This window comes from Homalodisca vitripennis, chromosome 7 (assembly GCF_021130785.1).
Source record: "Homalodisca vitripennis isolate AUS2020 chromosome 7, UT_GWSS_2.1, whole genome shotgun sequence".
NCBI classification, from domain to species: Eukaryota; Metazoa; Arthropoda; class Insecta; order Hemiptera; family Cicadellidae; genus Homalodisca; species Homalodisca vitripennis.
The window spans coordinates 4,237,638-4,309,726 of record NC_060213.1 but is presented as its reverse complement, the minus strand read 5'-3'; positions in this window follow the sequence as shown (position 1 = coordinate 4,309,726).

The window sequence follows — 72,089 nt, the reverse complement described above, 5'->3', positions numbered from 1 at the left end:
TTTAAATAAGGGTTTTCTCGAACTTATCTCTGTATGACTCTATACTATTATAAAGCAAGAAAACGTAGGAATTACCTCTCCTAATAAGTGTAGAACTTTATTCTAGCCTTTAAGCCCGTCTTATTTTGACATGCTCCTATGCACCTATCTAGTTGGTGTTTTTTCACTAAAGACAGGAAGCACCAGGGAACTTTGTGCTTGTAACTGGAATAACAGTACATTCAGGGTGGGTAAATTTGGGGTGGGGGCCGCTTCTTGTCGAGATCCTATGATAGAGGAGTACACTCAGGCGCAACACCTTGAAAGAAGGGGAGGCTGCTCTCTGCCAGGCTCTCCACTAAAATTAGGCAGGGTAGAGCACTCGATTCCACAGATGTCTCTGAGGTATAACCGTTGCCAAGAATTTGCTTTGAACGAATTCGTCGCCGAAGTTGTTGGACCTCTTCAGACACACATTGACTCGAAATTCCAGGAGTGAAAATTAACATTGTGGCAATGTTACATTTATAACGCTGCAATGAGTGGACAACAAAATGTAACTAAACTCGCATTTAATCAAATCTACTTACCGTAACTCTTCAAACTGTTACAAGTAATATCTTTAGTTTTTTTGAGACACTTAACCAATTTTGAGGGTTTTATTTGTATATCAAAATGAGAGGAACTAAATATTATTTAAAGAATTCATATATATTTTTAATAATATGTTTGATTAAAATTACAAACAATTCTTATTGGAGGCCAAAATTTTAATTTAAAATTAACATGTGTTCACAAAATCTTAGATTCCAATTTTTGGACAGTTTTATTGTGTTCTAATCAAAGCAGATTACATAATACGTAACAAATTGAATAGAATACATTTTACGAAATCTCTAGTTAAGGGAGGATAATTAAATTGACTTTTAATCGAAGCAAGATTTAATATTACTTTTGTGGATGTCCATTTAACCTCTATCAACTCAGGTTTGAAAAGTGTATTAGCTCAGGTTTAGGTAAACCAGCTTAGAAATACATATGCATGACCAAAGTAGCACATGACCAATGTGCGACCCCTTTATAAATATTAGCTATTTCAAGATACATATTTATTTGTAAAGATATATCTCAGAGTGTAATAACTAAACAGTGTATTTATATGTTTAAAACTTAATAAAATATTTAGCAATATGACTGTTTACACTTATATGGTGTTTGCAGTTATATATTTAAATTAAAAAATATTATAATAAACACAGTAACAATAAGTAAAAGGTAACAAATCTTCCAGTAAATATTATTGCTCGTATATCTACAAAAAACTATTATTTTAAATAGAACAAAATTACAAACTAAATATAAAGCTGTACAAAAGTTTCCAATTTAAGCTAAAGATATATTTATCATCAGAAACACATTACAGATTTCAAAAATCTTTCGGTAAAATTTTTACTTCAAATCATTACACTGCTACTTTGAACATATTTAGGCCCATTAAAACAAATCTTACTTATGAACTGAAAATAACTTTTAAACAGTATGTGCTATACAACATTTTTTATCGAAATATAATTTTTACTATAATGCATTTCTCAGTGTACAATAATTACCTTATTGTAATAATAAGTAATAATTAAAGCGTTATATTTAAAGGCGGTTTAAGGTTTCTTGTAGTTTCTTTTAACAGCATAAAGTTTAGTACTGATATATTTAAATCTGTACTATTAAAAGGTAAACAATGATTTCTGTTACCAGTCTGTTTTATGTAAACTATAGAAGATAGTAACAAGATTTGCAGGATATATCACACAAAGCCAGTGGTTCAGCAACCAGAAGCGGCACCACGCTACAGTGACAAGTGAAGGATGGAGCAGTATATAATCCACCCACATAGTGATATAGGTCAACTACTTGTATTACTTGTAGTGTTACGTTATACTAGGTGTCGTGTAACACGCTGCATACAACATTTCAAGACTATAGCTCATTTCATTTTGAGATGCCCTGCAGACAGACCGTAAGTTTTATGCAATTTTTTACAATACCAATTGATACTCTGCTCTTGTCAACAAAATCTAAACTGGATTCCTAATCAAAATTACTTGCAAAATTTGCTTCCATTATTTAATTTTTCAACTCTATTTTCTAATCATGAAGGCAATAGAAAATTTTTCTATGAATTCTCGTGTACCAGTAAACAACTCAGTGAACACGTCAAACTCTCACTAAAACTGTTTCCCCGATATTTTTGTCCATAATGTTAAAACAAAGTCTATTGATGTGTATTTAGGTACGTGAACACTTTAAAGCGTTTATTTGAGCAAATAAATACAAATATGTATCGTGGATTTGACATTTTTTAAAAGCTCTTAAGTATATATTTCAATATATTTAATCTGTTTCATCCCAATCATCCAAGAGTTTAAAGAATTAATTTACTGAATGTCGTTTAACGCTGTAAAATAATGACTATACATTTCTGCCCTAAGTAAGAGTAAAAAAAGCTTTAAATGTACATCAATTCCTGCATTAACTCAATATTGCTTTAGTTGAATTAACACATTTTAAACAAAATATAATTTATGTGATGATTCAAATTGTATATATTCCATGTTGTTTATTTTGAGAAACTGCAACATACAAAGGTTCCCAATGACGAAGAATTTAATAATACCGCCATTTTGGAGTATCACCATTAAAGCGCATTATAAAAATTCAAAATAGTATAAATCGGTTAAAATTGTTTAGAGTTCAAGAAAAAATAGAGACATTAAAACCTAAAGGCGTTTTATTTGAATCCATAACTCCTTTATATTGGGTCATATTCTATGCTTGTACAATGTACAAACCGTTCTTCATATAACTATACCTTTATATACGATAAATTAACTATACCCTGAATAACTATTGCCATTTATACAGTTTAATGTAAATAAAAGTCGTTTTACAGGTGTTTGGTCTTCCGATCAAAAGTTAGTTTGATTATTTAAACGCATATGTGACAGATACGGCCAAATACAAAATAATTGAATCGGAAAAAGTAAGCGCTCTGTGGTGTAATGGTAGCACATTCACCCGGCAAGTGAGAGATCCGGGTTCGACTCCCGGCGGAGCAAGTACTTTTTGCGATTCAATGTTTATTGAAATTATAACCTGAATAAGTTATTCTCAAGAGGTATAACAGTAAGCTACATAGAATATGGAAATAGGCACGGACGTTTATTGTATATCTGGTTTTTAGTTTTTGAATTAAATAACTTGAGTTAATAGACGAAACAAGGGATCAAGAAAATTTAATACTTATTGTACAGAATACGAATAAACATATACTTACTTGTGTGTATAACTTCTAACTTAGCTTATGTGCTTTATTGCGTTATAAACTAGTATTATTATTTTGCATAGTTTGAGTTAGATTCTGCAGTCTCTATTCCAGACCAGCTCTCACCATTCTAGGCTAAAAGCTTGCTGTTTTGCTAAACTTGCGTAATTAAACATTTCCGAAACAGTTTCTCATTTCATCGCCTCACGTCTGTGAATAAAAATATTTATTATAGTTTACTGTGTAAATGGAGTTCTAAAAATCGTGGAGAATTCACATTTAAGCTCTAGATCAGCTTAAGAAGATTCTGCACAGGAATTCTAATTGAATATAATTGAAAATATTACATGATTGTTTTTTTTTGGACTAAGCACAAAGTCTTAAGATAAAGTACAACAACTATAGAAGGCTTTTTGAGAGCGTCTGTGAATATCTCCGACAGAACACCGCCGGGGAATGTGAACTATAAAACCGACTCTTGGCCGCGCGCCAGGCTGCTGGTCTGTAACTGCTGTTTTTTGTGTTTTTGTTACTGTCTCTGGGAAGGGAATACACATTTAAGATACTACTAGACACAATGAAGTTACTCAACTGCATGGTCAGAAATATATCATATTTCTCACCTATTAAGCCCCTTAACATAATAATATATGATCAAATGTTTCAATAAAACAATTGCAAAGATTATTAACAACCGTACACCACAACATATTTTCTGTGAATTTTCAATTGCATAAATAAGTAAATTGTACGGTTTTGATTCGGTTTAAATGAAGTAGTTGACCGATTAAATGTTATTTTATTAATTTCAGATTTGGTTACACTTTACATAAATGTGTAAAAGTACTAAAAGACTTTCTTCTATTTGCAGAATAAAATACAATTTTGTATTTTCAAAAAAATGTGACTACAGTTACCGTATACGAGCTGTCAGAAGTAAAGTAAACTTTACCCAACACCTGTCAATAAACCCTTGCCAATATGGACTGAAAGTTAAAATAATCCCTCGTCAGCCTCTAGCAGTTACTATACAACTTGTTGTTTGCTAAATCAATGGGTATTTATAATAAATGCGTTTTTAACAACACAACGATGCTATAGTGATGCAATATTATAAGTACATTGTTATTAAATATTTAATTTTGGATTATGATATTGGGTAGTTATGTGTATTCTAAACCAGTAGTTTGAACAATTAATGACACATGAGTTAACTTAGTTAAGTTTACTGATTTTAAAATACGCATCTCAACTAAATATTTAAATAATTATAACGTGCCCTAACCATTAAAGTTGTATGTAATAACAAGGGTAAATAAGTTTAAATACGAATTCATAAAAATGACATTTCATTTGTACACGTTCTACTGAATTAGTTACATTTTATCAAACTATAAATATAATAAAAGTGGATAGTAAAAAACAATATGGACACGCTTCACATAACAGGTTTCCTTGAGGTTAATTTCAAATTTCTAAGTCACGTTTTAACATTTTAATCCATAATAAATGCCCTGTACAGCATAAAATAGAATCTTTGTAATAAAATAATGCAAAACGGGTGTTTTGGATATGGTTAAGTTATATTAGAACATTACTGACCCCTTCGATTTCCACCCAAATCATTGACCGTTAATTTTATGTGGGCCCTACCATTGGCCTTGTCATACACCAGTGACTCTCATAAGTGCACACCAGACCGAAAAAATCTATTTTTACGTCAGGCGCGTGGATCGAACCCACGGCTGACTCCAGCGTCCAAGAGCAGCGCCTTAGACCACACAGCCATCCTGACTAGATGTCTTTCATGTGCAGATAACTCACTTGAACAACCGCTGTTACTGATCGATTCAACTGGATTGCATGCCAGTTCTAGGTTTAACTCAGGCTATTAACTCTTTAAAGTTTAGGATTATCAATGTTCAATTGTATAAATAAGGCAATACTTTTTTCAAGAACTGTATTGCATCACTCCAGTATTGTGTATTGTGTGTAATTTAATGTCTTTTATTTTAATGTATTAATCAGAATAAAAGTAAAACGAAGAATGTATATGTCAACTGTGATAACATTGTTTTAAAAAGTTATAAAAATGAAAAACAAAAAGTGATTTCCAATAAGCAATCTGCTGTGAAATGACGTATGGAAGCGATATCTGTTAGAGTTCTACACACAACAGCTTCTAAGCTGGTTGACAATAACCTGTCAACCAAGTTTAGTACAAAGTTTGCAATGGATGTATGTACTCAACTGTACGTATATTTATCAATAATATAACTTTGGTCAGAGCGACATATAAATCGTACCAATGCAGAGTGTTCGATTTAATGTTGCCTCAGAATATACTGATCTTTGTGTATAAAAGAACTTTTTGTTCAATACTTTCATAATTGACTATACGTTTTAATTTATTTAGTAAAAACTAAAAATTATTTTTTTATTTAACAAAATGTATAACAACTTGTGGCTGAGTATTCATGTGTTGAAAAAGAATAAAGTAAATTAGAAAATAGAGCTAATTTGTTTAATATTTATAAAATTTAAGATAGTATTATTTATTTTGTGTTAGTCTTGTAGGGCAGCACATAAATATATGCGTAATTATATATGGCATCAAACACAAATAATATACATTGAATTTAACGACGATCAGAAGGGTTGATTCAATGTTAATGTTGAGTGTACCAGCTGTTCACCTCCAAGACACGTAGTCTAGACTACAAAATATTGTTTAATCTAGGTAAGAATCATTCTCGTTGTCCCAACACATAGGTGTATATTGTACTCACCTATTTATGTCGAACGATGTAGTTTATGTTAAGCTGATTCAAGAGGCTGAATTAGCAGGAATGTGAGCATGAACTAAACTCAACATTTACATTCACTGAGTATTATTACATGTTAAAATTATCTAGTATATTTTTTAGAGCAAACTCTAGTTAATTTTTTAGAGTTTGTTTTAATAGCGGGTGTGGCTCAATTATGTTTTCTTTGTCTATTTTTTAATCTTCCTTAATATAGAGTCCTGTTAAGGTGAATTGATAAAGATTTTCATATGGAAAAGTTGTTTTCAAAAGACTATCAACAAATGGACCGAAGTGTTCCTGTTTCGGATTCTATGCTAAATTAAATATCATTATTAGTAATAGTTTCAGTTTTATAAGCTTCTAAAATAACACTTAAATTTTACATTTTACATTCCCATTTCACGGTGAATGCCACATTCGATATTTGTCCAATGTTCAATCAAACATATCTTCTAATCCACGAGCTTTCTGGGGACTAGTTAAAGCTCAAAGAAATACTCCTGATATGCCATCTAGTCTGCATTTAGATGATGAAGTAGCCAGTGACACAACAAGCATTTGTCAGCTGTTCTCCAGTTATTTCAACTCAGTCTACTCTCCCTCGTTACGAGTTTCACCTAGCTTTAGCTATCCCGTCTTCGATTCTCTTTGTGTCATAACAACCTCAACAGAAGAAGTTCTCAGCAAGCTTAAGAATCTGGACACTACAAAGAGAGCTGGAATTGACAATATACCGCCATCTATGCTTCATCAATGCCGATCTCTCTTAGCTGAACCCCTCACAGTGTTGTTCAATGAATCACTTAACAAAGGAATCTTCCCTAGCTCTTTAAAGTTGGGCTTCATCATTCCTTTACATAAAGCAAATGATCCCAGCGACATACGGAACTACCGTCCAATCACTATTCTGCCGGCAATTGGCAAAGTTTTTGAAAGTATCGTGGTAGATAGACTGAATCCTTTTCTATCCAAAATAATCCATCCTTCCCAACATGGTTTTATGAAGGGCAAGTCTACTGTCTCCAAACTCCTGCTCTTTCAAGAATATGTTTTGTCTGCTTTTCGCAAGAACTACCAAGTTGATACAGCCTACATCGATATGGCAAAAGCCTTCGACAAGGTCGACCACACAATTCTTGTGTCTAAGTTGCTGGGTTACGGAGAGCTGAACCTCTTTTGTCATGGATTTCTAGTTATCTTCAAAAACGTTCTCTGGTCGTGAGGATTGGTTCCGCCACTTCCACTCAGTTCTCACCTTCTTCAGGAGTTCCACAAGGTTCTTTGCTGGGACCTTGCCTCTTCAATGTCTTTGTCAATGACCTACTAGACAAATTAACTATAAAGGCCTTACAATTTGCTGACGACCTGAAGATTTTCATCGCTGTGTCTACACCAGAAGACTCTCAAGAAATTCAAAATAGCCTTTCCGGAATTGAGGATTGGTGTGTCAGGAATAACATGTCTGTAAATCCCAGTAAGTGCTCTTGTATAACTTATCACCGCATCAAATCCCCAGTCATATACGTGTACTCCATTTCTGGTACATCCATTCCACGGTCCCAGTGTATAAAAGACCTAGGCGTTATATTTGCCAGCGACATGGGATTTTCTGGACATATAGACCACATCAGTAGCAAAGCAAACAAGATGCTTGGTTTCATAGCAAGATTCTCCAGAGGCATCGACAACCCTTCTGCTCTTCGCTCTCTGTATTGTTCCCTTGTGAGACAGCTTGTGGAATATGCAAGTCCCGTGTGGTCGCCTTACACTGTTGGCAATAGGACGAGACTGGAGGCTCTACAAAGGCGTTTTCTTCGCTTGATTGGTGTCCGGCTGGGTTTTGCCTATCTTGATGTGCCTGTGGAGGAACTGTCCAGCAATCTGAACTTGCCACCTCTTGCCCTGCGACGTGACGTGGCTGATGTTGTCCTTCTCTGGAAGATAGTGAATGGTCGCATGAACTGTCCAGATCTCCTAGCTGAAATCGACCTCAGAGTTCCGGCAAACACAAGATCTCGAGATCTGCTGGGTCGAAGATACCACTCAACCAACTTTGACTTCAACAGTCCTTTCGCAAGGTTTTTTCGCCTGGGAAATCAGGTTGCGTCTGGGTGTGACCTGTTCTTCGATGGACTTTACCAGGTTCGCCGGCAGGCCTTCTCTATTCTTTCTGTGAGGGACTAGTGATTAAGACCTACAGTAGTTAGCTTTAATCTGTGTTAAGTGCATGTTCATTGTATTATATGTTGTATTTATTTAATTTCACTGTTATTTGTTAAATGTTATATATTATATTTTAATTTATTAGCACAATTTATTTATTCTTTCTTTGAAGGTTATTTTTGACGATGGAAGGATTGTGAAGGAAACAGGATTTTTCCGGACATTTGCCATCGTTAAGTGAAACAAGAAAACAGTAACACTACGTTTCGAGATCTGCAATCTGATCTCTTCTTCAGGTAAAGAACTAACCTAATACATAATTACAAACTAGGTTAAAATAAACAAATCTTACTAAAGCGTTGTGGCACGCCTGAGTCAGGAATCACAACCTACATGTTGTATGTCAACTTCACTAACACTAAAGACATGCACTTAATAAAAAAAACTATACAAAACACTGATCATTAAACTAAACTACGGAATACAGGTCACAATATGTCTTCACTCGTCTACTAACCATCTACGACTGACCAGAGGGGGTAGCCAATGGTAATCGTGACGGCCGGCTAAAACAAGATGGCGAAAATACAAGGGAAGGGGAACAGGAATGGGCCCTTTCGTTATTATTGGTTCATGCGAGATGAACTTCTTAAAACCATATTGTGACTCCGCATTGGTTTATTGCAAATATCCGATCCGTTTGATACTTTTGGTATTCTCTTTAGTTCATTTTTTAGAATTGGCAACCAAAGCGGCCTAATCTCGACTGATGGTTGACTGATTGGTTGGTCTGCCAATTTAATGTATGTTGCCTCAATTAATTTCCTTTTGAAGAAATGTGGTTCCCGATGTATTATGTGGGCTTCATCCCAATTCATATGATGGTCTTCGGACCAACAATGGTGTGCAATTTTTGACTTTTCTGTGAAACCCTTTCTCGTGTTTTCTTTGTGTTCTTTTATCCTTATGTTTAGTGGTCTTTTTGTCTCGCCTATGTATTCCCTATTGCAGCTACATTTTATACTGTAAACACAGTTTTTGGAATCCTGTGTGCCATTTTTTGGTTTTGTTTTTACGAGACTTTGTCTAAGAGTGTTGTGTGTTTTAAACGCGGTTCTAATGTTGTACTTTCTACCTACTCTTCTAATTTTCTCCGATAATCCCGGCACATAAGGGATTGACATAAACGCAAATTTATCTCAATTCTGTTTTTCTGACTCAGGAATGATTCTTCTGGTTCGTTTGCACTTATATATTACTAATTGAGGGTATCCATTGCTTCTGAGATCCGATTCAATTTTCTTAAATTCTTCTTTTAGTCCATCTTTATCTGAGCACAAGCTCTTTGCTCTATCAAACAACGAGTAGGCTACTCCTTCTTTGACAGATTTTTGATGGTTGGATTGATAATTTAAATATTTTCCTGTGTGTGTTATCTTTCGAAAAACAGTTGTCTTAAGGACATCCCTATCTCTTAATACACACACATCCAAAAAGGGAAGCTTGTTTTGGACTTCCACTTCCATTGTGAGGCGGATGGAAGGAGAAATACTATTAATGTGATTCAAAAAATTATTTAATTCAATGTCTCCATGAGAAAAAATAACAAAGGTATCATCCACATACCTCCACCAAATCTTCGGTTTGAACTGAGCTGAAGCCAAAGCTTTTCGCTCGAATTCCTCCATAAAGATATTGGCGAAAATAGGAGACAGTGGAGAACCCATTGCCATCCCCTCATCTTGACGGTAAATTTTACCCTCTAACTCAAAATAATTGCATTGAGTGCATAGTTCTAACAGTTCCATAATTACTGGCACGGGAAGTTTAGTTCTATCCTTTAATGTTTGGTCTTCTTTGAGACGTGATTTAATAATTCCGAGAGTTTCTGGAACTGGTACATTTGTAAATAGACTTTCGACATCAAAACTTACCAGTTTGTCAGTTTCAGTCAACTTTAGGGATTTTGACTTCTCTACGAAATCCCTGGAATTTTTGATGAAAGAGTCAGTTTTTCCTACCAATGGTGTTAAGATGTCCAAGAGGACTTTAGACAATTCCCTGCAAGGTGAATCACGAGAACTAATGATGGGCCGGAGAGGGATGGTAGGTTTGTGGATTTTGGGAAGGCCATACATATGGGGGATTTTGGAGTGGTGAGGAGTTAATTTAGATCTAAATTTATCTGAAAAATTTATTTATGTTCGCTCCATACTTGAATAATTATTGTTGTTGTTAATCTTTATTTTTATTTTTTGTTATGTTTTGGATATTTATAACTTGTTACGTCTTTGAATACTAATTATTTATTATAAAATTTTGTATGATACCTATTTTGTTACTTTATGTATATTTTTCATCTGTTCGTATTAATTTTATTTTCCGCTGTATCTACTATCTAGGTTTGTATTTGTAAGTTGGCTGCTGCCGTTGGAAAAAAAAAATATCAGAATCTGCACAAACAAACGAATGGTTACAATCTCTTGAGAAATGAACTACCGATTCCGTCCGATATCGATAGGTAACTGCGACAATGACTGTTTACTGTACACTTGGCTACTGTTTGCTTGTTATTGTTCCCAGTAGGAAACCAGTAGCACAGAGTTCAATTGCAAAGTAACAGCATAATTCGAAAATTAACTTTCCGTCAGTATACATAGATTCCATAGGGGATAATACTGTTGTGAAAAATTTACATTTACCGTAGTTAAATGTAATTAACAGAATTTACAATTAAAAGGTAATAGTAGTGTGCATACTTACCGATAATCACGTTATAGAGTATTAATATAATTTCTGGAATTAAATTATTAATGTATTCTTCGGTTCTCCCCCCTCTGTGTCAATGACGACGTTTATTGTGCTGCCTGTGTGACGTACATCCATTTCGTTGTGAAGCAATTAAAGTGTTAACGTATAACTGACGATTGCAAGAAAGTAATATTGCATTTCATAAAATGTGTTTTCAATTCCAAACCCTTTTTGCTTCAAAGTGTCAAGCATTGAATATTAAACATTGTACAATGAGTTGTTCAATCTTATGGTTTTTGTTTTTGCACATAAGCAATATTAGGAAACGAAACATTGGCATGTAACTACTACACCCACGTGTGTAAAAGTACATTACAGTAGTTTTAATTATTTTACAAACAGCTATTTTTGTCTTGAGAGGAATATATTGCCATAAATGTTTTTTGGATATTTTACCTCGACACATTTACAATAAACAACCATTTATATAGATATATTATATAAACATTATGTGTTGATTGTTTTTCAGTCAATTTGCATTTTGCCCTACTTGCAGTCATTATTACTTCTTCAGCTCCCAAGCAGCAACACGTCTATTCTTAAGCTGAACAACATAGGCTGCTTGCGTACGCTCTGGGTTTCAATGGAAAAACGTTAAAACTTACGATAAGGCATGAATTAAGAAGGCTAAATTTGGGATGATACAATTTTAATTGTAATTGCGTTGTATCTTTTTAATATGAAATATCTAAGGTATAATATTTATTTTATTTTATAACTATTAATTCTAATATTATCATAAGCTAACCGTTTAATTAATACGTGACTGAAAAAACTATATTTTTATTTCAATATATAATTCAATAGAATACTTGCTTTTAATAATTTGTCACAGCAAAATACATTTTCTAACACAGATAAATGTCGATTTAGGAAGTTATTCTTCTTGTGATAAATATATTTAAACCTTCATATTTTTGCCGTATTTATTTTGGCTACATTATAAATTTGCTTAAATGTACTAATTTTAATGACTATAAATTCCACGTAGTTGATCAAATAAAATGTTAATATTTTTTATGATGTGGGCTACATTTCATTGCACCACCATAAAATTACGAAATAAAGGATTAAGCAACGTAAACTGTTACATTGAAATGAACACTGTAAATTAAACAAAATATAATGTTGTAAAACAATAAGTATTGTAAAATATGTATAGTGACACTGGAGTGTATGGTATTGTACCAGATGATCTTCTGTGCACACTAAAAATCCCTACAACTATCGGTACTCAACTAATGGGCATTAGTTTTGTGACATTTTATTGATTCTTTCTTGTACTTTTAACGATAAAAATAAAGAAACGTTACTGGATCGTTTACAGATTTTCAAAATTGGAGTAATACTTATATTGTTCAATTTTGTTTAATAAATAAGATGATAAAAGCTATAAAATTTCACGTATACTATACATCTATATTAGAGCTGTAAAAGTTAGGGTCCATACGAATCACTCAGAAAACCAGAACCAACATATGTAAGGCATTCATAGACAATTAAATTCAGCTGTTTAACTGTTTTCCATCAGAGTACTCACCCTTTAAGTGATAGTGGGTGAATTATTTCCCACCATGTTTTGCTTTGGATTATTTGTTACAGTTCAAAAAATCACTGGGATAATAATTTCCCACTTTGGAATCCTTCAATGAATAAACATATCTCTATGGAGAAGTAGGTTTCCTTCAGCTGGCAAAAAAAATAGTAAAGCCAGTCAGCTGTTTATTCAAAAGTGGGAAATTATTATCCCACTGGCATTCTGGGACAACTAACTTACAGATTGTTCTTGGATCTTTGTTTTTTATATCAAGATAATAAATGACTGATGTAACATTGCAGATTTTGAAGGTTAGTAAACATATCTATGATCAATTAGGATTATTTTAATGATATAATGTATACATTTTCTCATGTATTATGATTGGAGTGAAAACTATAGTGTTGCAAGACACTAGCCTAGATTTTCAGGTTATGTTTTTGGCTAGAGTTTGTAATATTTTCTTACACACTTGGAAGGGTTAGATAACACAGTATTATACATCAATCTATTCAGCAAATTACAGTTTTCAAAAGGGCATTACCACTTTAGTCCAAGCACATTTGGCAAAGTTAATATTTAGCTGTCACTGTAAGCCTGCATACTTAGACAGGAATGTTTTACGAGGTTGAGGCCTATATCATTTTATGCCTAGCATTTTTGTTACAGCTTATTATTGCATAAAATTTATTCACTTCCTGACAATTTTAACGCTAATTAGAATATCTTTTTGTCAAATATTGTCTCCCACATGTAGACTATAGCAGAAAACATTTAATGATAAATGTATTACTAGGGCCTACTCTGTACAAAACTGTTACTCAACTCTTCTAATCAGTTAATCATTGTTTTCAGATAACATGGACTCAATAGATGAGAAGGATATTCTCAGTCTTTTTCACGTAGACATTTCGGAAGAACAAGCATGGGACTCAGAGGTTGGAGGTGAGTCTGACGCAGAAGACTGTATTCCTGGACTGAAGGTAATGAATACGCCCTCAACAAGATCATCCAATGTAAGTTTATCACCTAAAAACTGTGATGAAGTAAAAGGTCTACTTTCATTTGGATTAGATCCAATGATGACTGCAGTTCCATCATCAAGTGGCCTTCGGTTTGTCAGAAAAAGAGGTCAAATAAATCATAAGATAAGTGATGAAAGCGATAGCTCTGGGCCAGGAGATGACACTGACGACGATCCGTCATATTCTCCCAATCTAACTGATGATGTTAGGAAAAAAAGAAAAAAGAGATTCCCACTACTCTATTTTAGTGATGAATCCGACAGCTCAGATTTAGAGCTGGAAAATAAATGTGTGAACAAAGAAAACCATAGTGACGGAGATATGTATGATAAGGGCGTACATAATGAAGAAGAGTTAGGTAAGAGAGACAAGGTTGAAGGAGGTAATTATGAGGAAGGCACGCATAATGAAGAACTAGTTGAAGGGGACCAGTTTGGAGAAGAGCAAAGTCATAGAATGCAGGACCACGTTGAAAGAGAAGTGTATACTGACGTGTCGGAGAGAAAAGGTAACACAGACCATGCAGAGTACGGTAGTCACAGACATAACAATAATAAGTATGTAGATGGGAATATAAAGACAAAAGGGAAACAAGCAGCTAAAAGAAAACAAGATGTACCTAAAATCACCCAAAAAATGGAGTAAAAAAATCAAAATTTCAGAAACAAAAAAGATATAAGAGGAATAAAACTGCTATTGAACCACCAAAGTAATCATCATACATTTTTAGTAAAAAATGTGGATTGAATGTAGAGTTACCTTCTGAGGACCCCTTTCAAATTTTCAAAATGATATTTGATGATGAAATATGCTCAGTAATAGTAAAAGAATCAAACAAGTATGCACAACAAAATAACACTGTACTCGATATAACTGAAGAAGAACTCCATGCTTTTATTGGCATACTGATTTTTATGGGATTTCATACACTACCTTCTATAAAACTATATTGTGACTATATATGAGTGACGATGAAAACTTCCATGTCAAAAGAATAGCGAGAGTAATGTCACTAAAAAGATTCCTGAAAATTTTACGTTACTTGCATGTAAACGACAATTCAATAATGCCCGAGAGGGGATCTCCTGATTTTGACAAATTATATAAGATTATACCATTGTTGCAACATCTTCGGACAAAGTACAGAGTGCTTTTCTCTCCATCCAGACATTTGGCGGTTGATGAGAGCATGGTTGGTTTTAAAGGCAGAACGACTCTGAAACAGTACATGCCGAAAAAACCTATCAAAAGGGGGCTTAAAATCTGGGTATGTGCTTGCTCGGAAACAGGATTTGTACTTAATTTTGAGGTGTATACGGGAATGAAACCTGATTGTAACACGGAGCAAGGCCTCGGCGAAAGAGTTGTATTAGATCTTGCAGGACCTTATTTAGGACTTGAATACTGTATATTTTATGACAATTTTTTCAGTACTGTCCAGCTTCAGCATACTTTGTTAGAAGAAGACACATTTTCTTGTGCAACCATATTAGGAACTAGAGCTGAATACCCTGTGGATAATTTGAAAGGTAAAAATTAAATGGAAACCCATTCCCATGACTTTGCCCAATGCGGTGAAGTCAGTGTTGTAAAGTGGAAGGATAGGGGAAAAAAGCCAGTATCTGTCATCTCAAATATGTGTGATCCATCCAAGACCACCAAAGTGTTACGGTCAAATCATATTGGAGTGCGTGAAGAGGTCACATGTCCAGAGGCAATAGCTCTATATAACCAGTACATGGGAGGCGTTGATCGCTTTGACCAGCATATGTCAAACTACTCAATAGTTCAGAAATCAAGAAAGTGGTGGATGAAGATTTATTATTATTTTATTGATTCAGCTGTAGTCAATAGCTATATCATGTACTCACATGATTGTAAAACAAAAAAGAACAAACCAATCACACACCTAAACTATAGATCTGCTCTTGTAAATGGCCTCATTGGAAGTTTTTCTTCAAGACTTCGGAAAGGATTTTCTCCAGGAAGAGGATGGGGGAGAAAAAGGAATAGTACAAAAGGACGAGCGACTGTTCAAAATGCTGTTCGGCACTCAAATGTAGGTGCACATTTACCCCCAAAAAATTTAGAAGTATAGGAGGTGCGCACATTGTTCTACAAAGGACAAGGAGAAGAGGAGCGATATGGTCTGCCCGACTTGTAACGTTCCTCTCTGCAAGGATTGTTTCACTCCATTCCACCAAAACTAGATGAAAAAGGCTACAAAACGAGCCCCACAATACGTTATTGTGTTTCAAAGTGTTTTTTATCTTTAGTAATAATGTTTGTAATAATATTATAATTAATATTTGCTGTTATTATTAAAATATTATGCATATGACTACATTATTTCATTCAATTCCTCTAATATCCAAAAAGTGGGAAATATATATCCCAGTAAATCATACACCACACATGGATAAATGCAGGTTGCTTATGTTCGCTGGGATATTAATTTCCCACCCAAAAAAAAACAAACACAAAAACAAATAAAATTGTTTTGAAATTATTTTTTAAGTCATATTTGGCAACATTAGAACCATCCTATAAAGAAATTGGCTCATTTTTCAAAATGCCAGACTACTGCACTTAAAGGGTTAAAAGTTGTAAAATTCCACGCTCTGAGTATTACGGATAAAGCACGCTAAGCATCATAAACCTTAAACACAAACCAGGCCTTCTTTAATTCCTTAGTTGTTGAAAAAGAGATACTTTTACGTCACAAAACTCATGAACCTTAGATAAATTAAAATCTTTTATTGATCATAGCCAATTACATTTTAAATATTATTGTCAAAACTAGGTCTAAGGTAGGCTAGCTATATTACTGTCGGGCCATTAGTACTATATATAATATATAGCTTTATCCAAAAATAAGATTTAAAATGGAATTTACAACGTTTTAAATTTATAAAATGATTGTAAACTATTTATCGCTACAGTAGAACCCACAACTAATTATACAATAATTAACCTTCAATCAATAAGAAGGGGCACTATTCAAACATCTCATTATTTAAGACAGGCAGTTAAATAACTATGGTTCAACATTGAATGTTTTATAACATTGAATGGGATAGTATTAATTAGTCAACAAACCTTCTACAGGAAAAATTTACTTCTCGACAGCTTTAGTGACCTCTCAAGCCACGCGATATTTGAATTTCTATAATGTGTAAATAAAATATCCGTTAATACAAATATTTTTGTCGATACACCAGTGCATTCGAAAAGGGATAAGAATAACCGAAATGGACAACAACAAGTTATTTTGTCAAAATCTTCCCACGAAATAAAGTTTAATAACACTTACAACGTTCAAATCTATTATATGAATGTTATACAAAATAGTGGCCATATTAGATGGGATGTCTGTAGGCGGAATATTTTTTTCTGTTAAAAAAAATTGGAATTAACGACAAATTTTTTGGACAAGTGGATAGCTAATTTGGCTTTAAAATACCGAGGATATTTGCGATATAAATAAGTACGTGTTATCCGCTTTGAGTGGTTACTAGCAATTTTGGGAAACCAATAAAGAGTGCTTTCACAGTTATATTTATTTATAAAATGAGTGTTGTTAGCGACATCATTACAGCAAGGTAGGTATTTTTCACTTAGGAAAATATTCAGAGGAAATCCCCTCATTGCAATGAACCTGCAGAGGACCTATATAATTGCTTCAGGACTGATGGGACGTTGAGATTGGGTAGGGATCACCTCCCATTGAGACCTCATGAGGAGGGATAGCAAGCTCTAAATCTTAGTCTTCTCATCTTGGAAGATGAAGGGCGTAGCGCCGCTCTTCTGCAATCACATCCGGTAGGGGAAGGTATCCCCCTCATTAGACTAGTAACAGACTCTAGGTAGATACATCTGTCTGACTTGGTCATTTGGATAATGAATTAACTAATTGTATTTTACTATTGTTTTTCAATGTAGTCTATTGAATGCAATTGATTGCATAATAGTTTCAATATTTATCAACCTCAATTTGAAGTAAAAGATTATGTTATTTACTTATATATGAACTATATACAGCATTTATCTATGATTAGTTTATATTTCTATGTAAATTTAATTACTTTTTTTATTTAACTACCATTATAGGGACAACATTTTCATTCCTGGCCTTTAATATTTAACCTTTCCAGGACACGAATATATATTATTCGTATCTATATTGGTGAAACAACAGGCATAGATTTCTCTCTGTTATTAAAATATGGTTTAAATATTGTATCTATAAACGTTCAGTTGTTTTTATCAGTGAAAATAATAAAACGATTACAAATTGAGTTTGATGCCGGCGGGTTCTCTTTTGTTAAGAAAATGAAGGACTAGGCTGAAAGCTTCTTGGATATAAAGGAATATATTTTGAACAAAGCCTGTATGAATTATTCTTTTCTTGAATGAATCCTTTTCTTGGCTGACATTTTCCTTCCCACACAAAAAAACCGCAAGAATAAAGTGATAAATCAGTAAAGTTTTATAAAATGCTAACACGTCTTTTTTCCGTATATACAAAATAATGTTTAAGTATTCTAAGTAAAATTAAGATACCAAATTTTATTAAGTTTCACGAGGCACAAAAAGATAGATTTACAGGTAAAAATCATTTTAAATCACTATTGTATTATATAAATCACTTTTAGAGCACATAACTTACTTTATACACAATTTTATTTCTCAACAGAAAGAATAAAACTATATTTTAAAACGCTATACGAAGTGTAGATGGCTACCTGTGTAACGAAAGAGAACATGCCAAAGTTACAGTCACAAAATATCCCTTACAAAATGCAGAGAAAACACTAATTATATAAAAAGAGGTATAAACACAATGGAACTATTTTAAGAAATTATAAATAACAAAACAAACTGGAAAGAAGCATATTGTTTATTTATAAAGATCCTTTGAACTAATCTCGTCATCGTTAAAAAACTCAGTCATATTTCGAAACTAAATTTTGTTTATAGTGGTTTAAACTATGGAAACACGCACCTTTTGGAGCTGATTCCAGTAAATTTACTTATGCTGACTGATATCTGGTTTTTCCGATTATATATAAAAAGTAATATTGATTATTCCTTGAGGTCACTTATTTTGCTAGGTCATTAAAATGCTAGGGCTTATTTGTCCATAACGTTTGCTAGGGACGTCGTAGGCAATATACCTGTCTATACAATATACGTATAAAAGGACATTAAACAAGATAGGGGTTGCAATTTTTAAATTTAAAGTTGCTTCATTTGATCCTCCTTTGAAAAGGGGAGGGGAATTAATTTCCTCCAGATTATCCAAAAATGTATTTAAATAAATATGGTGAAGATTGTACATTGAGATGCATTTAAATTCTGTAGCTCAGTTCGTTTCCGACAAATTGTGCGTACAGACAAACAGACATACAGAAACGTTAAACACTCATCCACGAGATAAAGCAATACTAGTTTTCCTTTGATATCATTTTTTTAAATTTTTTTTACAAAATGATATTAATTATTCTGTAAAAATATTCATTTTCTATTTCGCAATTTGTGGTTTTATTGTTATTATTACTAATGTTAATATTATACAATATATAAGACTTGTTAACCATGCTAAATTTTGTTTGCGAAATATTATACGAACAGTTCTGTTTTTAAACCCTCACGAGCAGTACTTACAAAGTAAATCACATTTTAAGATGTTCTTATGAACGAAACAAATCTCTGATAAACATAAGCTGTACACCCGGTTTCTCTGTTTCGTCTCACAGTATGAACGAGGGAGAAAGTAACATAGTATCCTTGTAATGTATAAGCTGAATACCCGGAACCATAGTTTGGTCTCACAGTATGAACGAGGGAGAAAGTAACATAGTATCCTGATAATATATAATCTCTCCCAGACTTTAGGAACCCAAAGCACGACCCTCCACCATTACTCCTAACTCGAATAAACTCTCAGCCTCTTATCTCTATAAATCATGAACCCAGTTGAGGCTGGTGTTTATTAAATCCTACGTAGTACTGATTCAGAACATTTAGCAACATGTTGCAACATATCGCAGCGGATTAACAACGTGCCGTGTCCAAATCACTAACATGGTGCACTCCACGGTAATTTCGGACTCCAGAACCTGCGAATTAAATCGGTTAATATGATTTTGAAGTTTTTCACACAAAACTTTAAGAATAAAATAATTAGTTTCCATAAATTTGTAAGGATTGGCGTAGTAAAAATAGTTTCATTCAGAAGCAATAAATTACTTACGTAATCTGAAAAACCTTTTTACGTAACAATGCTACCGAAAAGAAATAATCGGCAATGAAACCAATCAACAAAGTAATGTCGCTATAGTGGGGTAACACACCATTTCAAGCCTGTTCATATGGGCAGTGACCGCACCCCACTCACCCCTCACCTTGCGACGTTGCCACAATGCCTTATCAGCTTTTTCTCAGAATAAAGCGACAGAGTACGCCTCACTTCGTTCTGGTTGTTTACACCCGTTTTTTCATCGTATTTTGATTATTTAACAAGTTTTTATTTCATTATTACATTTTCCCTATGCCTACACTTTGTGTCGTAGTGTAAACATGTGTTAATTTAAATCATGAAGTTAAAGGATTTAGGAAAACAGATAAAAGTAACGATCGCTTGATTGTTGAATCAAACAAATCAGTAGTTACTCTTCAGTTTTAGCTGGCAACATCTCCACATAACCCAGATCAATAGTTCCTTTAAAAACTCTTTACTTACTGCGTTGTTTTTTAAGGATTTTATTTATAACTGTTCTTTGAAACTGTTTTATGTACACCTATTTTATTTTAGATTACCTTTAAACTCTTTTTAATTGTTTAAAAATGTCTGCTCTACCAGATTTTATACTATTGCACTGTGCATGTTGCATATATGCTTCCTGAACAGAAGAAGACCGATCATGAAAGATCGAGTTTCAGTGACATTCACTAAATTCTTTGATAGTAGCTGTAAGATGACTCGATTACTGCATTCAATCCTATCTAACTTGATCATCTCGGATTGTCTTGTGCTGCCCTTTTGCTCTTTTTCACGAACAAGATATCATCAATAAATATTGCTGATCCGGGATCAGTGACGTGGATTTATTAGGTACCAAAAGAATTGCTAATTTGGCGCAAACAAAAAAGAGCTGGAAAATCTTAACAATAACATAATTATACTAGAAAAAATTATGGCAATATGCTGTTATTCACGTTAAAAATATAATTGAAGTTAGTGTTTTACTATTTGTATTTGTATCGCTGGTTTTAAACTAGGAGTCAAACAAATGTAGTCTGCTTAAAACGTGGATATTATTGATATACTTTTAATATGAAGTTGCCAAAAAGACATTGCTATTACATAAAAAAATAATTTTGGTAAATTTCTATTGATAGAATTTGTAAAAATATCCAAAATGACGGTGAATCGCAATATAGAACATATTTACGTCATTTAAAAATGTAAATTGCTTAATATGCTTGGACTTATTTTAATGTTTATATGTGCTCTAATCTGTGAAGTACTAAATAATGTTCTGTGCTTAAATATTGATTTCATAACTAATAATAAAGGAACAAAGATTTCATTTTTGCTGGATTTACAGTTTTTTGCTCATAGTAAACTGTGATAAAAATAACCAATTATTAAATAATTTACACTTTTTAAAGTAAATTTCCTTAGATAAGTAAAAACCGGCTGTGTGCCCTGATGTACTTCATCACTATTAGTAAAATTGTTTAATTTATGTGTACAATCGTGTTTTACTATGGAACTAAAAAATATTTTACATAGCAAATAATAATAATCAATTTGAAACGACATCTAATGAATCCTAAAAGATTGTTACTTACAGAAATGATTCAAATAAAAAATACAGTGAGACTTTCTTCGATACAACAATAAGGGATGCCTGCATTACAGCGTTTTCTGTTTGGTAAATCAACAATGTGACCTTATTTATTGATAAATGCCGAAGCTGAAAATTGTATCACTAGTTCAGCACTTTTAACAGCTGATTTAGGATAACATAAGCTTTTTATTGGTTTACGTTAGTCATATGTGACACAATGTTGCAAACCAATATCATCAGCACTTTATTTTAAGACAATATTGTTTTATATTGCGCTTCATTACAATGCTTATGATCAAAATTTTACTTAAATCCAGCATTACGCATTCTATTTATTGTGTTTCTGTGATTATTGAGTTATTATCTTGACTGATTTCAATTTATTATTTCATCGTGGATTGTAAATTGCTAAAATAATAGTTCCACCTCTTCCTTATAATGATTGTATGAAATAGATATTATTTTATTAACAGTTTGCACTAAAAGAGTACGTTTCCTATTGAAAAGTTGAAAATTTTGATTTTGAATAAATTACTTTATAACTTATTTTATGTTCTCTACACTGTAGTTTGTTTCTACCTGACTTGCACACTCATGAAAACTCAAATATGTATTAATTGGTCTCTTAAAGTCTTCAGTATTGATTGTTTAAAACCATACATTCCATACATAATATATATATATATATATATATATATATATATATATATATATATATATATAAAATAATATATTTGTATGTCTTTTAGTTTAGGTGAAACCGATCCAGAAATTACTTATGTATGACCAAACTAGTACATGCCCACTGGTCGACCCCTTTTTAAATGGTATTAAATATTTATGATAAACATTTTTTATTTGTAAAATGTATCTCACAACGCAGTACAATTTAGTAACTGAACAGATATTTAAATGTTAAAGAATTAGTGAAGATTTCAATAATAAAACTTTACGCTTAGGAGTAGAGTTTACATTCATAAATGTTAACTAAAACCAATTTAAATCAAAGTAAAATAAGAATGAGTGAAGGAAATAAGTAATTTAATATTATCGCTGATTAAAATTAAAACAGCTGTAGGAATAATTGTAACCATAAACACATTAAAGGCAAAAATGATGTTGAAACGATGTATAGAATTTGATTCCAGACGCTACACTATAAGACGTGGTGAAATGTACCATAACTCCAAGTGAGATAAGTGAAGAAAAACTTGAAAATGAGATTAAGTACACAACCCATCTTCAAATGGATGTTGATTCCAGACTCCATGAGTTTAATCAGTCACGGTGTTACATTTACGCTGCATTAAGTGGAAGTTAAACTAGAGCTAAACTTAACATTCTTATTTTTTAGACATGTCTTGTTAATATATGCACTTGAAAATTCAATACACTGCATCGTTTAAATGCATTACCGAGAAATGTTACCATACGTTACCATTCTTTATTTTGTAGAAACCTAGTTTTATCCAAAGTTTTAAGTCTACAGTACAAATATTTTCGGCATACTTACGGATGATTAAGCTAGGATCTGTAACCCTAATCAAATGTTAAAATTGTAAATTATTCTATCGCATTTGTTTTACAACTTCTAGATTATGTAATTTTCTTGTTGTTTTCATGGTTACACATAGTAACAATGTATACATTTTCATTAACATTCAATCCCAATCTTATACAGTGATATGTTACATCATAGAACTCTATGTTGCTTCTAAGTAACTGAACCTTCACGCAAAATGTTTAATCTCTTTGTCAGTTTGTTTTACAGATAACGTGAGGACGGTCTGACAACAGATATGAAATGCTTCGGTTGTGATGAAATCCAACCGATCCTTGGTTCCATATCGTCGGTTTCAGTGACATTATTGTCGGATCATTGGGCCACTGACCTTATAATATTTCTTTATCTTTAAATTTTCCATGTGCTCCAGCGATTGACAATAAGGACATAATATTTTTTCGGTACCAAGTAATTATTCTTATCCTGAAGGTAGACGAGACAAGAATTCACGAGCACGTTGATTTTAATCCCACCCCGCTCAGCCATCAGTCCCACAGTCATGTCGTTTTGCACTAAAATCAATATACTTTTAGTGCCGTTTTAAAACAAAAAACAACAAATGTAGATATGATATAATATTCATTATTGCTAGGTAATATAAGTTTTTCTCGTACTTATGAGTGTTGATATTCTAAAAATTCATTTGGAATATTTAATTTGGATACCCAAGTTAACATTACATACTCTTCACATTAATAATTTTGTTTAAAAAAACAACTTTATAAAGCTAAAAATCCTTTTTTATGGTTATTTTGACGATTTTAAAATTCTAAAATGCCATAGATAACAGTACACATTTAGGAGTGATATCGCCTGTTTATGGTGTTATTTTGAAGTATATATTTTCCAAGGGTTTTCCAAAATGGCGAATTTTCCCGAAGTGGAAAAGATTACGAATTTCAGAAAATTATCAGGGAGATATGATGAACAAAGCCTAAAAATATTTCTATTCTTTTTTTGTCCAGGTGAAACTATAATTGTATTGTAGAGGGGATTGGAAATTTGTCTTTGGATTCTGTATCCTCACAGTCTCGTCAGAGAATTGAATTTACTAATCTCGAATCAAAACACTCTCATCCACCCACAAAGGCTAGTTTAGATAAAACATCAAATTTTGTTTTCTTAAAATTATTTATTATACTTCAACTTTTAAAGCGCGGAACGGTGAAATTAACTCATTTAATATAAAGGAAGTAGTTTAGTAAGAAATCCTCTTAAGTAAATAATCAAAATGACTTTGAATAAGCCTCGCATTGTGGGTTGCATGTGATGAATACTTAAGAGCTCTTGACGCAAGTTGGAATTAAGAGGATTAGTCACACACGCAGTGACAGTAATGGTAGTGTGAGAGTGTGACGTCACTAAAAGCTCTATCTCTTTAATCTCCTAAGCCTTTATGTCAAAGTTATAATGAGTAACTCCAGTTTCCTTTAATTCTGTAACGTAATTGACTGTTAGTTAAGTTTATAACTTGTGGAACTGGACAATTTTCACATCTCTCTGTCTGTGATATATGATTGTCCGCACGATTTATTGGTAACAAACTGTTCTATGGAATTGAAATTTGGCATGATTTTTATTTTTATATAGGCAATATTGAGTTCGATGATGATGCATGAAAATCCATGGGATTTGTTTGAGCGTAAGTGAACATTTCTACATTAATCTTATGGGTAACCATGATGATAACGAGAAAGTTTCAAAATAAATGAACTTTTAAACAAGGTATAATGTAAGCTACTTATAATATATCGAGAAAGATATTATCTTTAGACTGCATTAATTTTCACTTTGAAATATAAAAGAATTAGTTCTATGATGTCGTGAATCCACTATTCTTAAGAATTTTTCTGAACACTCTTTAAGTCTATACTTGAACAGGGTGACAATATTTTTGCCTTTGTCAGGTATAAAATAAGTTATATCTTGGTGATTTTCTGCATGTCTGTACACAGAAAATTTCAAGAATGAAATGAGCTATAGGCGAAGCCAATTAGTTTCTCTCTTATCTAGGCGCACTCCTTACCTAGTTTCTAGAAGTTTGAAAAAACTGCAAATGCAGAAGAAGTTAACGACCACTTTAATTAAGACAACAGATTTTTCTTGCAAGAATCCTAGATAGCAATTTCACTTTTTAATTTTTCCTCTGCTATTAATAAAAGATACATTACAGTGATGTTAAAAAAGAAACAGTGAGATTATTACCTTTTTGCGGCTATATTTAACTTACAACGCTTGTATATTTTATTTTAATAACTGATACTTTTTAAAGGCGTGAAAAATGAAATGTAATGCCTAATCTTTGTCGTTTGATACACCAACACTCCGGCATTTACTGTATTAACAATTTTAAACGATTTAATTTCATTCGTGGCTTCAAGCCAGAGAAAGTCATTCCAAACATGGATGGCGAGGTTTATACAGGATCTTCCACTACAAAAGCCACAAGAATAGTAATTTTGAAAAATACTTTTACCTTCAGATAGTACTCCTTTGGTCAAGTCTTGGTTTTTATCAAGCGTGCACATATACGTAATGGAATATTTGTGCCAAATTTGGGTAGGTTCTGTACAAAAATACGAGATGTCATCAGAAGGTATATTATTCCCCATCCTAAATCTTTCCTCCTTTGGTTCCAGCTTTCCTAAATTTAATTTTACAAAACAAGATTCTCTTTACTAACTAATTTGTTTAAAACAGTGTTAGTTTCAGCCTCGGGATATGTGTATACAGGCTAGGTATTCATTCTGGGTTTAAAACAAAACACTAAGTTAAAATATTTATTCTGAATACTGGTAAGATCCAAAAGTTGCTTGAGGAAAGACTTACTTATTCGTAATATAAATGGCCAAATCTCTTAATTTTTAATATTTTGGTGTTCTGGTAGAGTTTAACGGATTATTATTGCTTTTAAATGGAAAAATTCTATCTACTATCCTTAGTTATCGTTTTAAATATCTTAATTAAATAATACGTAGCATTTTTTAAATATTATCAATGGTTACGTTAACAGTTTGATTTTTTTATATCAAAGTACGCTTTTCAGTTGATATATTTATCTATTATATTTACATTATTGTAGCTTAAGTTTAGTTCGTATTTCTTCCTAGGTAATTTATAAAAATCAAAAGAAACAAGCAAAGCAATCCTTTAAATTTGACCACAAGCAATACAATATGATCCCATATTTTATTATGATATTTAATAATTATACACCTGATAAGCAAAGAGAACCCCTTTTCCTCTAGAGTATCTTTTGCATAGGTATCTCTGATGTCTTAACGATGGAAAGAGTTCGCTTGCGCTTTTCTGTTGCCTTTTTTTTATCTCTCTGGATTTTAGGAGTTTGTAACTGCGATAGATTTCAGACGCTGCGCTAAGCGGAGGTAAGTTGGATCTATATTCAACATTCGTAAGGCATTAAAGCTAGTCTTTGATGAAAAACTTGAAAGCGAGATTGAGTATACAACCCATTTCTAGGCAAGTAACTTTTTGTGTATCCTTTTGATAAAATTTGGCAGTACACTCAAAGAGCTGGGCATCCACTACACTGAATTGTCCAGCTATAAAGTTTACGAGGGACTTTTTCAATACACCATCTTTTCTTCTGCAGTAATCTTTTGGTTGAAGTTTCATGACCTACTTTATGGATACCTATTGTCTCTTAAGAACTATATTTATTCAACTGTTATTTATTTTACCTGTTCTTGTACCTTGTTATATAATGGCACTTGATATGAATCGTGTTGTCTAAATCTGTTTATATTTATTTTTAGGACTACTTTAGAGAGTATACTTGTATTTTATTGAAAAGTAGTTAACTAGTGACTAATATTCAGTTGAATCTAATAATATTCATTGTAGATATGTACAGTTTTAAAGTATAACTTCGAGATCTTAAAAAGTATTTTAGAGTCCCGGTGATTACTTTACTAAACAGAACCCAAATAAAATACTATTTTGTTAAAGCAATGTATTTTGATTTCGTTTTGATTGTAAGACATGATACACTTATGATTAACCCTTTGGAGGAGTTAAAAAATGAGGGAAAGATGTATACTTACGAAGTCAAACACGGTATATATACCTGTACAGATAGATATAGTGCTGAATAATTGTATAATTTAAATGCATTAATTTCCGCGGGGAATTAAATTAACTATGTTTATCTAACTGTCTTAAATTAACTTTCAGATGCCAATTATTACTTAAGTGTTAAATTTTTATATGTACAGATATAAATATTATTATAACAGTATGTAAACTGTGACTGGATTCCACTGTTTTAAAGAAATTTATTTAAATACATTCCTAAATGACTGCTGAACACATATATTAACCGTGAAAATTTGAGATATTAACTCAAATATACTACAATTAGAATACATTTTTTTATTTGAGGGAGCAGTGTTTTATTAGAAATATTTAAAAAAAAAGTTGTATTAGAAAAGCATATTTATAGAAGACTCTTCTGCAAATTGAAAAAATCTAAAAGGGTTAGTTGTTAAAACAAAAGTTTCCAATTCTTAAAATTTTTTGACGAACTTGATATTGAACCTTTGGTTCGAAAGACAAAAAAAATAATATTGGAAACTACTGTTTTAATAACTACTACGCCGTTTTAAAGAATATCTTCTTGTTACTACAAATGGAACCAGAGACGAAAAAGAAATGTTACCGCACATTCGTATAGCATTCAACGTAATGAACAAACTGGGAATGAGTTCGGCAAGATATTGTAAATCGGTTTCGTTGATGTTCGGAATGGCGCGTTTATAGTAGCTCATCGATGACTATTGGGAATAACATTTTCGAAGACTATAATAGGACACTATCATGGCATTAGGAGCAATTTCTAAGAATATAATACGGGTTACTAACATGGAATTAGAAACCACAATCTCCTAAACTATAACATGGGTTACTAGCATGGCATTAAGAATCATAATTTCCACTTCTATAATACGACCCACAAACATGAGTTTGTAACCACAATTTCCTAAGCGATAATATGGGTCACTAACATGACATAAAGAATAATGATTTCCAATAATATGATACGACACACTAACATGGCATGTCCAATGATAATGGCGTATAAGATAATGCACCAAGTTCCGAGAACCCTGTAGATAAGTCCAGGTTCATTTTACAAGGATATTAGAAACACCAGACTTGGTCTGCGCTATTCCTTGGTTGATGAGCAATGCCATAGAAGAATGCAAAAAAAGAAGGATGAGAAAGAAAGGACAAACACGTACTGAACCCAATTTACTAAGGACTACGCATTTTTTCTAAGGACAAAGACTGAAATAGATATAGGCTCACAGTCTTAAAAATCAGCAAAAGGTACACCATTATTACGTTCTCCATACATATCCAAATAGACCAAAATATTCCCGCGCTATTGAGCGATTTGAATGAGTTAATTGCTTAAATAAATTCACATATTCTACTAATATTTACAATTCTAGCATATGTTTTTGATAAGAATAAATCATGAAAATTTGTACGGTTTTTATTCCTTAGTAGGAGTTTAACCTTAAACGTTGTTATTAAGCAATAAAATAAGTTCTAGCAGTTTTGGATAGTTGTATAAAGTCAACCCAGAGTTATAGATAAGAAAATGTACCGTAGTTCTATATATCGAATACGTTAACCGCAACGTCTTCATCGGCCGGTAGCTAATTCTTCATAGAACTTCTCGTGACTTCTTGCTGACAGTATTCGCTATCTTTTACAGCCAGTACTTAACACTCCAAAGTTTTTTTTATAATTTTCTTTATTAGAGTTACATGTATTCTAAGTTCAACACACACACACACACACACACACACACACACACACACTCACACACACACACACACACACACACACACACACACACACACACACACACACACACACACACACACACACACACATATATATATAATTATCTCTTGATTGACACCCTGGAAAATAAAACATTAAATTATTGAATTTTTGTACAGTATTAATTGACAGAAACTAAATAATTTGAGAAATTGAAGGAAAAAGAATTATATATATATATATATATATATATATATATATATATATTTATGAACACATTCAAAATTCGGTTTTCTTTAATTTCTCAAACTATTAAATTTCTTTCAGTACATATTTTACGAAAATGCAATAGACTTATTGTTCCATTTTTCCAGTTTGTTGTTCACGAGATGATGTCCTATCGTTATACAGCTCCACTTCCTTAAAGGCGCTTGTTGCTCTACATTTAGCGTGGTAGTGGTTAGTAACCATAACAATAACAGGGCCAGTAAAACCATTTACACGTTAACTTCAAGTGTTAACGATCACAGTGATGTGAAGTATATCAGCGAATAACTCTAATACATATAGTCTAATTGCCGAGAACCAATATACATTGCATAAAGGACACAAAACCGTTTTCTTCAAATAGATGGGGGAATTTCTCCTAAAGCATAAACGGTTTTCAAAATGGGATGCTAATTAATGAAATACACTTTTTTAGCTAAATATGTTTCTTTTTAATTTTCCATTCCGAATCAACCTTGAGATATGTCAATAATACAGTAGTTATGTCACTGTTAGGCAACTAGGAAAAGTTACGTCAACTAGGTGATGAAATTCGTCACTGTCTGCCAAATAATCGGATTGTATAAGGGTAGCTGATGCTGATGGAATAGTTATTGACTATCTGATGGTAGTTCTTGAGCGTATTAAGCTAAATAATATATGAACCAAGAAATAAAATTTTATAAGATATCTTTAACCTTTTTCAAAGTCTACCTTTTCGACCTCCACTAAAAGCAACGCAGCAGACCATCAATTTCATTCTTAAGTGACATTTCTATATAAATATCAAGAAATATTAAGTTGTGTGATTGTTTATTTCAAATTTGCTCTCAGCTCTAGGGCTATAGGGACCGTATTATACTTGTTATTAAATTGAATATGGTCTTTCTCATCTGTATCTTTTCGTGGAAATACTATTCTAGGCAATATTTCGAAAACATTAAAAACTTAACATTGTTCTATCTCTTGAATGTCAGTCATACATTGATAATTTCAGCTATATATTTTCAGATTACGGTACTACAGGAAGTGTCAACATTGATGTTCACCGCAGTATTCGACCATATCTGGTGCGTGAGAAATGTGTTGTGTAGTACTATTGGTTTTGTGCTGTGTTCATTCTCGCCAGTCTGGAATTTATTTTGCTTCTTAGCTGTCAGGCGTGTGCTTGGTTTTAGTGACTAACAGTACACAATTTTTGTTTTTAAATTTTGTTTAGTGTGGCTTCTTAATTGGCAAAAAATTTGTATTTTCAAACATAAAGAATAGGCCATATTTTAATCTTCAAAATGCATAATTCAATTTGTGTAACATAGATGTATTGAAAAAGACGGAAATACAAGGTACTATTTGTTTAAAAGCAGTACTTCTCCTTTTGTAACATACACACAACACACACACACACATAAATATTTTCGATGTTTACTTGTACCTACCTGAAATATAAATAGTGACATTTTATACAATATGAAAGGTTAGTATGTAATGTTCGTTAATTTAAATAATGATATTTCCAGTAAATATTTACTAAATAAAGTCATAAAAATAATCGATTCTTATCTTATGTCCAATATAAATATAAAATGGATTGTGTAAAGGGTGAATGAAGTACTGCTTTGTTACCAGCTAAGTTCCACTGTCCCTAATGGGGGAACAACCACCAAATAAACGCTAGTTTAACTCATATCCCAACCATAGGCACTCTAGTCTTGCATATATTTATGGGTTGTAAAACTTCAGATTTTAATGCTGATTCCATCCTTTAACAATACTAACTTTTTACTATCCATACTTATAAATACTAAGTTTTAAAGGTATAAGTAGCATTGAGCTAGGACTCACGTTGCAACATTTATAGTTAATGAACTGAACTGGTACAGTGCAGGGTTTATAACATTGAATTTTATGACCACTGTAGGAAGGCAACTACTAACACAGTGGAGTGCATATACCACCATATAGAAGAACCGTGTTAGATTTGTGTTAAAATTGCTAATATATTTTTCGAATAAGGTTTTTTGAAATAAAAAAAATATTAAAACTTATAATTTTAGTGGACATCTATTTATTCATATTTGTATATATCGTGTACACTATGCGGTAACACAACAATATTTTAACAGACATATTTTATATCAATAATTAGAAGCCTGGATATTTCTTAAAAATCCCGTTACTTTCAAGTAATTTATTCAAGTTTTTAAAAATGATCTGTAATTATACTTTTAACACGTTTTTGTATGAAAACTATATCACTGTTGTAAAATCGATGAAATTTATATATTTTATCATTTTAAATATGCCTGCATACTAAAGATAAGTACAATCATTATGTTTTCATCTGCAAAAACAAAGTTAACGTTTTATCTTATCGCACGCCTCTCAGGATCAGCAGGATGTTTACGTAAGAGAAGGCTGTCCTTAGCGCCTGAAACATGAAATCATCACATACAGAACATAGTATAGTAGCTGAAAATATAAAATAACAGAAACAGTTATATGAATAAAGCAATACTACATCCATTGTCTTAAGATATTGTCACAGAATAAAGCTAATGCGGTAAAAGTCTTAGTAACATCGAAACCCAGAATGATTAAATTTGTACCGATTATTGCCTCTAGAACATATTTTGACAAATTTCTCAAAAGAATTTATAATTTCGAAGGTAAAATTTCAGACATGTTTTTGCGTTGAGATTAATGTAATATAATAGTGTAATATAAATATATGAAAGCGGGTTCATAGCTTATTCTCGTCTCACAAATGGTTTAAATATATTGTGGTTCTCAAACACATTAGTTTTCTATACGTATTTAATTACCAGAAGAAAAAGATTATTCGTTTTTAAAAACTAACAATTTTGAAATATTATCTCGATATTAGAAAATATCGAAAAGTTGATATTTGTTGTTTTTAAAATGGTTAGTTTTTCGTTTAAAAATGTTTACGCAAATAGCAAGACATAACTCATTTTGATGGCTTATAATAAAACGTGTAAAACTGTTTGTATATTTTAAAATTAAAATATTTTTAATTTTAAAATAATTTTTTAATTATTTATTTTTTATTATTTTAAATGGCCTGACTATAAAAGCATATTACAATGAGGGCAATACAATTTAAATAACTATCGAAAACGTTACTCAGTTAAAATATTTAAGATGTTTTATATTGAACGAGGGTTTTGATAGAGAATTTCGTTTTGTAAAAAAAAATAATAACGAAGAAATTTTAGGTTAGTGGCAGCTTTATACACTCTTATATTGTACGGTTTTAGTTAAAACGTGAACGTAAACGTGTGTTACGTGTATTACTGTATGCAACACGTGTCACCAGGCACGTACAAAAGCAGTCTGATAGAGGTATTCGTTAGTTCCTCTAACTTCCCATTACCCGATAGGTGCAAAGTTGAACTGAGTGATACAATCTTACGTGTAAGAATGAGGACATGGAAGCATCCATGATCCCCCGACAGGAGACTGTGACAGGTTTCAGTGTCCCCATCAACATGAAGCCCAAACACTTCTGGAACTGTAGACTCTGATCCTCCCATTGACTGAGGTACAGAGTTTCCCTCAGTTGCTCACTCTGTAGGCAATATCACAGAAGGTCAACAGCTTTTAAAGGTACGGAAACCTTTAAAGGTGTAAATAATGTGCCTAACCTTGTTAAAACAGCTTTGACGTGCGATCGTAGATCCATAATCGGGCTCAATCAAAATTAAATTATTTACTTTATTCTACGTGTTTAAATACGTAAATGAACCTACAATCAGTGACGTAACAGCTTTCATTACCTCACTAGTCTCGTAATAAATCCTTACATTAATAAACCATTTTTAGTGTATTGATTTTATTATGAATTATTGCATACCGTATATAGGCAAAATGGAATTTTAGAGAAGAAAATTCCAAATATGTAAACTAAATTTATACTATTAAATTAAACTAAATATTTAATTAAATTTTAGTATTAGACTCAAATCGTATTCCTACTTCATGCCTACTTCTGTTTAAAAACTATCATATGGCTCAATCACACTATATCATAGATGATCTCACAAAGAAGGGTTTGCTCTAGTAGAATCTACGGGTGACAGCTAGTAGTTAATAAAAAAGCGTATTTGGTTACCTAATACAAAATAACGAGAGAACAAGCTTTACAATATAAGTGCTCTATAAACTAACCTTTGTTGATTTTGATCGATCAATAAATAAAGCATTGTACAAAAAGGTTAAGAGAGATTAATATTTACAGTATTAATCCAACTATATGTTCACTTTTACAATAAAGCAGATTTGTGTCTTTTATTAAGACCCTATTTAGGATATTTAACTAGCTACCTTGTATTTTTCCCCCCCCGACTAGTTGTGTATCGCAATTATGTATAAACAGACTATTTAGTTGCACCAGTTTGTTATATTATTGATTTACTCAAAGATGAAGATTAATTACCTAACTCATCTTTGAAAAACCACAGGCTAAGGTCCTAAATTATTTCGCTAACTGAAACTCAAACATTTATAAATAGGATTATATTAATGCAAACCTTAACAAATTGTGTGACTTCACTGCAGTATATTTTTTTCGTTTTGCTCTAAAAAATTTCAACTGAATAATTTTGCTATGTCTCAAAACGTTCGTAAAAAATATGAATAATTATTATTAGAAGTCATAATAATATGAAATAAACTTAAAAATTATTATTTAATTTAATGTATAATGCAATGCATAAATGTGATAAACACAATTCAAATCTGCCTATTCCGACTGTGTCTGTAATATACTTCTGATCCAATACATATTATATGTATAAAGCATGTAATACAGAACATGATTAGACGGAACACTAGAGAACCGTTACAGGTGACGTCACTTACCTTGTTATATATGTGCTGTCCTGGATAGCAAAACATGAACAGATGGAACACCAGCAAAAGTGCCATGCAGGATAATAGTATCGCCTTCTGGTAATCTCTCTTTTCCACTGCCTACATATAGAATACACTAAATAGTATGATTTATCACTTTAAATTATACAGTCTAAAATATTTTAGATTAGATTTAGATATTAGATTCCAAGTATCACTTGCTTATATTATTTATTATATGTCTATAAGTACTGTATGGATTTATTTACGGTTTTATATGCAAATACTTCTACAAAGTAGTACTTCCCTTTGGTTCTTGCTAATAAACATTTTTTTTTACTGTCGCAATCCAACAGTGACAGACCACAAATATAAAAAATATTATTGATTACAAAAACTCTAGGAACTTGTAAGAATTGAGGCTGGAAATAACTTTAAAACCTCGATAAATTTTTTTCCTTATGCTTAAGAGTGGCAGAAATAAAAATTGTGTTCAAATATATTGTGAATACCAACTTGGTGTAAATAACTACGATACCAAAATTTCAATAATATAATGCAATGTTGTATTTTCAACTGCGGTTTGTATCAATGTGTGGATTTACTTGAACTGTTGTTCCATTGACTTTGATAATTTTTATATTTTAATTATGAAATTTTGCGGAAACCGTCAATTCTCGAACATAAATTTATTATATAAACTTCATATAAATCTTCATAATTCACAATAGATTTATCACCCTACACTATTATGAATGTTGTCAATATCGGCAAATATGGTAATGAATGTTGAAGACAATTAAGGGATATGAATTCATTACTCCTAATCATCTTTACTTTTTTTTAATTACATGTTCTATTGTATTTTTTGTAAATGTTCGAAAATATTATTTAATTCTAAATCGCCTTGAAAAATTAATAAAAACCGAACATCTTCATCTTATTTATTTCTGAAAAATATAGCTTAAGCTAAGCTAAGCTTGGATTAAAAACAGGTACCTGGAGTACAATAAAGCAATTGCGAGTGCAAATTAAGGAAACGCTCAAGTGTCTAAGGTGCTTTAGAAATAAAATAAAGAATATTTTCTAAATTATCACATAAATCTGTGTATAATAAATATAAAATCCATCTTTATAAAACAAAACAGAAGAGCAAATGTTTTATATTTACCAATACAACCTGAAATCCAGCAAAACATATGATAATCTCACAGGATATCAGGACTTCCAGCAGGATACCTTCGAACACGGATTTATAATCTTTGATAACACTGAAACAGAGCAATTTACTACATTCCTTTCACCAATTCTGTTCTTTATTAATCTAATTCATTGAAGTGTAATTTTTCTGTAAACATTTATTACATATACAAAAAATTATCATTATTACTACTAATATTCAGGACGTGAGATGCTTATAATTTAAACGTGAGAGTAAAAATGGTGATTAATATACCAAATGGGTTTTAAGTTATTTATATATGACTATATTTTAATTAGTTTCACCAAACTACTACCACATGATGAATTAAAGATTCACTAACCTCAAAATAGCAACATGAGCGTCAACACAGGATTTAAGTTTTTCCAGTTGCAAAGCCTCGAGGGTTAGGTGCCGACTGGGCTTTTCTTCATCACCCCTTGGTAAACCCTTAGTCTTGCACAGATCTCGAAATGCTAGACCGATCACATCGAACGATGCACCTATAAAATGGGAACCCCCTATGCAAATTCCACATCCAGAAACATGGATGAAGGAGTAGAGTGAGAAAATGGTCAGTTGCAAACAGACCGTCAGGAAATAGTTTAAGTCATAGTCCACAGAAAAGGGAACCCAAATTGGATAAATTAACTTCCTTTCTGGAGAAAACATGTTTGAGTTGTAAATGTAAAACGTGTAAAGGGCTATACAGGAGATGCTGCCAAACTTCATGAGAATGAGCGACAATCTGTCGGAACGATCCCAGACCCTTCTGTAGCGATCCAGACTCAAAATATAGGAGTACTCGCTGAAACGATCTTCCATAGTCTTGGCAATCCTGTAACATTGTTATTGTTTGTCCTAAACTATATTGGCAATAACAAACACATTCATGTGACAAGAGTTATTATGTGCTAAAATAAAGTTAAGCTTCAATTTTTCAAACCCCTAACATAACCCTAACTTATAATTGATATTTCTAATCTTTTTTATATTTTAATTGATATTAGATACATAGCCATCAAATTTAAAAAGTCAAGAATTAGAGTTCGACTGTGTGGTGAAGAAATGGGATTTGTTGTTAAGACTGCAAGGTACGTGTTAGATCTGTTACTACTTAATTTTATTGTTATTATAACCATATATGGTGCCTCAAAGGAGTTAAGGAAAGCCTTTTATTTCTTTGTTACGTATATTTGTTCAACTGCCATAAACTACTCAAATAAAGAGCATGAACTTTATACATATTTTTCTTTTCCCACAAAAAGAAAATATTTCATTTTCAGATTTCAGGAGTTCACTCCACTAACCTCTAAGACTACTGAGACCTTACAAAACACTACTAAAAGTTTATGAAATTCTGCATATACATCCGACCATATAAGATGTGCTTTAACAAACTTTACACTACTGTCTCTACTGTTTTTAAAAGTACTAAACTAACTGTTGTGTAATTCTGCTTTTTCTGTTACATAATTTCTCACTTGTACTGGTCAAGTAAGACTTAACTTTACCAGGAATAAATTTCTATAATTTTTACATACATCCGGGTTCGACTCCCGGCGGAGCAAGTACTTTTTGCGATTCAATGTTTATTGAAATTAAATAAGGCTATTGCCATTTATACAATTTAATGTAAATAAAAGTCGTTTGACAGGTATTTGGTCTTCCGATCATATGTTAGTTTGCTTATTTAAACACATATGTGACAGATACGGCCAAATACAAAATAATTGAATCGGAAAAAGTGAGCGCTCTGTGGTGTAATGGTAGCACATTCACCCGGCAAGTGAGAGATCCGGGTTCGACTCCCGGCGGAGCAAGTACTTTTTGCGATTCAATGTTTATTGAAATTAAATAAGGCTATTGCCATTTATACAATTTAATGTAAATAAAAGTCGTTTGACAGGTATTTGGTCTTCCGATCATATGTTAGTTTGCTTATTTAAACACATATGTGACAGATACGGCCAAATACAAAATAATTGAATCGGAAAAAGTGAGCGCTCTGTGGTGTAATGGTAGCACATTCACCCGGCAAGTGAGAGATCCGGGTTCGACTCCCGGCGGAGCAAGTACTTTTTGCGATTCAATGTTTATTGAAATTAAATAAGGCTATTGCCATTTATACAATTTAATGTAAATAAAAGTCGTTTGACAGGTATTTGGTCTTCCGATCATATGTTAGTTTGCTTATTTAAACACATATGTGACAGATACGGCCAAATACAAAATAATTGAATCGGAAAAAGTGAGCGCTCTGTGGTGTAATGGTAGCACATTCACCCGGCAAGTGAGAGATCCGGGTTCGACTCCCGGTGGAGCAAGTACTTTTTGCGATTCAATGTTTATTGAAATTAAATAAGGCTATAGCCATTTATACAATTTAATGTAAATAAAAGTCGTTTGACAGGTATTTGGTCTTCCGATCATATGTTAGTTTGCTTATTTAAACACATATGTGACAGATACTTTTTGCGATTCAATGTTTATTGAAATTAAATAAGGCTATAGCCATTTATACAATTATATATACATATATATATATATATATATATATATATATATATATATATATATATGAATGTCACTGTCCAAGAAACTTGTTCAACGATCTATTGCAGAGCTCCAACCCCACTATCCAGTAATCAAGTAATTATTGAAGTATTGGAAAGTTTTCAACATAATTTAGAAAAAAAAATTCCTATACATTTTTTTTTATTTCATAGATGCTCATGCCTTAAATAAATGCTCACACTTTGGTTTTGCGAGCTGGTAACCGGACGTGAGCCATTCGATGGCTATAAATGGTACCGGAAGTTAAATAAATATTACTTATCACACGCACGATAATGGTGGCATTTAAACACTGTGGGTGATGCCTTTTTTACTGTAAAGTAATACTTATAAAGCTAAAGTATATCGAATAACGTAGTGCAGCCATCCTTAATGTAAGTTACGCGTTATGTAATTCAATATAAGTTATTTAACCTCCACCTAGATTTCCAAGTAATTCATAATGTATTAACTTACGCTGAGCTTTCACTAAGTTGCACACATAAATAAAGTTGCACACATTAAATAATAAAACATATTTATACAAAACTTTAAAATTTACATATAAAAGTCAATTAATAGAACTGAAAATACCTGAACTGATAGAAATCTAACTAAAGAGCATTCAGACTTCAAAAGAAAGCAATTCGAATAATCGCCAAAATCAAATTTAGAGAGTCGTGTAGGGAAGCTTTCAAGAAAGCTGTTGACTCTGCCGTTGCCTCTATATTTTGGAAACAACTTTGTTTTGTATGAGTAAATGTGCCTTAACCAGAGGCCGAGACATACACATGTATGAGACACGTGGGAGAGCTAACTACCGAACTGGGAGACACAGAACGGTGGTTTATGAACGCCTGCCCTCGCAGGCGGGTGTTCATTTCCTCAAGAGACTGTCCAAATTCAATTAAAGATGCCCAAACTCCTAACGCGTTAAAGACTTGCCTTAAACACCTCTTGGTGTCACAAGCATTCTATAATGCAGGTGAGTTTTTGGCATTCGACTGGGAGACCCCCCAATCAGAAGACTGACCCCGCTGTACTAAGTAGGTAGCATTGGCGATGGATGAAAGAGGAGTAACTATAAAATTGTACGTGTGAGTATGTATTGTTGTAGGAATGTTAGCAATTAAAAAAAAACCATGACGTTTGCCATACAATGTAAATATTGTCGTCGCGTTCAAACAGATTTGATTTTATTAGATTAAAGAAGTCCTGTCTACGTAACCTGCATATAGTCCCCCGTTTCCGCAAGTAGACCAAGTAAACCATCAGAGAGTGAGCGACTAGTACGGCATGAAGTAGTACATCAGTGTTGATCGAAAAGTCGTCATACTTTTGTGCGAACAGCAGCCACCCGCCTGCGCACGCCAGACCCATGGCAATCACGTGGTACAATATCCTCGGTCCATCCACAAGCGGGGATATCTGCCATAGTCCTGCTATCCTCAGATAGAACTGAAGCCAGGATACGAACTCGTTCCGTCTCTTCTGTCCACTTTCAGTACCTTTCCTCATGCCTAGAAAGACAAGAATTCCTTAGAGACGAATTAAAAAATAAAAGAATATTTCACCTGAGTAGTTAGCTGCACATTCTACCAGTTAAATTACCAGTTGAATATGACAAGTTAATTATCTGGTCACATCCAAAATAAACAACTTTCATTTTAAAAGTTGCCTATTTATATTGCCACATTCAAATTGCGTAAATCTGATCAGACCAGTTAGTTATATTTCAATACTGAAACTGTAGTCATTTGTACAAATCTATTACAAATTGTGGAACAGACATGTCAAACTCCATTGTGTTTTGATGAAAAAGGAACTAAGTGGAAAATATTAAAATAAAAGCCTTTGCAAATCTTGTATCAAGGTCTACTCGTATAATGAATGGTGGAAAACTATTATAGTCAAGGGAAGCTAATTTAATTCGTGAGATGTGGTGTAAGGGTGACGAGGGATATTTAGGTGTTTCTTAAACGCTGTCGATTATAGAGTCGTCTCCATTAAGCACAGTGTTAGCTATCAGATGATCAACGCTACACGGGAAGATGAATATTGAAGTTTATTGGAAAAACAAGCCCTTAATCAATCAGTTCTTGGTACACAGAAAGACCTGCATATGTATTGTACTCGTTATCTTTTTCCTTTATGTTTTCTTTACCCAGTTTTGAACAGTATTTTAATTATTTCTGTAAGTATTTTAGAAATGGATATAAATTCTTCCAATGAAAATTTTAATTCTTAGGTTATATGGTTTGTTTCAAGATCGTTAATGGTTTTGTGAGAGTTACTCTAAAGACTGTTACAAATCGACCGGAGGCAGGTCCGTGGATTAGACTAAGTGCTGTGATGTGTCATCACAGGGTGATGACATCACTACAGTGTCACATATTTTTCAAGTAGTTCTCTTATTTAGACTTTCCTCGCACTATTGGTTGGTCACTAGATATCTTACATATAACCAAAGGTCAACATTGTGCATAATGTTGTAAAGTATTTATTATAAGAGAACAGGGATATAAGAAAATATGTTCGTCTCTTAAAATAACGTTAGTTTCAATTTTTAAATGTGCAAATGTCATGTCAGTAGTTATACTTCGTTCACTAGATATTCCTTACGTTGAAGGAGTTTATAGTTTTATGGTCCATTATTTTTTTTCATAGATGAGTTTTATAAACAGTATTTAACGATATTTTAATGTCAAAGCATTAACTACCCTGTTAAAGCAGCTAAAATATTACCAATATTGCCAAAGTAAACGTAACATTCTTCACACAATTGTTCTCTACTATACACAATAACTAGCATACATCTACGGAATTTTAAATATGGAAATGGGCATTTAGGATTACTTTATGTTCCGCAAAACGGTTAGAATATGAGGTGATTTTATTTGAAATTAATGTAATCACCTTGGATAGAATACAGTAAAATAATGGAAAACGTGACAAACACGTATACAAACAATTTGTGGAGTAAATTTCATCCCCTCAAATTGCCTAATCCGTTACATAAAATTTAATAAATCTTTTAGAAATAAATACTAAATACTTGATAAAGGTTATTAAAGAGCTTGAAAAATAAAATCAATTGTTTCACAAGCAAAAAACTTAACAGAATTGAAGAAAATTCAATCCTGGTATTATTGAACGTTGTTGTATGTAAATATAATTTATTAAACTTAAATAATATCTCAGTATCTAACTTCAGTTAGTATTTATAATTAGCAGCACGGTCAGATGGATCGAGTTATTCTGCTAAAGAGATAAACCAACTTGCTTCCTAACTTCTTGTGTTCGGTTCTCACGACTTTAAAGCTGTTCAAATGTATTTTCCGTTCCAGCCCTTAGAAAACAGTTGAGCTATTTGTCGATTATATGATATAACGTTTTGATGTTTAGCAACCATATCAATAATATAAAAATAAATCATGATTTACTGCGTCTTAAGGTAATGTATTGTTTTATAGATACAACATTTCATATCAAACCTTTTGTATTATAATTCTTACTTTCTTCATTTCTAAATTTAATAACTAAAGAGTTAGATATTTTTAACAATACTAATAAGTACATATAGAATCGAAACAAAATATTATAATTAACATAATAAAATAAAAAGAAATAACATATACACAATTAATGTTATTTTATTAAATGTATGTAGAATTCAATTTAATCTAAAGGTAAACCGGAGCCAAAGACGTAGCCAGCAAGCGGTTCCAAGGGATCCGGACCCTCAAAAATGTATCAATCTCTTTCAATTAATTTCTTATCAAATTATTATTATTATTATTGAAATAATTCGGTATTCTGACATGTACTGTTGAACGATCGTTTATAATACTGAAACGGGTCAAGAACTTTTAAAGGAACAAAATGGTTAATGAGTTGTTGACAGCACTTGCCTTACTTACTGTCCACTACAGGAAAATATCAGCCGTCTTCACCTACCATCCACCAAATATTTTTCCTTAGTACGTTCTTGCGTGGAGCTAAACTTAATATCCTCATTAGTTTTACAATAATTCACCAGCAATCATTATTGCAATGTAAATTTATTAATATTTTTAATTGCTTGATATAGGTTGATGCTTACATTTTTAAATACCATGAGTTTTTCTTATTGACGTTCATATCGAAAACGTAGCAAAATCGTTGATTATATAAGTGCTCAAACGTTCAAAAAAAATTTCAAAAATGTTTTATCCACAAAATTTGATTTTTATAAACAAACATGCATTACAATATCCCTTTGCGCTCAAGCACGTGCGGGATGAAAAATTATTATTACAGTTCAATATTGCAAACTGTTCATCAGCCATACTTTTGGAATGTGTTACATTTACAGCATCAATCTCAATAATATCAACAGCACTAATTTGTCATAATGAACATTGGAATCATTAATAACCCAAAGACATACCAGGATCTACAATAGTGTTCCCTAATTTAATTCTAATGTAAATTACTTTGCTTCAATTTATTCACCACACTTCATTTATATTAGTTTTATATTTTTAACCAATAACATCCACCTAGACTGTATAAATCATTCATAGATTTATAAAAACAAAACAAAACCAATTTTTAACTATTTTATATCAATAATTAACATTTTATAAACATCTAGGAATTAATAACAGTAACATACAATCATCTTAAAATGTATTTAACAAAAATATACTTTTAACAAACAACAATAATATACACCATCTCCAAGTAACAATATCAAACCAGAAATATAAATAAATAAAAACGAAGTAAAAAAAGTAAATATGTGTTTATTAAGAAATATTCATACAAAAAACAGATACAGACAGTGCATAGTTTTTACCTATTATGAGTAATCCACGATATACAGGGTGAGTCTAAAAGGACTTTACAACTTTGAAATTATATAGTTATTTATTGACTTTACTTACAGACTTGATATATCTATCATTTTGTAACATATTATTTTAAGTTTATTGTCATATTCTTATTTTGGTTCGATGTGACTTGCATTAGTGACACGGCAAACATCCCACCGGTAATCAATTTCTCGCCACACCCGTTCTAGCAAATCTGGCGTAACTTCAGCAACCGCAGCTGTGATTCTTCTTCTTAGAACTGCAAGACTGGCTGGTAGAGGTGGAACATACACTTTATCTTTAATGAAACCCTATAGAAAAAAATCCATAGGAGTCAAATCGGGGGAACGAGGTGGCCACGCAATTGGTCCTGAACGCCCAATCCAGCGACCTGGAAAACGACCGTTTAGGAAATCCCTAACATCTGTTAGGTAGTGAAGTGGTGCTCCGTCATGCTGGTAGTAGAAAGGAGCATCCTGTTGTTCATCTTCATCAATTTGAGGAATCAAAAAATTCTTCAACATATCAAGGTAAATGATACCAGTGACAGTTTTCTCCATGAATAAAAATGGCCCGTACACTTTTAATTTACTCATCGCGCAAAACACATTCACTTTTGGACTGTCCCGAACTTGTTCAAGGGATTTTCTTGGGTAATCGTTCCCCCAAATTCTGCAGTTATGGGTGTTCACTTTACCACTGATATGAAAGGTACTCTTGTCAATGAAGATTATTGAGTTCAGGAATGTCTCATCCTCCCCCATTCGATCCAACATTACAGCACAGAATTCTCCACTAGCAGCTTTATCTAAATCAGTGATATGTTGTACCATCGTAAGTCTGTATGGTTTTAAGTGCAAACGTTCCCGTAGTACTCGCCAAACTGTCTTTTGTGGAATTCCAGCCTCCACAGCTGCACGCCGCGTTGACTTTTTAGGACTACGGGCAAAGGTTTCCCTCACCTGTTCGACAGTAGCATCACTAACCTGTGGGCGACCTGGCGATTTCTCATGACGAACATAACAACCTGTCTCGACAAAATTCTTGTGCCAGCTGTAAATAGAAGGCCTGCTTGGAGAGTCTCTTCCGTATTCTGTGCGAAATCTACGCTGAACACTTGTATCAGATTTTTTTTTTCATGAAACAATAACACACAGCGAGCACGCTCCGCACCAGTGAAAGTGGCCATTTTAGTAGAGACGAAGCTGGCGCTCGCAGTGGTGGTACTTGGCACTACAGCACTAGGGGAGTCAAACTTAAAGTAATTTGCTACAAAATGACACATATATCAAGTCTGTAAGCAAATTCCATAAATATCTATATAATTTAAAAGTTGTAAAGTCCTTTTAGACTCACCCTATATTGACGCGCTTTCATTTTTACCTTCGGCTTTGTTTCAAAATAAATCTCAATGCCACAAGACTCAACAAACCATTAAATATATTTGGTCCCAAGTAGTAGAACTGATGTCTGTTCCTTTCTTTCCTCATATCAGGTACTTCTAATATTGTATTTAGTGCAGACCGTGCAGTCCTTACATTTTCTTTTAATTGTAATTGATGTAAGTGGTTTTGTACATACATTAATATACTATGCACATAAATCTGATTAAAATCTAATATCTTTTAGAGTGATTCGTTTAGTCTTAATACTTTACAATATGCCTTCCCAGTTATGTACTACTATGATAGATACAAACACATACACACGCACACATAAAAAGTGCAATAAAACCGTCACATAATGTGCAATTAAATAATATCCAGAAAATAACTTTGTCTTTTATTTTGGTAATATAAAACGATTATATTTACAGTATCTAACGTATAATTTATTATTACACAATTTGTTTGGCAATAAAGAAACTGCCATTTTAAATATATGTGTCAGACTATGTAAAATTGAACGTTACGAAATGGCTTTGCAACATTTAAACGAGGAAAAACCGGAAACGGAAGCATAAACTGGAACTAATGCGAGTCCCAACAAAGAAACTCCCACTCTATTTCACCTCGTTGAGAAAGAATATTAAGTTTCATTGTAGTTCATGACAGTTTTCAATGAATTTAATTTTCAGCTAGTTAAACATTGTTCTCCTAACTAATTTATTTCATCCTAAAATGATGAGAGGTACCTTATAATAGCCCTTTATTGTATATACAGTTGGATTTTATGTATTAATGTGTTCTATCAGGTCCCTCAATATTATTTGTACCAGTTAAATAAGTTTTAATCCATATAAGAACAAGTCAGTTTGAGTCCGAAGTAGTTACAATAGAGTTATGGTATTTAAATTTAATTACAAACAAAGTTAATTTACTTTCTTAAAATTATATCCCACAGCTAAAGCAAATTTACGAAAACTTTTCCTATTGCAGGAAGCAGAGATTGTTTTTGACAGCGTAGTAAAATTAAACGTAAACTTTGCCCTATTCCCGTAAAGTATCGTAAGTGTTTAACTAGACTATCACCAGCATTTATTTATTTTTATACACTGCAACCTTTAAATTTTCTTTATCTAAAAAACCTTTAACTTTAGCATTATTTTAGAACAGTACCAGTTTTTATTAGAATGAAAACTTTTTACTTTACAGACGAAATTTATTGTACAGACACTTTTAAGATCCCAAATACAATAATCATATTTGATTTGGTCCTAATTTGTAAAACGGTGTTGCTTTGAGTTGTAAAACAAAGGTACAAACTTCCCAGCTACAAAAATTCAGCCACTTTTTTAAAAAGGGCGATCCTTTTTTAAGCCTATTCTGTCCTCCTCATGGGCGACTGGACTGTGCATGGATCTCATCAAGGAGAATAAGAGAGTCGATACAGCGCAAGGTCTCGACCACAAACTGGATTTGAATCTGCGCCAACTCTAATCCAGAAGTTCGACGTATTAGACCGCTTGCCCATCAGCTCTCCCAAAATAACAGTTTTAAGCTGCTAAATTTATTGAAGTTGTATTTTACGTTTTTAAAATAAGATACTAAACAACAATCTAAATATTCAGAGTCATCAAAATCTTAAAATGCAATTGTATTAGATTACTGTACTACTTCGGTACCACTTACAGGATATAAAATTTGAAATAACGCTAAAATTTTCAAAACGAATGTGCTAAATTTTACAGTTTGTACAATGCCTTTTGTATAATAACAATATGGAATGGAAAATAATGTTTAATGCTATTGGCAGCAATGAATCTTCCAACATATAGTTCAAATATAATCCAATCAAACCATTTTCAATCTTAACTATACGTTACAAAATTTAAATAAGTACAATGCATGTTCTCCTTTAAATAATTAAGTATTTTTCGTACACATATGTTTATTGAACCATTAGAGTTACTGCAAATATTTTATTTAAAATATTTTACTACTCAAATGTGTATTACATTATGTACAATTTGTTATGTTACCACTGTTAAATTAGTGACATTACCATATACAATATTTATTATTTCTAGATTCCATCAAAGATGCATTTCCCATACATAAGATATAGAGAAATAAAAAACTATGTAGTGCCCACCTGACGAAATAAATCCTCATAGTGAAATCAAAACCCAAACTGAACAGTCTAAACTGAGATGAACGTTCGTTATAAAGTTAATGGGTTTCCACTCCAAACGCCAAACACTCCATTAGTTTCACTTAAGGATAACACATCAAGTTCCCAACTCCGAGTGGCTCGGCCTCTTTCATTCTACTGACACGTAATTCGTGAATACCTTATAATGAAAAAGTTTCTTCTGAAACACCGGTCCACGTAAGTATCAATTTATAGAGGTTTTTCACAACAGGTGTTGTTGTTATAATATGTTCCAAAATTTTAAAGTTATATTTCTAACTTTAAAATAAGCAAACTTTCCTACAAACGTAGGTTTCGATTTCTGTCCATTTGTGTTTCCTGATGAATACTAAACATCTTAAAACCGTTTCGATTATCATATTGCCATGTGGTGGCATTTATGTATTTTACCCTCCTATAACCTTATTAATAGTTAAACATATAAATATCAACAACTGTTTCAAAATGACCGATCCTTTAAAACTCAATTTATCGTTTCATAAACCAATGTTGTAAGAAATGTTATTAATATAAATAATAATTATGTATTAAGGAGCCTAAATTTGAAAGTTTAGTTACACATTTATATTCACATTTCCATTAAATTTCCCCTTTTTAGTTTTACTTTCAATGTTGACTTCACTGTCATCTATTTTATTTTCTTCACAATGACCCATAATGAAACATTAAATATAACACAATACATAAAAAAAACACAAACATTAACTTAATTCATTTAGCCAATACAACACGACAAAGTGAGGTTGTATTGCAGGAACAACAATAACATGTGTACGCAACATTTTTATTGAATTTGAGATTATCATCTTTCTTGTATAAAATTCAAGTGACTATCATCATTTTTGTAAAGTAAACGAGTTAAAAAGTGGTAGATGGAGCTTATACTGGTACTGATAACTTAATTACATTAAAACATAAAACCAATATTTAATACTTTTGTTATTTTGTGAGGCCTTTCGATATCCAGGATATCTTCTTCAGACACATCACAAAAGTGTTGTGTTTTTTGATGTGTCTGAAGAAGATGTCCTTGATATCGAAAGGCCTCACAAAATAATAAAAGTATTAAATATTGGTTTTTATGTTTTAATGTAAGTAAGTTAAAAAGTGTCTGTATCTTGTGGATTATCAGTCTCCCTGTTTAAATACAAAACCTAATAATTCACCTCAGAATAAACTAAGTGGTACTAGTGAAACCTATAAAAAATCTTGGACTATCACTTTTTTTGTTTATGACTTCAAATACCTTTAAAATTGATTTAAACAAATGTTAATTTCACTAAAAGAAGGAAAAATTATTCACAGCTAATAGGTTCACAAGTACGCAATGTCACATTACTTCGTATTTTCTTGAATAAATGTATGGCGAATTCAAAAATTGCCAGACCATAATGCAGACCAGAGTTCTGCCTCCCCCCCCCCCCCCAGTATCTACATCACGCTAACCGTTCGGTCGGCAATATACTCCTCACGTATTTATCGCAGCTGATTGATTATAACCGTGCGAATAATTTGTCATCAGTTATAGCTACATACACCCTGTACATTACATCCAAATGAAATGTTAAAATAAAATTTAACATATAATCCACCTTCTCTTAACAAGCAAAATGTTATGTATCAAGTATGCCGATTAATTATTTTAAATTGCAAAGAACATCTATAAAATGTTAACAATTGAAACAGAGCACTCGCTTGTTCCCATTGAATGAAAATACACGGGTCGAATTCTCCAGCCTTCATTCAAACCAATTAGTTTCTTTTGGATTTTATTTAATAGACAAAATTGTGATTATGTACATGTAAGGTACGTAAATTTAGTATCCTAAGATATTTCGGGATGGCATGTATAGAAAAGCATGAGTTAAAAAAAATGGAGGGACCGTGCATTAGCATGATTCAACAAATTACTTGGTCTGTAACTACAATTTTAAGAAAAAAAGAGCAGAAATGCATCCATGACTAAACTACATTTACCTATAATCAAGCAAAATAATACTGATAGCTAGTAGAGTAATAAAGCGGTTAATAAATGTATCACTCATTATCTAGTAAAGATCTAATAGTATTATATGTTTTAATATAGTAAACGAATGTTTGTAATATAGTTACTTACCTGAAAAAGTTACACAGACAAGCGAGATTATATCAATAAATTATATTTCACAAAAAAAACTGTCACAGTTCTTTAGTTCTTGGAACAGTATGGATAAAATCTCCTTTTCCTGAAATGTGTGTGTAACTTTGTTAACGCTCTCTGGTAGAACAGACTGTGTACTAGGCGCTACTCGGCCATACAATGAGTTGTTATTTGGAGCCATCAGAGTCACATCAGTCCATAAATGTTTGACCATATCGTCGTGATGGTGAGTTGTCATATTCTAAGATCTAACAACTGTTTATGTTATTGCACAAAAGATGATGATGGGCTTTACGAATATCATCGGGTAAAGACATGGTTAAAAGTTATAGCCCATTTGACAGGATATTTATTCATTTATTCAAAGCAAATAGGTATATATATAAAACACTGTTATTCCATAACAGACCTTATTACTAAATATTATTGCTTGTTGATGCTATCCATAACTGCTTCTGTCCTCTCTCCATAAATGAAATAGCATTTATGTTAAGAACACTAAGTGGATAAAGATAATCTACATATGGATATTACTGTGCATACAATATGATATACAATTTACGTCACATAATTATAATACCTAATATTACTGATTATCGTTTATTTTCAATTTTATAGCGAAACTGTCGGTCTATTAAACCCCAAAATTAATAAATGCATATTCGACTACTTTATAATTAATAATCAAAATAAAAATTAGTTGTACACGAAACAATATGTTTATCTCTTACATAATTTAATACGTGTGTTTTGTAATTAATACAAGATCCAGTTATTAAAATTAAAAATATCTCAGTATTATTCTCAGAGCAAGTTTTCCCAGCCAAAACCAACAGTAGTAATGAATTGTGGACACAGAAGGTAGGCCTCTTTATTTGAAACTATTTACCGAGCAAACAGTTGAATTTCTCCAGCCTCTACAGTGTTTACGTGGGCAAATTAGCAGTTTATCTTTCTTGATTTTCCATCACATTTAAATATATTATATCACTGTAGACTGCACAAAGTATTGTAAAAATATACACACCGTTGATTTAAATAGAAACCAACAAAATTATATGGCATATTCTTATGTCTTAAAGTGCTGTCGAAACTTCAACGTATCCCAACACCACTGCACTCATTTAACAGGAAATGAAAAAGTATCAAATGACATTACGCCAAACAAAAACTGCATGAGAGACACGCCCTACACCTGCCATTATAACTACCGAATAGTAACGAAAGTGTGTATTCTTAAATTATATTATTCATCTAAAAAAGTATTTGAATCCAATGTTGTTCGGTTAGCACGAAGGTAATATTTTGTGTAATTTATTCCATAAATTATATTTGAATAAATAAACCTTTATATAAGCAAAATGCCTAAACTAAGCATATTCTATTATACAGATAATGGAGTTTCCTTCCAGATAGGATTGTAGATCGTTTAAGTATTACTTGTTTGTTTAGATATAACGTGACCCATGTTTACACACATTTAACTATCGAGTTTTGTTTTAATTAGTACACGTATTTAAGTATACATATGTAGAAAGTACGTGGAAGTAATTGGCTTAGTGGTAAGGAAGGAATAAGAATCTCTTTTCATGTGCGTCTGTGTGTTTGCCTGTATATCCACTTGATATATAGGGAACGAACTAAACTATATATTTAAATTCTGATGATATATGACATCGAGTTCTATGATTGTCCAGGACAATCCAAGTGGTGTAGGTGTGAGTGAGCGAACATTGCTGTATTGACCTCATATCATGATGTACACCAAAAAATCACCTAGGATAAATAAATTATATTTAGTCTGATTATAATCATATCGTATTTTACTATGTGACTAAATAACACATCTACTGCAATGAAATGAACAGTATATTTCTTTGTGTATAACCACAGCTGAGCCTTTTTCACGTCAATTGTTGTGCCTTACTCATAACCTGTTATAATAATCGCAAGTATTAACAGAATTTCGAACGTGTACCATGAATGTGTACATTAACAAAACAACTTTTCGAGGATTATAATCTCTCCACTTCTTCCTCCAGATGTCAGTGACCCACCTTGTTCGGTTTAAACTTCCTTTATGTAGTCTGATAGGTATTGAATCACTGATACTCTTATCTGCGTATTGTTTATATTAGGCACTGTTTTATTTCAATCTATGAAAACGTCCTATAATTTATTAAAAACGTAATAGTAATAAACCCCTCTAATTACTTCCAACCAAAACATTAACAGATTTTATTTCTATACGAAAAAACATATGCTATTTTTATTTAAAATCTTAACATTGATGGAGGCATATCCAGTTATGACAATATTCGGATGTTATAAAGAGAAATATCCTCTCTGCTAAAACCAACAACAGCAAAGATATGTAAGGAGCGGTTTAACTTCTTGTTTGGACGGAACTATTTACCGAGCACATAGCTTAATTTCCTCGCTGCGCCGCCTCATTGTTTTAGCGAGAAATTTAGTTTCACACCTTTTCTTATCTTCTGGCATTGTTAATAACGTTTCATATAGTGTTTCCCAGCTGGCTTTGTACATATAGTAAAGTATTAATATGGGACCTAAAGAGTCACTGATTCAATACAGCCACTAAGCTATTAGTGGGTATTGATAAATCACTTACACTGTACGAAGAAAATCTAGAACCTTTTCTCCCTACATTGCCTACTTAATACCTTTGAGTGCTCATATTCACTTCAGAGATTTGTAAAACTAATACCTTGTAATATGTTTTTTAATAATAGTCCATCCCTTCCTAAAATAGGGACATACACAATGTTACCGTCAGTTTCACAAGAAATGCCACAGGGTTCGAACGTGTATCAGTACTTTTGGCTCGAGTGAATTATATTTCTGTAGCCATTGTTAGGTTTAAATTGTTGCCACTGTGAGGTGAAATGTGTCAAAAAGTATATATATATATATATATATATATATATATATATACAGCAACTTTAATTTACTCAGGTCTTATTATTTTATATGCAATAGTTGATTTTACCTGGTTTCTTCGATAAAGAATACATGCAAAAGTCTGAGAAGTCTACTTCATTCAACATACAACTAATATTGGTTTTATAAGAGTGATAGGTGATAAATATTGATAGGTTTGTAAATCAAGGGCTTAAAATAAATGTTGATATTTAGGTGTTATGTAACTATGGAGTCTCCTTAGCGTTTACAAATATTTATTTATTCTTCCAACGGAATTACACCAGTAGCAATATTTCTTGAAATGGTTTATAAATAAAGGTTTTTTATGAATAGCATTCTGAGCCATATTATTGAATAAGTTATTTTTCTTTTAATGGAATGAAAGATATTATAGCAACATGTTTTCAAATGTTTTGTAAACAAATTCAACTTTTGCCATGAAAAATTATGATACTGATAGTATTTATTTTCTAGTATACTTACTGTCTGGTTGTAAAAATATGCTTTTATGATTATGAAAATGCGACTTTAATTTGCTAAAAATTATAGAGTCTTTGTAGAGATGAACATTGTATTTTGTAATTTTAAAATTGTCATAAACTGAAATTAAATCTGATTATCAAAGGCTGCGGCTTTCGTTATATCAACAACAAGAACATACTACAATATGAGTGGATAATGAGTCGTCATGAAATTGGAAAGGATTATTCATATCATGTAAATTATCCCGTTTTAAGACAATATTTATTTCGGGTGGAAATACCTAGTACCTGTTTAATAAATTATTTTCACATTAATAATTTTAGTCTTGGGACTTACTCATGCTCCTTCTTTAATAGTTACCAACTCAATTAAGAATTGATCAAATTCCTTATTGAGATAAATTATTCAGGAATTACTTAATTTTAGAAATCACTATGTCTTTTTAATGTCCTTGAGGAAATACAGAACAGGTCCACTCGAAAGAAATGTTCAGATTTTACTACTTCATAAATCTACATAATAAGCATTAGTTATTTTAATAGTTAATGTTACTCCAATAGCCATATCATTATTGAAAAATAGAGGATTATTGAAAGTAAATTACTATTTAGAATAAACAACACGTCATAGCCGCACCAGCGAACGTGGAACACTAGAGAGCTCTTGAATTATGTACAGTAACTTTATTTTGGTTCTTTTACTTCACTTTGGCCTATAAGATTTAGTTGTAAGAGTCAGGCGTTAAGAATCATCTTTTGAGCGGCGGTTCACTGCCTCACTTTTAAGTTTAGAAGTCCATGTTTGAATATAAATTGTTTAACCTGTGAGGAATAGTCGATTCTGCTACACATAACGTAGTGATATATATTTGTAATGCATGCAATACACGCTTGATATCCTATTAATCTTTAAAATAAAAAAAAAATACGTAAAAACACAAGTAATTAATTTTGCAGTTAAAGAAAGATGAGTAGATTGGGGAGTTAATGATCAAGCTTTGTTTCCAAATAAAAGTAAATATAATAAAATATAACTACTTTACATGGCTTAAATTTGTCAAAAAACCTTTTAGTGTCATAATATATTAGTAGATATTTAGGTAATTTTGTGCTAAATTTTGCTATGATATCTCAAGATGCAGTGTCCAGTCACAAAATAATCGTTAACTAAATTATTGTTGGTTGGAGAAAAGTGTGTTTGGCCTGTAAAAATTACTTTTTAAATGGCAATTCAGCTAAATAATTATTACATTTTGTGTAAAAATTACTTCAAGATTTTTAATTTTTATTGTTTATAACATCAAGTGATTAAGCTTTGTGTTTCTTTCGTTAACCAAATTTGAAACATTTATTTTGAATTTGAGTTACCTACTCAAAATTACAAATTTCTTTACAATGAAACGTTTTTTATAATTAATGCAAAAAGTAAGTGCAGTGATGGCCAAATGATTCGACCCAATAAGACAAAAAGGTGCATTTATTCTTATTGCTTTATATGAATTACATTTCACATGATATTAACATATCATACTCTAGCACCTAGTTATTAATTATCCGATTACTTGATATTTACTTAATTGCTGTTTGATATATTTTTACAAATAATTTCGCAATATACGCAATATTTCTCGTATAAATCTAATTCTTAGGTTTCCTAAATATTAAATGAATAAAAACATATATATATATATATATATATATATATATATATATATATATATCATATTATAGTGTGAATATATTTAAAACTATTTTATATAAACAATACTAATTAAAAATATTATATAGTAAGAGGCAGATATAATTATGCAGTGATTAAATAGGTATTATGATATATATATATATATATATATATATATATATATATATATATATATATATACATATATATATACAAATAATCAAATAAAATTAAAACATTTATCTATATATCAATATTCATAAAAACATTTTAATATAATTATATGTGTTCTTCATAAATACATTTATATCTTAAAAACCTATACATTAAATGGTACAAAAATTTAGCTCCAATTCTTATAATAGCAAGGCAAGTTACTGAAAAAATATATAATTAAATTATCTTTAGTATTTCCAAAATGGCAGACATTAAAACTACAACTACAACCTTTCATATCTTGAAAACTAATAATTTTTCTCGAGAATTATAAGAATACTAGGTTATTATCCCAAATCAAAAAACACAACATTATTTAAATATAATTTTAAGCAAATTTATAGAGCGAATTTACTGTGACGAGACATAGCCCAGATTGAAAATTAAAAATTATCAATTTTTAAGACTACAGGGGACTTGCAATAAAGACTTATATTATATTTAGTAAATATAATATTTTGTATCTAAGTAGATCAGCCTTCGTCTTAAAGGTATTTGTAATCGCCCAATAACTATACTCAAACTTGACAACATGTATATAAGTATAACATTATGAAGCTAACAATTAATTTGAGACTGTGGTGTTATTCAAGGTTTGCTCGTAGCTCTGGAATGTTGAAAGTAAAGAAAAAATTGACATTTATTTGATAAAGAGTGAAACGCATTTAAATTGAAGTTTGGTACGAAGTATTAACATAAATCTAAGTAAAAAGGTGCATTTAACCACACATGCATTAATCACATGGCAGCTTGAGATCTGGATTCTCTTTGTGAAAGGCTTTAGAGATCCACCATTGATCCGTGATTTGACCTATGATTGTTATTGTGTTTGTCTGAAGTGCGTACGACAAGTGTGTTTCTGTCAAACCCAACAGTATTATCGGTTTATACAACTAGGCGTATCATCTCTTTGTGTGTTAGTAACGCAACTTTATATAATTATCCTGATTAGTTTTATATATATAACAATACAAAACAACCATTTGTAACAAATTTGTATCACGTGACAAGTTATTTATGTCATTTATGAGATTCAAATAGAGATGTAAGACAACGATATTATAAAAAATTACAAAACATCCTTAAAGTCAATTACTCTCTGTGAACTGTAACTCATTATACAAAGGTAAGAGAAGGTAATGTTATAGAGGAAGACAAGACAATGTACTAATGACCGTCACTAATCAACACGACAGACTCTAGTGAAAAGATCACGTGACTTGGCCTTTGAACCAGCTTGTTAGTAACCATACGAGTCTTATTTATTGTAGTTTTTATAAAAAAGCTTTGATATTAAGTAGCTATTTAGTTTGTTTTAGTTAAAACATTTAGAAATCCACAATAATTGGTGATTTAAATAAAAATCTAAATAAAATATTCTTAATTTTTTACAAATTTAACGTATAAATATGTTCCACTGTACACGATTAGAAGATAGATATGTTTCGTACGTGACTGATGTATTAAAATTTTTGAAGAAAGACGCATCGTATAGTTTTAAACTTAATTTAGAAACTTGAGGATGCCTCTGGTAGCCAGTAAGTTCGTATATTGTTAAGAAAAATGCTAATCATAATTAGCTGACGTAATGTAACCGTTGATAGCCAGGATATATCTTAAAAACTAGTACCAGTCATATACAATAAGTACAATTTACTATATACAATTAATTCAGTTTAGTTTGAATTGGACAAGAATTACGTTTTCTTAGAGTATGTAAAATGATGATAAATAAGGGCATAACAGATGCAGGAAACAACCCATTGCTTTCTGCATGTGAAAATGTTGGGAAGATAACTATCATAATTCCAGGTTGGTCTGGAGAAACACATATAAGAGTATATTGTCTATACCATCTCTCTTCGTCTTTTATCTTCGTGGTGGCTGCCTGCGATTTAACACGGGACTAGAAGAACTCTTTATATTTCTCATTTCTAGGGAAATTTCAAAACGGTTGGATTCTTGTAAATAACATTTTTTTGATTTTTTTTTTAATTCCCGCACTTTTAATTTTATTGACATATAAAAAACTAATTACGAACCCACTTAAGACATCAGAAACATATCAGAACTTACACTTGACAAGGCCATTGGTTTAAAACCCTCAAGAAAATTCAATAAATACTCTTTATTTGAAGTAATAATTACATCTAGTCAAATTACCTGTACTACAGTGTCGGAAACTAGATATGTGATAATGCTGTTTCTAGGCTTCTGTTACATTTATGCTTGTAGCAAACATAGACTACAAAAAGCATCATCAGACATACACTAGCCAGTCTGGCTCTTAGCCAGTTCAGTGTAATATCCCAGCCTGTGTGGGCCTTTCTGTCAGAGAGATTCACAGATACATTCAACTTTCTTAAAGTTGATTGTTACATATAACTCTATGAACAGTGATTACTTTCTCCCAAACACATTTACTAATATATTAATTCGAAATGGACAGCTTGTGAGTCTTTCATTGTAAATATTTAACGATAAAAATATCTTATTTTTAGGGTTATATCATAATATAAAAGATGCCATTAAAACTGATGTAGTAATAATAAAATAATTTCATTTTTGAATAGAGCGCAACCGCGAACTATACAATATTAGATTTATGTGGTCTACATATAGGCTACTAATACGTATGTTCAATAATAGTTTAATCAAAGTACTTTAAATAAGATACATAATTTTCAGTATACGATACACTACAATAAATTATGGTTTACTTAACAGTTTAAACACATTGTTCACAAAAATAGTAACCTAGTTGGGTTCCATTTCCTTGTAATGTACGACACTAACGTGACCCAATTCCTTGCAAACTTCTCCCAAATGGCCTTAATACGCCTTGCACATCTATCTTACTTTAACCAGTGGACGCTTCTATACAGAATATTGCTTTGCACAAGTAGTTTGACCTAAATTACGTTATCCATAGCCATAACAATTTCGTTAACTGCTAAGCGTAGCATACTGGAAAAATTAAGTATCCATATATAAAAAACTGATGAAGAATATAATGTTTTTTGATAGTCTAGTCCATATATAACAAATATCTGCAATGAAAAGAATTATAGCCTAATAAAACAATTACATTGCCGTAAATTACAACAATATTATAAGATTTAAAAGATGGAAAGGAGCTCTTCATGTTGCTTTTCTTAAAATTGCGACATTAAAATGTTCTTTGTATGTCTCTAATATTCAATATTATACATAATGCTCTTCAGAACATCCAAACACCTTACTCATTAAATCGTTTCTTACTAACAAATTTTATCCTATACCTTCGCTCTATTAATTTATTTCTTTATTATTTTATGAGTAAAAATATCACATGCTAAAAACTTATATGAATGTAAACAGTTTATTTACAACTTTATTTATAATATTATAGTACTTTCTATTTGCTATCATGGTTGATCGTAAGACCGTTGTAAAAATATTTGCTAAAGCTCAGCTATATTACATGGGGTGACATACACCATAATTGAACTCAGTGTTTTCTACGTTGAAAGCTTAATAATAATCTCTTTATTGCATTCCTTTAACAATTTTTACATCGTATTGCAATCGTCAATAGTTTGTCAATTTACACGATTTTTATCTACACATTTACTCAACCTCATACTCACAATTCATACAATAATTCGAGACACAATCGTATTGACCTCAGATCCAGCACTCTCAAATATCCCAGCGGATTATCATGAATTCATCAACAGAGTAGAAATCCTTGGACACCAAAAGGAGTTTGAGACGCGTTTTAAATTGATTTTGATTATTGGAAATTTATATTTCTTCAGGGAGCCTGTTGATTAATCTGACACCAACTTCTTGTGGTAGATGTTGCGCTAATTTCAATCTACGTTGATGAGTTCGAAAGTTGTCCTTGCCTCTAGTTTCATATTGATGAACGTTTCCTGCCACGAATCAAGGTGCACCTTGGTCTGAAGTACATGATCACCTCAAAAATATAGAGACAGGGCAAAGTCAGTAATCTCAACCCCCTGAAAGATTCCCTACACGACTCTAAAGACGCGCTGGGTGGGGGGGGGGGGGGGTGGGGGGGGGGGGGGGTGGGGGGGGGGGGGGGTGGGGGGGGGGGGGGGTGGGGGGGGGGGGGGGTGGGGGGGGGGGGGGGTACTGTTGGACTACACTGTTGAACCGAGTGTTCAAGTTTCTACATTACTAGAATTCTTTGTTACTTGCTCTCTCGGTCAAACTGTGGGGCCAAACTATGGAACTGAGTGTTTAACTATATATTACCATGAACCTATGTCACTCTCTCTCTCTCTCTCTCGGTCATACTGCGGGCCCAAAAAACTATGGAACCGGGTTTCACCTATGGGTTCAGTTGTGCAGCTTATATTTTTGAGAGAATTTATACGTTCATATTGGATCTTTCTAAAGTGTGTTTTTACTAGTGGCGATTTAAAAAAAGAATAAATTTTTTATAATATTTTGCGTACAAGGAAATTTAACATTGTATGCAAGGTTTTATATTTTGTATAATATTAAAATAAATAATAATAATTATAATACAAACACATATAACATGCATAATATAACAGGGTAATAGATATAATTGTGTATAAAATTAAATAATAAGCAAAAGACTTAAGAAATTAGATATATATATATCTTTTTATGTGCGCAGAATATTTCAAAAACGAACTAACGCATAGACTGAAACTGTGCATTAAAGCTTTATACATGCGGAAACTCTGAGTTCATTGGTAATGCATGTCACTTCATTTAGAAGAGGGTTTGTACATATTCATACACTGGTCGTATGGTAACCATGGTAGTGTAAAAATTACACATTCAAACATGTTATTTAATCAAAAATGTAGTTTTGTTATATCAACATATAAAACAATATTTCTTTTTGACTTAGAAAATAGATTTTGATAATTAAGACGTACATGAAACACTGACTTATATAGGATGTAGATTAAGTCTTGATACGCCTAGATATATATCAAACGAATTGCGAAATCAATGTAAAGTCTTTACCATACTTAATGAAATACATTTTTGGAAATTTTCAAGGATAAAAAGTACCCTCGCTTTTTAAATGGGGTGTGGAATGGAGTAACTCTAAGTTTAATAATTGCATCCCCTAGTAAGTGCATATCAATTTAAAATATAGTTTGTAGAAATAAAATGTCTTGAATAAAACATACCTACGATGTTTCTAGCAAAGGTTACGGACAATTAACCCCTTACATTGTAATACCACATAAAAAACCTCTTACCAAAACTAAGCACATAAAAAACACGAAATACTACGTAAAGAGATAATCTGTGCGTCTCAAACTCTTACTGAAAGATATCACGCATGCGTTGTGTTGATATGCGCAAGATATTGGCATTTTCCCTACAGATTTAATTTGAAATTTTTAATGACTAGTCACAAGATAGTGATTGTAATTATAAATTAAAGTTACTCTCTTCTACACCCTTTTCAAAAGGGGAGGAAATATTCTTCTATAATAACACTATTAATAAGATAATAATAAATAGACTCAGTGCTTCTTCCCTGTTTATTTTGGAATTGATATTTTCCTAAAACAATGTAGTTGTGTTTATTCCTGCCTTCTATATTATTTTGTTACTGCAGTTTGCGAGGAATAGTTTATAACTATTATATTGTCATGTTCTCTTTCCTTACACAATTGATCATCTACACTCCATAGTGTATTTTGAAATATAGTTGGAAAGCTTTCTGTTAAGAAAATAAAACTGTGTGTAATGTGTTATGTGCAGACCAATGTGATGTGTATAATTTATTAATGATTTAAAAAATATTTTTAAAACATGCAATTCTATCCTTTTGTCACTCAGAATTGTGGTATCAATACTTATTCCTTTTTGTAATCATAAAGGAAAGAGTCTACTGATTCATCACATTTCTTCTTGCGGTTTTATAAAGTGTGGAAAAGAAAATGTCAGCCAAGAAAAGGATTCCTTGAAGAAAAGAATAATGTATCCAGGCTTTGTTCAAAATATCTTTTAGGCCCAGAAGCTTTCAGCCTACTCCTTCATTTTCTTAACAATAGAGCGCCCGCTGGCATTAAACTCAATTTGGAACGATTTTATTATTTTTACTGATCAAAATAAGTGAATTGTTAATGATACAATATTTCTAAAATAAGACAGAGAAAACCATGCCTGTTGTTTACACAATGTTTGGTTGAATAAAATATTATCTTTCGCATATCCATCTTCAAATAAAGCTGAGTAAAAAACTGTTAACCTTTATTTCCTGTGTTATAAAGCCAATATTATCTTTGCCTAAGTCTGTGTTTCTTTTAATGTTAAATAAATCTTAAATTTTAATCCCATAATTTTTATTATTCTTCTCATATTCATTTTAAATTTGATTTAAAATACATTTTAAAGTTTTTTATTCTGAATGGTTTATGTAAGGAAAGGAAATTGTGTCTTCGATCTTATGACACGATCTTCACATAAAATAACCCTTTGAAAAATCAATACTCAGTGTAGTGTTCCGGATACGGTTAGATATTCAAATTCAGGAATGAAAATGTTGTCCCTATAATGGTAGGATAATGAAAAAGTAATTAAATTTGCATAGAAATATTATCTAACCATGTTTTTAAATTTGTCATTTCTATCGTAGATATACAGATTATTTAGATCTATATATATATATATATAGAATATACTATAAGTAAATAGCTTAACTTTTAATTTAAATTGGGGTTGATATATATTATAACTATTACGCAATCAATTAGTTTCAATAGACCACATTGTAAAACAATCAGAGAATAAAATTTCCTAAATCCATTATGTAAAAGACTAATTCTGACAGATTTATTCACCTCTTACATTTTGTATTTCATGTCAAGATTATTTGTAAGCGGGGATTCCTCGATTTGCCTAACAAAGGCTCCCGCAGGGGTTTTTTTTTGTTAAAAAATTATTTTCTTTTGTGTTCCCGACATATTAAATATTGTAATCTAGGTGAAATAACAGTTTTTATTATCTGTCGTCACGTTGTATCTTGTACTTTAGATGTCTATTATTTCGAAAAGATGTAAATTATCTGTTTGAGATTCTGTGTTTCCGATTTTTTTTAATCCTTTCAGATGAACACGTCCAGATTAAAGGAGTCAATTCTGAGACAGTGTGAAATACCAGAAGAAATAAAAAAGGAAAAATAAAGGGAAAGTGAACAAATAAAGGGGTGTAAATTAAAGAGAAGGTGAAATTTATTACATTTAACATTTTAATCGAATCAACTGCTCTTACCACTTCTAATTTATGTGTAGAAAACTCGGTTCCTTTAGAGTGCTAAGGGATCGTGTCATCAACATCGGAGCTTACTCAATTGTGCACCTGACGAAAGAATGAGACTTCCACTTCACTTAAATTACACTATGTTCTGTACTTTGTAGTCTATGTGTCCCAGTAAAGTCTAGTTTAAGTTTCTTCATAACCGATTTGTTTTGGATATCTTCAGATATGACTCCAGATTCCAGGAGTTAAGTCTAAGACATCGTTAGATACCTGACGCTGGCCTGAAGGTGAACTGAAGAAAGTTCATCATTCAAACCCTTAGGTAACTGCTTTAAAATATGAGTTTGTCGAGCATATCTAGTACTGTCCTGATGCCAGGAGAGTTCACTTCTGGCAGACGTTCACCCTCTACTTGGGTAAACCTTAAACTGGGAATAGGAAAAGACGATGTCTCATTTACGTTTAAGCAAACCCAGGTATGTCCAGAAGAGGAAGATCACTAAACGTAATTATCCAAATATTGAGGTAAAAGGGTTGATCAATATGTCTAAGTATGAATGTTGGAATAGGTGGCGATCCGTTAGTATTAAAGGCTGTTGCTATCCTAATGAGGGGATACCTTCCCCCCCCTAATGTGACAGGAGAGGCTGGAACAGCGCTACTCTCCCCGTCTTCAATGGTGACAAGACTGAGATTTAGAGCTCAATCCTATCTCAAATAAAATAAACACTTTGCTGCAATGCACAGCCATCAATGTCTTTGTCCTTATAAACAAAGCTAACGGTTAAAGCACTGATTAGGTTTGCCATTTATATGAATAACCAATCAAAGATGACCCCTTGTGGTTTAAATCGCTAAAATCCTTACTTTTATTAAGCTGAATTCACAATGACACTTCACTATATTTTCATAACCTCTGAGTACAATTTAAATTTAGGGAAGACAATTCCTGATAAATTTTAAAAAACTAAAATAAAAAATGTTAATTTCATACTCAAAATATCCCCATCTTAACAGGCCGCCCGGGCGTGCCCTCTTGAGTAACGTTCCAATAACAGAATCGAACTTTTATATGGAGACCAGCTTTAGTATTAATCAACACTAACGTCTCAATTTTAGCATTTTCGTGTATTCTGAATTATATTTATTTTGTATTCACAAAGTTTTTTAAGTTTTTTACTTATTAAGGTTTTTTATTCTCCTCTGTGTTATCGAATAATGTTTCAGTGTTCCGCTACAAATATTATTTTTAAACATATATTTAAATTATAGAACAGATGAATTCGGTGGCCTGAGAGGTCAGTAAAGCTGCCGATAATTAGTGTTTCTGCAAATGGTTTGTTGAATATACCATATGTTCTATTTGTGTCCCACTTTACAAAAGCTAGCTGGATTTCCAGTCTTCAACCACAGATTTTAAACAACCTCAAGAATTACCCTCGAATTCGTATATCTTACAAATAATAGTTTAATGTCACGTACCAAGGTTAATGATCTGATTCCCTGAAATAATTATAATTTTTCATTTTTTATCTTTCTGTAGATGGAAACTTGATTTTTCCAAATAAGCAAGGTGCAGCTGTATCGAGGAATATTCAACATATTATCCTAGTTTTTAAACATTGTTTTCATTTTTTTCCAACGTTTTAGCCTTTTATTGTTAAATATTTCAGGATATAATTCTAGTAGTTAGGAAGTATCATCTAGTTTGGCCTACCTTAGGCCTAGATTTGACAACGATTAATACTATTTGTCTATTATGAATAAAGCATATGACTTTGACTAAGAGAAGAAACCGCTGAAGGAAGTATAAAGACCTGGAGAGTGTTACAGCTTTAAGATGCTTAGCGTGGCATATCCTTATTGCTCAGAGCGTGGAATCTTACAACTTTTATGAGTACAATTGTATAAAATAGTTAAATAAAAATAATATCTGTATATCATCTTTTACGAAATGAATTACATATGCTGGCTATCTGAGTAAACCCTATAGAACCCCAATTTATTGCTCTAATACTACTTTAAAGATTATTTGAAACTGTATAGATTTTATCACCTTATTTTCATAAAAAACAAAACTAAACGCGGTATTTCATAACTGGTACTGGTGTCCTTCTCCAAATGTCTCTAAAATTCCGGGAAGCATTTCTCGAATTTATCGCCAGAAATCATAAACACAAAACATTTTAAAAGCAGAATATTGATTCAAATTTGTTGAGTTGCGATAATTCTTGGGTTTTCTGAGTGCACAGAAGATGATCTGTAAAACAATATACAAAGTTACAAGTTTTATCATGATAATACTTGCTGTATTACTACTTATTATTTAGTTAAATTTTAAATGATAATTTGAAAATAATTCTTTAAGTTTATCGTCAATTCTTAATTTTTTACTATTATGGTAGAGTAAACAATTTTGGGATGCATCTAAAAAAGAAACATTTTATTTAATCAAATCCACTTGAAATTTATATTGAGTAAAATAAAATTTAGAAAATTAATAATCAGGCCCAAATAAATACGGCAAAATACAAAAATGAAGTTGGTAAAGTATGAAAAGGACGTAGTATAACTTCATACAGTGATATACCTTTTTTGTAACAAAATAATGTTGTAACCAAAGACAACGGAAAAAGTGTAATTTTATATAACTATAATCAATTTTAAAATATAGTTTCTTTATATAATAAATTAACAAAAACTGTTCACTCCTTGAAGTTAAAATTACTGAATAAACATTTTAAACTGAAAAGCGTGAAAAGTGAAGTATAATTTTCCATTCAAATTTTCTAAACAAACAATTTGAATGTAATACCATTAGGTATGCCTTATAATACATTTTAATAATATTAGATCTCAGAGCCTACTCAAGCAGTCTATGTTGCTCAGTCTAAGAATAGACATTACGGCGCTTGGGAGGCAAACTTTTAATACCTGAAGAGGAGAGATGGATAATTTTGGAAAAATCGTGTTCTCTTATTTGTAACACTTGGATATCTTACCCACATGTCCTTAGCTACAAGATAAATTGTTAACAACTATGAAAAAAGAACGTGTTACTACTTATAAGATAAAATTTTTAGTCACTGTCAACTGACTGAAAAAGAAATACATACGTGATGTTTAAAATGCACCTAAAAATTAATGCTAATTTGAAACGGGTCGAGATGAAATATGCAATAAAACGTTATGGAAGTATTTGACTCTCACAAATCGAAAACTTGGCTATTGGCCAAATAGTTCAATATACGAAAATACTTTACAAGTACTATAAATAAGTACTTTTTCACAATTGGGTGGGATTTTCACTTGGCATTGTTTCATTATAAGTTTTGTTACGTCACAAGTATATCTCAAGATTGAAACACTCGTTATACTATGGTAAATAATCCAAACTGGCAACTATAAGAGATACTTATACAAAAATAAACTATAACATCTTTTATACAAAAATATACAAAAAAAATACAAAACCTGTTCTTATACTCTCATGGAAAAAATACTGAATAATCATATAACACTACAATTTTCTCTGTTACCATTTTCGCTGTCCTGTCAGGCGTTATAATCAAGCGGGGTTTGGATTTTAAAATCTGCTTTCGATCAAAATACCACTGTTTTGTTGCTGTCTTACATTTCTAAATTGAGTGATAACCCTTTGAGTACTAACTATGAAATGGATACACTCAAAGGAATAAGAAGCGAATAATATATCAGATACCGATCATAGAAATGGTTTTCATATTCTGTAACCTAACACTGATAAATAAACACACTACTACCACTCTACACTTATTTGCTAAATCCTTATTGTATCTCAAGTACATTCTACTACGGGAATGTAACTGTTTAAACAACAACACTATACCCTATGGAATTTACATGTACTAACTGAGTAATAATTTTCCAGCTATAACGTTAGTTTGGAATTGAACTCTGAAATTGAATTCTGAATATTACTGATTTTCTCCTGAGAGAAGTCAGAAAATAAAGTAGCCAAGTTTTCAGCAAATAGTCATTGACACAGTTACCTATAAATTTCGGGTTGATTCGATACTAGATTTCTCCAGAGATCCCAACCATTTATTTCATTTTGATGGTTATGAAATTAACTCTGGAATATTTTAAATGTATACATAGACTTATAATTCAGACGCTTATAGAAATTAAAATGCTATTTAATAATGACATTTCATTTTACATGGAATTCCAAATTTATTGAAAACACACAACATTGCAGATGTCTTTACTTTATGTGCCGTTATGACCAAAGTTATAAATTATTGCTAAACGTACGTTTAAAGCAGCATAGATGTATATATTTCAAACATTTTACTTGACTTGGTTGACAGGTTGGAAGCTTTTGTATGTAGTGCTGTAATGGAGAACGTTTCGAGACGTCATTTTATAACGGATTGCTTTAATGGAAATCACTTTTTGCTTTTATTTTTTGACAGATTAGTTTATAATTTTTCAATCAATTCAGAAACAGATTTTTCGTTTTACACCCATTCCGATTCATACATTCAAATGGACGCATTACACTAAAATAAAGGTGTGATGCCATACAAATCCAAAATATGTTGCTTTTATAGTTTAGTTTTGCTTTAATAATCCTATACTTCAAAGATGATTTCCTTATTTAAAAGTAAAAATGCACTAATACTAGTAGAGCAATTTTTAAATTTTTATTCCTTTCAAAACGTATTTTGGATAACTGACTAACAACTATTGCCACTCACAGCACGTAATGTCTGCTAAATCCCAAACTTTTGGGTCAATAAGAATTTTAATAAGTGTGTTTTGCAGCTTGTAATATACTAACTATGTCAGAAAACAAACACGGGGAGGAAGAAGACTTTTGCATTAACAGGCAAGATCGTCAAAGACCAAACCTGTGGCCAGTAGCGCTTCATATAACATTTAAATTTAACTTGTTTTTAAAGTTCAGCGAAGCCTAAGTCGACTCGTATTTATTATTTTGCAAATATCTAGTATTTTTATATTTGTTGTAGAATAAAAAAACATCTGAATTAAGATAATCTATATCGCTAGAATATGTTAACAGGAAACATCATATTTTATCTTATCCCCGCTTATTTAGCTTTGTTAATATAAAAATTGTTAAAAAGTTACGGGTGAAAGCGAAGTAAATTACCTTGGAGTATAAATAGCGAAGGCAATGAAGGGAGGAGCTCGCACCAAGAAAGTGTAACATAAACCTGAGAGAACAGCACAGTCTTTGCGCAGGCTAATGTCAAACTTAGGAGGACCAAGAGCAGCTTTCAGATGGGCAATTGGGTTAGTAGTGCACTCAACCAAGCCTTATCCAGCACCTACATGGATTGGTGTAATATAGTATGAAAAGTCCTGCAAAATTCTTGGCAGAACACAGAGGGCTTGCCTTACGAGTCTGCAGTGCATACCAAGCAGTATCAGCTGATGCAGCACAGGTCGTTGCAGGAATTGCCTCAATCAACCTTCAAGCTGAAGAACGAAATATGAATTAAAAGAACCAGAAAATGCAAGGAAACCGAAACGATATTTTCAGCGCATGGCAGGTAAGATGGCAAAGGAATGCTGCAGGGACGGCTCACTGGACACGAACTCTCATCAAGGAAGAAAGAAGTTTGACAGAGAGAAAGCATGGAGAAATCGACTTCTACATGACTCAGTTTTTAACAGGCCATGGTAGCTTTGGCAGCTATCTCAAGAGATTTCACCTGACAGATAAAAATGGTTGCTGGTACTGTGGAGGGGTGGAATCAGGATACCACACCTACTTTCTATGCCAACGACAGCAGGAAGAAAGGGAGCTCTTGAAGAACTCTACTTCAAACCATGAACTAGCCCCAATATTTTGCTACATTTTTTGGAAAATGAAGACTCGTATAATGCAATCAGGAGATTTTTCATGTCATTCTCCAGAAAAAGATAAAGGATGAGAAGCTGAGGGAGGCCTATTAAAGCTGTGACAGATTCCTGTCTAGGTAAGCTTGCAGAGGCTAGACACTTCTAGGCTGAAGTAATACTTAAAGTGGTTCCAACTTAGAAGGAGAAAGAAAAGGGTGGTTTTTAGTCGATAAGAGTATGGAACATTCTGAAGTACATATGTAGGTGTTGATAATTTTCCAACCCTCTCCGAACAGGAAAAATCAGTTATGAATACTGAATAATTTATTTGCTATGCATATTATAAAAACAGTACAAGTATCCTTAACGAATCAAATTAATGTTATGGAATATTTATAAGCACTTAATGCCATAATGAAAAAGTGAATAGCTCACAATAGCAAATTTATTTATAATTTCACAGCACTAATGTAGGATAATCAGCAGAAAACTACTTGTATATTCAAATATCGTGTGCTTCTGTTCTAAATTTTTAATTTGTAAGTGCGAAAAATAGCAGGCAGTATTGGAACTGCCAGAAGGTTATGTGGTATTGTTAATGAATTTTCAGTATATATTTCCATGGGTTTATTGACCACATTAGTATGAAGTTTACTTTGATTTTCTCATCCGGAATACGGTATTTCGATCAATGTAAAAGAAATTAAATACCAATATTTCTTTTCTGACAAGATAACAATTCATGTTGGTACTTTACAATATTTATGACACGACAAAATGGTTCCGAATTTTCTGACAATTTGAAACAGGAGTAATTTTATTTTAGATATTTTTTTAGTTAGTGAAAAACAATGGTTAATTTTGAAATCCATGCTTTAGGAACCTATTGGTAAACTATTATCTCGAACTAACAGGGCTATAGACGTATCATGTTCAAGTTTCCTTCTCTGTAGACACCTTGTTCCATAGGCAAGTTTTGTGTGAATTGTAATGCAATTTTCCTAGTAACAGCAGGAAAACGTTGGGAAAGGCTTTTCCTATTTCACACAAGAATTGCACATTGACCTGCTATGTAATTTAACAATGTTTAGGGTACCCAATTTAGAACCAGAGACAAAGAATATGTACGAATAAAAAAAAAAACTTTTATGATTAGGCATTATATTATATTTAGCACTTATGTTTTTTTATTTTGAAATATATTTAAGTTTAAGTTAATGTCAAGAATCCTGAAAAATAGATGCATATGAGAAACACTGGATAGTCAAAGTACACTTATTTATATATGTAGGCCATTATTATGACGATATATACTCAGGACTTGGCTAAGCGTTATGAGAGTCTTAGAGGGCTAGCAAAATATCTTTCTTATCCTCAGTATATCGAAATCAGTTAAAAATTTAAATGTTCATTAAACTTCATTTCTAAAAAAGCAACTGCAATTTATTATATCTTGTATGAGCTTGATGGTACATGCTCCTCAATGGCATGTCTCCAGTCCTTACATTATGTGGTATAGAGAATTCCTTCCTTGTCATTACAACGTATCCACTCATTATACACTGTTCCACCATCTTATGTTATAATTGTATCTTTGACTATCATTCTATCACAACGTCTTTAGTTTGTACATAGTAGTTGTACCATGGCCTTTTGGTTTTTATTTTGAATAATAAAATAACAAATAACATCTTAAACACAACTAAAAGATGGACTTTCTAAAATATTTGGCAGTCATTTATAATATGCTATAACGAGTAATTGACAGTTTTATTGTATTGGTGAAATTTTAAAACTTTAATTTTTCCTGCGACAGTAACAAAAAGCACACAAAACACAGCAGTATACAGACCAGCAGCACGGCTCGCCGCCAAGAGACGGTTTTATAGCTCACATTCCCCGGCGGTGTTCTGTTAGAAATATTCACAGAAGCTCTCAAAAAGTCTGCTTATGTTGCTGTAATTTTTCTTAAGTTTTTGTGTAAAAAAAAATATCAATCATATACTCTTTCCAATAATAAGCAATTAGAACTCCAGCGCAGAATCTTAAGCTGATCTAAATGTTAAATTTTAGCGCTCCACGATTTTAAATTTTCATGCAATGGAGTACTACTCTTCACGCAGTGAACCTTAATAAATATTTTTCTTGGCCGCCGTGAGGAACAGCAAAATGAAAAACTGTTCGGAAATGAAAAATTACACAGGTATTTCGAAACTCCTAGCATCTAATCTAGTATAGTGGGAGGTAGAAATGCTCTCTGGTTGAGTAATGGGAGAGTCTAATTCAAACTATGCAAAAAGGAATACTAGTTATTAATATAATAAAAGTACATATAAGTATATGTTTATTCATATTTTGCGGAAGAAGTATTCATAATTATCTTGCGCACTTCTTAGGGTCCAATAAATCTATTTATACACTTCCAAAATTTCAACGCCGGATTTAAAAAAAACGCTTGTAATTATTTTCATAGTCTATGCAGTATGAAGTATTACCCCTTCGATGAAAGTTATATCGGTAATGTTACCCTATAGAAAAGTAGAGCAATACAAATAAAACACAGTTTGTACATTATACCAGTATAAATATAACCACGTTTAAAAAAGGTATATATTTAGATGAAATGCCTGGATAATTTATTTTATCTATGTTCACCCCTAGATGAACCAATTCTTAACTGTTTTGTATTATTTAGTTTTTTAGAAATTGGACGCTTTATCTCCAATGCCAGATTTAAAATCAAACGTCGTAGTTATTTTCATAGATTATGCAATATGTTTTAAACTTTGTGTTTAAGTTATACCACAGGTTATAGTAATTTTTCTATTTTGATTATAGTACAGTAATTTAAAAAACAGTTTGTACATTATACAGGTAAAACTATAAACAAGTTTAAAAGAGTTATGCAATTCTGATGAAATATCTGAAAATTATATTGTCTCTAATTTAATACGTATATAAAACAATTCTAAACCTGTTTATATTATTTAATTGGACGCTTTATTGGTGATACTCCAAAATGGTGGTATTATTAAATTCTTCGCATTGGGAACCTCTGATATAATGTCTTAAAATAACAATATTGCAAGTTAATGAAATATAATTAATATATAAAATATTTTTTTGTAAAAAAAATGTGAATTTATTAAAATTAGTATTGCATTAAAAGAATGCATTAATGTATTACTTTATCGATGATTTACTTGTTCGTTAAGGAGAAATATCTAGAACTGCTCCGGTATAAATACTATTAATTAACTAAAATGTTTTAAAGTTAATATAGTGATTTGCATAAAAAAACTGGAATAATTGACAAAAAAAGTAAACTTAAGTATTTCTTAGAAAGTTTTTAAATATACGATACTTTGTATTTACTTTTTCAAATAAAACCTTTTTTAAAGTATTTTTAAATATTACCATTACTCATGAACGGACGTTTAGTTTTGAACACATTAATTACACATTCAGTGAAAATATCTATTTTCAGTTTTAACGGAAATTCCTAAAATATATTGCAATATATCCTTTTGTCCTTTTCATTATACGGAAAACAATTCAATGAAGTTAGTTAATAAAACAAAGAAAGCAGAGTTGGTTTCTAAGAAAGATTATTTTAGAGGACTTATTCCATGCTTATTTAAAACCACTTGTAATTTTTATTAAGAATCCAGTTTTATTTTGTTGACAGAAGATGACAAGTCTTTATACAAATATACAAACGCGTTCCTTTTGAAACCGATAGTGTAATTTTATTAAAGAAAATAATTTTATTCTTAATACGCACTAGTTTTGATGGAGGTTGAAATGTGAATATATCAAAAGTGATAATCTAAGAAGCGATATTTTTCACAGATTATACTATCGTTACCGTGGTGAACTTAAATCCAATCTTTAGATACGTTTATAAATTTTTTCCGTGGCTAAAAGTGGTAAATCTATTTCTTTATCTAGTTGTCTTTCTTTATGTTTTAAGTGTGTAAAACTAATAATAATATTACCTAAGTTGACGTGTAACATTTTAATAGTTTTGAAACCTACCATTTCGACATCGCTAAAGCTAGCATCTCTGATGATCCAATTTTATCCTAATCAACCCTGTATGTAAATTACACATCGCTTACACAAATTAAATCTTTGCTCCTAAACTACAAATAATATTATTTATAATTATTGGTAGAACGATAATTTACTACATGTACGGATTTCCATTAACAGCCCTGTGCCGGAAGTTCATAGGTTTTTTGTTGATAAAACATAATATTAATGAAAAATAATGTAAATTATTTTCAGAACGGTATAACGAAATAGATTTTTTGGAAGTTTGAGCAATGTAAATGAAAAAAATTCCTAAACATTTATTATGATAATACCACAAATACTGAACTAAAGGACTCTTTCGTGCAATATTTCTTCATTAACAACTAATTGTTTTATTTCCAGTTGAGTCATAAATCTGAATAAGATATACTTTAGAGGACCATCGTAGAATTTCCGGAGCATTATCTTAAGAATGCACAAAATGATAAATACGAATTAATTTATTTATAAATTAAGTATTATGGTGGCAACTATTATTAGTAAAGTAACTTGTTAAAACAATCAAAGTAAGTGGTAAAATAAAGTGACACCTACAACCTTCTTACCTTGTTATAAGAGTCTTGGGGACAGTTTTATCATATATTCATGTTTTTAAAGTCTTGATCAGCTAAACTGTCAATAAAGGTGATACAGGTTATTGAATATCTAGTAAATTCCACTTATTTCGGATTTAATTATTTTCAAGTTGCCTTTTAAAATGAACATCAGTAATATTAAATCACAGAATAGCTTGGTTTTAATGCATACACCATAGCAAAATGTATACTTACACTTAATTATACATGCTCGCTGTTCTGAAAGTTGTACTTCGCTTTAATCAATAGTTTTTTAACTTTTAATTTTTGTCTTTTGCCTTTGTTTTTACGTATAGCTTCGTATTTAGGCTCTTTCTTTACATTTGCCTTACCGACTACCAGCGCCTACGGTAAACACAGATTATCATTGTTTTGGTAATACATTGATGAGTTGGTGAATTCCTCTGAGAACATTGAATGTCGTACTAGCCGCATATACTACCTCCCAGGCAAAGCTAAAACCTTACGAATATCTCGAAGCTCTGGACATCCAGATCCTCTACAATTACACAAACATTGTCCTCTACATCCATAGTGAAGGCATGTCCAAGATTCCCCTAGAGGATTATTTGGGCGAGAAATCTGACGAACTGGTCGAGTAGGGCCGC